Source organism: Choloepus didactylus, chromosome X (assembly GCF_015220235.1).
Source record: "Choloepus didactylus isolate mChoDid1 chromosome X, mChoDid1.pri, whole genome shotgun sequence".
Taxonomy (NCBI): domain Eukaryota; kingdom Metazoa; phylum Chordata; class Mammalia; order Pilosa; family Megalonychidae; genus Choloepus; species Choloepus didactylus.
The window spans coordinates 108337393-108409481 of record NC_051334.1 but is presented as its reverse complement, the minus strand read 5'-3'; positions in this window follow the sequence as shown (position 1 = coordinate 108409481).

The window sequence follows — 72089 nt, the reverse complement described above, 5'->3', positions numbered from 1 at the left end:
CCGATAAAGCATACAGACTTATTAGCAGGGGCATGAAAGAAATGTGCTCTGTCTCAATCCGGCTGGGTCTAACCTTCTCAAACATTGAGCCGTATCTCTCTTGTGTACAAAGGGCTAGAGGAATTTTCTTTTGTCTTGGTCCCGGCGTTTGCCCTAGAGCCCAGCCCAGACTCAATTCTTGTTGAATAGCTAAGCAATGATGGGTGGTCTATATATGGCTACAAGTCTCAACACTTCCCTACACATTTCTGGGAGACACACAAGGGTAAGTGTCATCTTGGAGGCAGGGTGTCATCTCTTTGCCACTGGAAGTGTGGATAGCAGTGAAGGGGCCATTAGGTGTAGTGAGGAGCAACCATGTTCATTTCCAAGTTGGGAGAAGAAAGTCACATTTCCCAACCTTTCTTTCGCAGTTTCTATAAACACTAGTCAGACTTACTATTTTGAGAACCTGCCTTCCACTCCATTCAAACAGGATATTAGGCAGAATACATTTCCAAAAGTATTGCATTCTTTAAAACTAGCATTCCTGGCATATAAATAATTTCCATATGACTAGGAATGTTTGGAATTTGGGAATTACCCTATCACTTCTTTTCAAACCAAATGGTGTTTGAGCTGGAAGCCAGGGTTTTCAATTGTAGGGATTTGTAGTGATTCCTTTTTGCATAGAACATTACAAGGTCAGACTGTGAATTTATACTCAGGACCAGGTTTAGTTCAGTAACTGCACATTGCTTTTTCTTTTAGGTAATCCTTCTAACGAGATTTCTTTGTTAACTAGTTGCAGTAAAGTGGTTAAAAGCACAGATATGAAGCACGAACTGCTGGGTTCAAATTCCAGTTCCAACACTTGCTAGCTGTGACTTTCAGAAAGTTGCCTAGCCTCTTTATGCCTCGGTTTCTCTATATGTAAAGTGCAGAAATTATTTTCTTCCCCCATTAGAATGTAAACTCCATAAGGACAGAGATCTTTGTTTTGTTCACTGATTCCCAGAAGCTTTGAACAGTGCCTGGTACACAGTAAGTGCTTAATATTTGTTGAATGAAGAGAACATAGTAAACCCTAAATAATGTTGTTACTATTATTACTATTATTATGCTCTCTGACTTAAATATAAATGAGCAGGATTCTCTACCTGATAACTACGGGGCTAGTTATAAGAAAATGTGACTAAAAATCATATATAATCTACTCTTACTATTTTTATATATTTTAACCAGTTTTTGTCTATGATTATGTACATATATTGTGTGTTTGTATATATACACACACAATAAACAGGAGCCTGCTATAAATATTTTTAAAGCAATAGTTCACTTAAGAAAATTTGTTACTAAATATACTTCTACAATAGGTTACTCTTATAATCAAAGCTGCTATGAAGAATGAAGGATGTAGATTTTAGCCTAGGTTCAATGGGCGTCTCTGCATAGAAATCCTATGATGCAACATTGCTGAGAGTAATGCATCCCAAGATTGTCATTGGGAGATTAAATTGGCTGATTTTTAAAAAATTCCTCAGACCCAGGTTTTAGGGGTTACTCTCCATCTTAAGCATCCACAAATGTGTTTTGATTTAAATTTGTTACTTATTTATTGAGAACTATGTGCCACACACTGTGCTAGGTTCTGTATGGTGTCTCATATAATGCTTTTAGCAACATGTGAAAGGATCTATTGCTATCTCTGTTTTTCAGAAAAGAAAATAGAAGTGGTTGGTATTTGCAAGCACAGTGGGGATACAAAGATGTGTGAGATATTATGCATTGCTTGCCCTTAAAGATCTGAGATAATTAAAGTAGTTACCTCTTGGGGTTTTTGTAAGGATTAAATGAGAGAATGCATGTAATACATGAAGTATCATGCCAGAAATATAGTAAATGCTCAATAAATCTTATCAGTGATGATGATGACAAGGATGACTGATAATGAAGAAGAACATGATGACATCGGCATGATGTAAGGTAGGAGTAATATTTAAGAGGCAGGATGAGGCCAGAGCATCCTACCTGAGAACCTAGGGACTCTGGCCTGTGACAAGGGCTGGATTGATTTGTCATGTGATCCTCCTTTCCTTGTGGGACAGTTATAGTAGTTACATTAGGAGAGATGTCCAAAGATCAATGTTATCAATGCTAGATAAGAAGAGGAAATTCTTATGCTTCTAAGCTGCACATGGTCTCTGGGAAATGTTTTCCCTCCTTTCAATTGAAGTTCAAAATTGAACTTAAAAAAATTTTCATTTTTTCCAGTATACTAGTTTACTTATTATGACTAATTTTTTTTCCTGCTCAGTTTTTACAAGGCAGGGATTTGGGAATAGAGTTAATTATAAAGAAATACACATTTATTACCATATTGTAACACTATAGGTAGTACCTAATTAAAGGTTAAATTTTAAAAAATTAGTATATGACACTTTGGGTTTCCAAACAAAAGGAGGGAGCAGGGTTAAGGGAAAAGGAACTGTGTTTGAAGTTCAGCGGTCTCTTCAGATAGAAAGTGACCAGATGAACTTAGGTAAGTTATTCACCATCTCTGAATTTCAATATCCTAATTCATCAAAATGTAGTTTATAACAGCAATGTGACATATTTGCATTTCACTTCATGGTGTGCAGTGTGTTTTATATATTATATCCTCTTCTTTGGATATTTAAAATGACCTTGAAAGTGATTGGGTAGACATTATTGTCCTTATGTTACAGATGAGGAAACTGTGGCTCAGAGCTAGTTTGTGATCTATCTAGAACTCAAAACCTAGGTTTCTATTTCATATACAGTATTTTCTTTATATTTACACAGTCAAGGTCTCCAAGAGAAAACATGGTGAATGGAAAACAGACCTGGGTTCTAAATCTAGCTGTCTCTCTAAGAAACTGTGATAATCAGCAAGTCACAGGGCTTCTCTGAATCTTTTTCCTTGTCCATAAAATGAGAGACATGATTAATTTGTGCAAAGTCTCTGCAGAATATGGTTTATTGTCATTTCCATAGATGGAGAAACCTAAGCAGAGAAAAGTAAATGGATTTGCTCAACAACACACAGTAAGTGATAGAGACGAGCTGCTTCAGTCTCCAGAATGATGCACCTTTGGCCTAGCAAGGGCTAATTAACTACACAGTTGAAAAATGTAAAGAAAGAAATGAATAGATTTCTAACATGCTATGTTGTATAGTGAGGTCTACTTCCTCAGTGTAATAATAGGTAAAGAAGATAAATTCTCAACTTCCCTCCAGTTTATAATGATCTCCTTCCTAGGAAATCATCTACTCAGATGACAGGGGTGATAGACTACTCTACAGGGAAATTAGTCTACAGAACAGTGGTTCTCACCAACATTTTCCTAAGGGCCACGTCCAAGTGTCTGAAAAGGGAGAACTTGTTGCAGATAATTTTGTTGACTTTCATGGCCTGTGTACTTTATTCTCAAACTTAGAGGTAGTGGTCATGCTGCTGATAAAGGAGATGACTGCTAATGAATAATCTGTGCATGACATTGAATGGACACACACAAAGCAAACATTTTACAGAGTTAAATTTTGTCCTTAATTAAACTCTTATCTGAGCACATGCTGTGCATTCCCTATGCCTAGGAAGACACCTCTTGATGAAATGTACACCCAGCCTTTCCCTAAGTTAATTCCTCCTCATCCTTCATATCTCAGTTCAATAATAACTAACTCTCCTCTAGGAAGCCTTCCAAGGGGTTTAGACCAGTACTTCTCTTTAGTGGATATCTGTTGTTTTTGCCAGCATAACAATCATTCTGCTTCTGGGAAATATATCTTGATTTTCTTTGGGAGACTCTCCGTTCCCCCTGTGCATGTAATGTTGAAAGGACTATCAATCAAAATAATCTCCTCTTCCCTTAACAAGTAATGGGAATGTGATCTGGACCACTCTGACTCTCCCTTACAGGAATTTGTATCTCAAGCAGCATTGCAGATATGGCAAATAGAGCCAATTCATCTGAAGATCCTGTCTGTTAATCCCTGCTACCTGGAACCTTGAAGCTGCTCTGCTTCTTGTTTTGCAGCTCCCTGGTTTTTCAGCTCTTCCTTCTTTTCAGTGAGTTGCCTCATATCCTTCCAATACTTTTCATTTTTGTTTAAGTGTTGCTAATGTTAACTCAAAGAACTGAACCATGCATCCTTGTTATGCGATCTCATGGTACATGCACCTGTCCTTAATATTAAGCACTTATCTTAGTTTGCAATCATGTATTTTGGTTGATTATTTGGATAGTGTCTATCAACCCTACCAGGCTATGAGAGCCAGAAGAGCAAAGAGTATATCTCCAATACTTAGCACGATGTTTAACACGTTCTAATAACTTAATAAAAATTTTGTTTTATTTAATGAAGGAGTGGAATTTCAGATTCTTGTTGTTCTCTACTGCTTCTTAGTAAGGACCAGAGTGTGCCATCAATACTTGCTCTCCTTAATATCTCCTATTTTGGGCCTTTCCTTTTCCTCAGTCTCCTGCTTCCTCTCACTCTCTTGCCATCTCCCTCTTCCTTTCTCTGTCTCTTTTTTTTCTTTCTTTCCCAACTCGCAACTACACGGTCTTGTCTTTAGGATTGGGTTTCTCCCTTATCATAAAACTTCTCTTTGACCCTGTATTACTTTCAGGAAACAGTTTAAGGCCCTCCATGGTCTTAAGCTTGATCATCTCTATTGTTTCATGACCAGTTTTAATCTATTTGTATTTTTGACTCTGGGTGTGCAGAACTCTTTTCAGTTCCTGGATTCACCACGTTCCCTCACATTCTTGTATCTTTGAACAAACTTGGTCTAACTTGAGAGATGATGAGCAAAAAACACATCTTGAAGTTACTTTTTAGGTTCAGGGTTGTGCTCATACTATTAACAATGACTCTAAATGTCTCAAATGTCTGTTGTGCTTGGAAACATTTCCAGAAGTACATCTGAATCCACCTCTTCAAACACTAGTCAATTTCACACACCTCACCTAGAAATTACCTTCTTAAAACCAACCCCCAACTCCAACTGTGACCTTTATTCTACTCTCTCCTTCAGTCCTTAGCCCTAGAATTTCTTCTTCCATAAATCTTCCCCCTACCATATTATCTGCCTTTACCCAACCTTGGTCTAACTTGGATGTCCTTCCTTTGTGCCCCTGAAGCTCATTCTGCACAGCTCTATTCTTCCACTTGCTATATATTTATTTTTTATTTTTATATTTTCATTTGTTTACCTACTCTCTCTAAAACAAGCCTCTCAAAGACAGGGACCATAACTTTCTCCTGTATATCCTCAAATTTATACCTGGAACATAGTAAGTGCTCAATAATTGTTAAAGTAATGACTAAATGAAAGATTGAATCATCCTACTAGCTGAATCCTCCACTGAAGTTTTAGTGCCACTTTTCTAACCCTCTCTAATAGTATTTATTGATTTAAAATTGCCCTTTTAGGTGTTTGTAGACACATCTTATATCCACTGTTTTTACTCCTTAAAAGTCGACTCTGTCTTTTTCATCTATACTCCTGGCAGCTCCTGGCATACTTCCTGACCTATGATAGGTTCGTAACAGCTATCTGTTGAAAAAAATGAATGATAAGCCAAGCCATGCTAAAATGCTGATGATTTAACAGATTAAAATGAATAGATGAACTTTTCACAAGAGGTTTTAAGGTGGCAGTGACTTACCTCTAAAGGAATGAATCCCAAATATCGAATTCCATACTGGCTAATATGGAAAGAGGAGGTGGAGAGATTTTCATTATGCTCCTTAAATTTTATGATGTGAACAAGTATCAATTCACCCTACATAAGTCCAGCCAGCTTTGAAATTAGATCATTATCTGAATATTAAGTTTTTCAGTAATGTATAGATATTTGTCTCTACAGTAAAATATTAGATACTTTTTAAGGCAATATTGTTTCAGTATATATTTCAATGACTGCTTGGATGAAAAAAAGTCTTTTTATCAGAGCATATAGTTATAAATTCTTAGGTTTCCTAACATATATCAAGATAGAGGGATCGGTAGAACAAGTCCAAAATTGCATAGGCATATTTACACAAGCAACAATAAGTAGCGAAATCTTTGTGGTAGGCCCCAGGTTTGGTTTCTTAGAGGATGAGGTTTGTTAAGTAGAAAGTCTGATAAATCAGTATATTGGCAGAAAAAGAACTGAATATTGGCAATGCACAGAACCCAGTGCATTTGTTTGTAGCTCAGTCAATGGTGGGTTTCTTTCCTAAATTCTACTGGAATAAGGAAAACTTTCTGGAAGAGGTAGGATTAAAATGGAGAGATAAAGAGAAGTCAGTAGATGGTAGAGTTAAACTTTGTTTTAAACAGCAGCTATTAAAATAGAACATAATCACAGACATGCTAGCAAAATATGTCCAGATTCAATGGGAATTTAGTTCAGATATGAGGTTAAAATTCCTCTTCTTACCAGAGACACTGGCAGTTCAGGGACTTTCCCATCCCAAATTCTAACAATCATTTTTAAAACAAGATTGTTACTGGATGTGATTTGAGAGACGATGAACAAAAAACACATCTTGAAGTTACTTTTTAGGTTCAGGGTTGTGCTCATTCTATTAACAATGACTCTAAATGTCTCAAATGTCTGTTGTGCTTGGAAACATTCCCAGAAGTACACCTGAATCCACCTCTTCAAACACTAGTCAATCTCACACACCTCACCTAGAAATTACCTTCTTAAAACCAAACCCCAACTCCAACCCCAGAGCTTCTCCAAACTAGTCTAGTGGCTCTTATTCTCCCTCTCTCTCTCTCTCTCTCTGTGTGTGTCTTTCCCTCTTTCTCTCTCCCTTATTTAGTTTGGGAGGAACATTATTCCACTAATAGGAAGAGCCTATACTGAGAATCAGGAGAATTGGAGTCTAGATCCAAAATTGAAGATACGTAACACATATGAACTTTGCAAAGAATCATTGAAATCCTGTGGGAAAGATATTTTGTCCAACAACTTACACACTTATTGACCACATTACCATTTCCTTTTTACTTAAAACAACTATTTTACATCATGAAAAACAATTGTAGGGACATTGAATATCTTATTTTATCTAAAAGTAATTTCATATGAGAAATGGATGACTATATTTAATGTTTATTCTGGAAAAGAAGAAATTTTAGAAGTATATATAAAATGCTGCCACACTGTATTATATACATTATACATACATATGTGTTATATAAATGTGTGTGTTTGTGTGTGTGTGTATATATATACATACAGAGAGGGGGGAGATTAAATTGGAGAAAGATTTCACTTACTATGTGTTGTCTCAGGCTCAATATAAGGAATAATTTTTTTTTTTAACAATCAAATATGTCCAACGATATATTGGACATATTTGTTCCTTGTGAGGAAAAAAGTGCCTCATCACTGAAAACAGTCAAGAAGTTGGAAGACATCTGTCATGGTCAATTTTTCATGGAGATTAGATTATATCTAAGGTATCTTACAACTCTAAGACTGAATGATTTTGTGATTAACTAGAAAAATCAGTTTTTTCCTTTAAATTTTCAGATTGTAATCTGATCTCCCATGTGCTTTTACATGGAGGCAGAAAAGGCAACTCCTATGTGACATAATTTAAAGGGTAGAATAACTGCCTACCCCAGTCTCACAATCATTAAAAATACCTTTCCTTCTATCTTGCTATTTAGCCTCAAATTCTGCTATTAGGTCTCATGATGATACATGAGCACAAGTTTCAGAATAAGACAGATCTGATTTTGAATTCTTGTTGTGTTGCTCTATATCTCTGTTACTTTGAGCAACTTACTTAGACACTTTGAGACTCAATTTGCTTATCCATGAAATGTGAGTTGTAAGAATATGAGTTAGTGCATCTGAAGTACCAATCATATTGCTTGGCCTTCAATAGATGCACAATAGTCAATGGTTATTATTATTTCTTTGGATTAAATATTGTTTTTCCATTAGTTATATGTTAAAATTCAAATATTCTTGAGAGCAACATGTTCAAGACACTACCCACCATTATCACTGTAAGTAAATGAGCAAATAAATGAGTCAGATATTTAAGCACAAGATGGGTATGTTTGGCAAGTAAAATGGTTGAGCTAAGACAGAGCAGTTGGGAGACAGGAGCAGTTTATGAAAGGTCAGTGGGGACCACTGGAGACAAATATGACTTGGGGTTGTCTCCCATCAACCTTTTTTTAAATCTGTCGAGCCAGGAAAAAGAGAGGCTCATCAGGCATAAGAACAGTATTTCTTCAAATGTTGTCTCTCCATCCTCTGAACCAGAATCTCCTGACATGGCTTTTTAAAAAGGCCAATTTTTAGGCACATGCAAGTTTAAGAATCATGGGATTATAAAACCAGAAAGAGAATTCCAGACAGGGACTGATATTCAAAATATTTAGCAACTGGGATGACACCAGCACCAACCAATCAGAACAGAATCCAGCCATAGTACTGGAAAATGGTCCTGAATAACCCACCTCCTAACTTTGCCAAGCCTTACCCTTTTAGTAACAGAGTCCTAGGGAGGATGGGGGCTTTAGAAGGAAGGTACAGAGACCTCTTGCCAGTAGGGTGGCACTTGGGGGACTCAGTGCAACAGCCATTTATCAGCCAGTATGAATGATTGGAATATTTTAACAGCCAGTATAACCATATCAGTGTGTGCCAGCAGAATACCAGCCCTGGCCTGGGATTAAGCAAAAAGAAGCAAAGGAAAGGACCAGAAAGAGAAACAACAGCAGAAAACAACCATTATTTCAGCATCAGAGTGAAATCATCAGAAAATAAGCCCTATATTATAATTTATCCTTAAATACCTAAAACAAATTATAAATCATTTTTCTAGCCAAAATGAATTTGAAAAATTTTTTTGTCATTAAATGGTACTATCTTTTTTTTCCTGTGGCAGGGAAAGCCTCATCATGTTTAACCTTCTAAATATATTTTTTAACCCACATGCTATCTTCAAAGGAATATTAGGCTTTCATTTTACATTTTTAAATGCTATGCACCTGGTTTACACACCATAAAACAACTCCCTAAGCACCAAAATTGTTTGACAAATGGAAATTTGAATGGTAAGAGCCTTTTAGCTGAAATACACATTTTTTTTTATGTGTAATTCCCTACAAATGCAAGGATTGTACATCCTCTAAATAAGATACATGCCACCACAGGCAAGGTTAGATTGCCCTTATCTTATAGACCTGAGCAGAACTTCCATTTTAAAAATAGTGGCAGATAAGCACTCTTTAAAGGCCCGACAACCCTTCATTCAGTGGCAGTATCTCCCCAAATGTGTACACACAGTGCACAACAGGTTGGAATAATTGAAACTTCATTAAAAAAAATCTGTGGTTGAATTTCTATATTCTCTGCAACTGATACCTCCACCTGGAGGATTCAAATAGGTAATAAACCTATTTGAGAAAAGGCCTAACAAATGCCTCTGTAAGGAAAAAAAGAGCTCTGCAAGGGAGCCTACAGGGCTTCAGGCAATTCTCATGTAGCAAAATCCCACTTAAAACAAACTTCCCCTTTCTCTTGGGATCCACTATAATCCTGGGATTAGATGGATCAGTACTGGCAGTGGTTGCTCTTTGCTTAGAGAATTTGCTCAGGCTGTATGGGGCTCAAGATGTTTTCCTTCAAATTTCAAAATCTAGTATTGAGAGCATTTTACTTATTAATGAATTTCTCAAGGTGGTCTTTGATTCATAATTCTACTTTGTATTCTCCAGGGGCAAATCTGACCCCAAAAGCCTTCATTTCATCAGTTCTGGATGAAAAATGCAAGTTTTGCCTCTAATATCTCTCCATCTATAAGACTGTGAGCTTTTCTGGGACAGAGACATGCTTTATTTATACTTGGTATCCCTACTGTCTAGAACAGTACCCAATATAATAAATAAATAAATACTTAATAAATATTTGTAGAACAATTGAAAAAATGGCATGAAATAGTAAAGAATACGGCTAGTATGTAATAGCCAACCTGCTTGTTTGTTATTGGAGACAAAATTAGCTTACACTGGGTAATCTACACACTTCTTAATTTATGAAGAAAATGCTACATGTTGATTTAAATCTGTAAAGACATAAATAACTCTTTAGTTTTTCCACAGGTCGCCTTTCTTTCAAAGTTTTTTTGTGTGTGTGTGTGAAAAAGATGAGACAAATGAGAATGCACTTTCATTTGGCCCTGTGATTGAAATTTTAAGGAAAAGCATGATATTTTCCTAAAAGGATTCTTGACTTTGGAATATCCTTTCTCTCAAAACAGCTACGATATTGGTTTATTGAGTTATTAAGGGGTCTATCAATGATAATTTAAATTATCCTGAATAACCAGAAAGTATTTTGTTTTCATGCCTTAATGCTTATCTGTTTTGTGTGTTTAATATAAAAAAGTACAAGTTATTATGATGGTAATTTCTCAAATACATAAGCTATAAATATAATACATTAAGCAGATATAACTCCTATGCATTTTTTATAAATTAAAAAGATTTGAGAGTCAGAAAGATTTGAATTGTGAATGTTATTTTTTAGCTTCCATCTTAAAACCTCCAAGAGACCTACATTTAACTCTCATCCCATTTCTCTAAAGTGGAGTAGAAGAAAGATATTTAAAAGAGTCTCTGTTCCACCTTCTGAGATCATTACTTTATTTTCCAGAAGTGTATCCTGTTCCAGTAAGACAGATATGTCCCATTGATCTTAGAAATATGTTGTTTCATGGCAACAATTTATTTCTCTGAAATCATCTTCTGGTATTTTAAATTTATTACCAATTGGCTGGTGCAGTGTGGTTTTCAGTGGCTGAAAATTTAGAGTCCATTACAATAGTGAGGTTTGGAGTAATTTCCTAGACTATATTTTTTGCCAAAGTCCACACAAACTGATTTTTTTTTTGTCATTCTTTTGGCTGCCTATCCTAATGGGAAAATCTGTCTTTTTATTTGGATGGATCTGATACAAGGAATGCTATCTATAGGCATTCTTTGTCAAGACTGTAATCATCTATTTTGTAAGAGAGAAATCCGAGGTGAAACATTAAAATGCACCTGAAAAAAATCAACACCAGACATCTGAGTTCATTCTGTATGACGGCTTCATCTGCTCCTGGACATTAAGACAAGGTCACTTACTGTTGTTATGGGAATCTGGGTCATTGGGAACAAAGCTCAAATTCATTTTTCACATGATAAGAAACATTTTTTCCCTTGAAGCAGATAATGCATTTCCCTAAAGGCTCTCAGCTGTAGAACTAGTAGTTTAGTCCCAAAGAGGAAACAGTCTTTAACAGATGAAATCTCAGAAGACACCTCTTTCAAAAGGAAAAGCAATCCATGATCTGTTAAATAGTAGGTTAATTTTTCTTAAAGACCAAGCTTCTTACGAAAGCTAAGATTAACCTGGAAAAAATAGTGTCTTCTTCTTGGGTTGTTTTACTAGCATTTGGAGTGTAATTGGGTCAACATCAAAGGGCATTTGGAATAATGGTTCACCTACACTTGGCTGCAGACTCTGATGCTTCTGCTATAGTCATTGCATGGGTCATTTTAAAGTTTGGCTGAATCAGGTTAAGTCTCAGACTGTCCTCTAAAAAACACACACTCTGAAGGTAAAAGGAACAACTCTTTAGCCCACCATGCTCTTCTAGGATTGGGCCTATGTGCAAATTGCTTTTTAAAGTACCTGGACATTTAATAAGCTCCATCAGTCTTCAATGAATTTGATGATGTCATCATTTACATATGCTGTTTTAATAACCCTTTTTTCTACTTCTGATGGATATACTGTAAAGATTTTCCTTACACTAAATGGGATACCAAAATAAATAAGATCCTATAGCTAAGAAAATAAGTGTACATGCTTATATTCCTTATGCTCTGTATGTCATTATAACAAAACATCTGAAAAAATCAATTTCTTCTTCACCTGCCTATCAAGGGCAGGATTAAGGATTTATAAGAATTGATGACAGCACTTGCAAAGCATAGAGCACTCCCTGACCACTTCTCTCCCTTCAGTTTTTTCAGAGCAAAGCGAGAATACTGATTTACGGTTTTTTTTTTTTTTCTTTTACTTCTGTTAAGGAAATGTACTTTTAAATATTTTGCTTTAAAATGTGAATGTGATTATCATTATTGTACAAATGTATGCAGCATTACTGGCATATTTAAGTTTTCAGCACATAATACATACTCCTGATTTTGAAACCTAAATAGTTTATTTTTTAAAAGCTTTCCATTTACCTTTAAGCTTGTGTTACATAAGCTTAATAGACTCAGCTTTGTGTTGGAGAGAATCCACCAGGTGAATAACAGTAAGCTCATGAGCTTTGAAGGGCTTATTTTGCCAGACTGCAACTCTGGCTTGCTCTTTGGAGTTGCACTATTCTGCATGCACTGATTATCATATGGCAGAGCTCTGATAATATTTACTGCAGAATGAAAATGTCTTTTGCCCTCCTCTCCCTCCCCACTTTTTTTTTGCATAAACACAGTAAGTTGAGCATTAACTAAGGTGATGCCTGAATTGAACTGACAAATCTAAGTGCCTGAAATTTAGGATTGTATTTGTGGGTTTCATCTACAGTACTTCAGCATCAAAATGACAGTGACAGTAAGTCACAACCAAGAGAACTTTCTATGGGTTTTGGGACTTTCAGTTCATGTCATTTTTGTGTTATCTAACACTGGTCAGAGCAGCAGGACTAATGGAGATGGTGAGACTTAAATTTAGTTCTGAAATATTCCTTCAAACTAGATAATTACTCTGGCACATGGGAAAAATAAAGTGTATCTTTAAGAGGAATATGTGTATCTGTTTTTCAAAGAAAGAGAAAAAGAGAAAAGTTAGTGAGACAGACTGAACCAGAACTCATTTTAGCAAAAAGCATAATATTCTGTGCTTTGAGGGCTCAAACTGCCAAAACCCTTCGTTACTTAGAAGAAATATTGATGAGATGTCTTCTCTTTCTATCCAAAAGAAAAAAGAATGGCCATTCAATTTTAGATTCACCCAAATATGCTTAATTACTTTCATGATTTTAAAATGTTTTCACTTCTCTCATGTCTCAAAATGTCCTCAACAGACATTTCAAACTCAAATTGTTTCAAATGTCCACATACCTGGTTGCACTTTTGTATATTCAAATAAGATGTTCTATTTTTTCCCTCTGCAATTTTATTGAGATATATTCATGTACCATATGATTATCCAGTGTACAATCAATTGTTCACAGTATCATCATATAGTTCTGCATTCATCACCCCAATCATCCCTTGAACACATTCATTAGTCTAAAATAAAAATAAGAATAAAAATAAAAATAAAAGTAAAAATGAACACCATAAACATCCCGTAGCTCCCATCTCTGCCCATTATTCATTTATTTTTTGTCCCTGTTTTTCTACTCATCTGTCCATACACTGGATAAAGGGAGTGTGAGCCACAAGGTTTTCACAATCACATGGTCACACTGATAAGCTATATAGTTATTCAATCGTCCTCAAGAATAAAGGCCACTGGATTGCAGTTCCATAGTTTCAGTATTTACTTCTAGCTATTTTAATACTAGAAAGACAAAAAAGGGATATCTATCTACTGCATAAAAATAACCTCCCTAATGACCTCTTGACTCCATTTGAAATCTCTCAGCCACTGAAACTTTATTTCTTTTCCCTTTTCTTCCCCCTCTTGGTCAAGAAGGCTTTCTCAACCTTACAATGCCAGGTCCAGGTTCATCCCTGGGAGTTATGCCCCACACTGCCAGGGAGATTTACACCTCTGGGAGCCATGTCCCACATAGGGAGAGGGCAGTGAGTCCACCTGCCATGATGGCTTAGAGAGAGTCAGCATCTGAGAAACAAAAGAGGTTCTCTGGGGGGGGGGGGGGGTGACTCTCAGGCAAAATTATAACTGGGCTTAGCTTCTTATTCACAGGAATGTTTCAGTAAGGGTAAGCCCCAAGATCAAGGACTGGGCCTATTAAATAGTTAGTCCCTAATGCTTGTGAGAATATCAGGAATTCCCCAGGTGGGGAAGTTTAATATCTCCATGTTTTCCTCCATCCCTCAAAGGGAACTTTGCAAATACTTTTTTATTCTCTGCCCAAATTACTCTGGGATGGATTGGGGCTTCACACTAACCTGTATAAACCAACAAGATCTCACTCCCCATTCAACATCCCATGTAATTATGTTGTTTGGATAAACTGATCATACAAGTTAAATTAGATAGTGTGCTACAGAAGATGTAAATTTTGCACCAAATCAACATCTCTTCCTTTGGTCTCACACAGAAGTTGAGGTTTTAAAACACAGTCAGTATCATCCTTTACCCTTTAGTCTGATTTACCTTAGCCCTAACCAAGTCCATTTTGTTCATATCTCTAACTGAAGTCTGATCTCTTTTTCAGCTTCTTTATCAGTTGCTGTATGGGGTAATGCTGACATTCATAGCTACCAAGCTCTAGCTCTGAGTCTCAGGTGTCACACAGATCCCTGAAATTCCAGGGACCAACCAGGTTATACACAAAATGCTCAGCATCTCAGAATTTAGAAACAACCATACATCTCAGAAATAGATGTAAGAATCTAGGAATCTTTACCACAAGCCTTCCCCTGATAACCTATGCTCTCAGATTCAATTCTCAGCGTTAGCACATTATAGTTAGTCCAGATTAGTAAGATGTTATAATGTTTGTCTTTTCATTTCTGGTTTATTTCATTAAATATACCATCTTCAAGGTCCATTCACCTATTTGAATACCTCACAACTTCATTATTTCTTGTAGCCATGCAATATTCCATTGTATGTATACACCACAGTTCACCATTCCTGTTCATCAGTTGTTGTACCCTTGGGCCACCTCCATCCATTGTGAATCATGAATACTGCCACCATAAATACAAGTGTGCAAAGTCCATTAATGTCCCTGCTATCAGTTCTTCCAAGTATATACCCAATAACAGGGTTGCAGGACCATATGGCAACCCCATGCTTAGCTTCCTGTGGAACCACCACACTGCCCTCCAGATGGACTGCACCATTCTGCTTCCCCACCAACAGTGAATAGGTACATCCCTCTCTCCACATTATCTCCAACCCTTGTAGCCCTCTGTTTATTTTTTAAACAGTTTTATTCACATACCATGCATTCCATCCTAAGTAAACAATCAATGGTTCCCAGTATAATCGCATAGTTATGCATTCATCACCACTGTCTATGTGAGGATATTTCCATTTCTTCCACAAAGAAAGAGGAAAAGGAGAAAAAAGAAAAAGAGAAAATGACAAATAAAACAATAAAAGAAAAAATAAAAATAAAAGAAAAGAATATACAATAAGAAGGTCAGACAACAACACTACCACACAGAATCCCATACCCCTCCATGATATCCCCCTCTTACAGATATTTAGCTTTGGTATATTGCCTTTGTTACAGTTAATGGAAGCATATGGCAATGTTACTGTTAACTATGGACTCCAGTTTGCATTAATTGTATTTTTCCATATATCATCCCGTTTTTAACACCTCACAAAGTTGACATTCATTTGTTCTCCCTCATGTAAAAGCATTCTTATATTTGTACATTTACTCACAATCATTGTTCGCTTTAGGTTTCATTAAGGTATACAGTCTCAGTCTTTATCTTCTATCTTTCCTTCTTGTGTCATACATGCCCCTAGCCTTCTTTCAACCGTACTCACAGTCATCTTTGTTCAGTGTACTTACAATATTGTACTCCCATCACAAAATATTGTGCTATCCATTTCCAGATCTGTACAATCAATCGTGTTGAACATTTCAGTTCCTCAGAGTATATACCCTCTAATGGAATTGCTGGATCATATGGCAATTCTATACTTAGCTTTCTGAGGAACTGCTACACTGCCTTCTAGAGTAACTGCACCACTGTACATTCCCTACAACAGTGAACAAGCGAGCCTGTTACCCCATATCCTCTCCAGCACTTGTAGATTTCTGTTTTTTTTTTTTGATAATGGCTTTCTGGTAAGTGTGAGATGATGTCTCATTGTGGTTTTGATTTGCATTTCCCTAATAGCCAGTGAAGTTGAGCATCTTTTCATATGTTTTTGACCCATTTGTATTTCCCAAGATGTTCTTGAGTATCCAAACTCTGCAAATGAATTATGCACCATTTTTCAAAATAGCATTTAAAAATGTTTTTCATAATGTGAAAGCATCACAATTGATTAGTGAAATAAATAGCAAAAATTTATTTAAAAAGCAACTCTAGATTTGATACTCAATCTTCATCTGCTGTAGTCACATCCATGTCAGCCTATAAATGAAAAAGCTCTGTAAAGTCATTCTGTGGAGCAGCCTGTGGTCTGTACTGCAGCACTACATGAGTGAAGATTACTGTGAGAACAACCTGACATTCCACAATAACGTACTGCCAATATAGTGTTGGGGTTATGGGGAAAGAAAGGAGTTATGATAGAGATCATATTTCACCTTATTCTTCCTCTTGAAACTATGAAAATTATACTGGAATCAAAATGGACAAATCCTTGAACAGTGATTCTGTGGGGGCCTTGTCCCTTCTGTGCTAGAAAGGTGGTGAAGAGTGGTAAGCATTCCACTGCAGCATTCCATTTCATTCTTCAGCCACACACCTTCTCTATCCTACTTCCTTTTTGTTTTCCTCTCTTCTGTCTTCCTTACCCAACTTAAAAAGAAGAAGGAGAGAAAGGAAGAAAGAAACTGGAAATGTTTGGAGGAAGAAGCATTATACTGGAGCTAATGTTGATAAGGAAAATTATTTAGATTCTTTTTCCAAACCTTAAGTGTTCTTGATTCATATATTGTAGTGGCAGTAAAACAAAATCAAGTAGAATAAAACAAACCCCCTTTGCCTAGAAAAGGATCTCATTTTAATTAAGATCTTACTTTAAAAAGAAGGGTCTATCATAGAAAGCAATGACAAGAAAGAAAATCTTGCAAGCATGGTAAAAGATGAGTCTGAAAAAAATCATGTATTTGATGAGCTGGGGAGGAGTAGGATGGGTATAGCAAAGACAAACCTCAATAAAAGAAAGAAAGATAACTAGAAAGAAGGGACAGAGGAAATGAAAGGAAGACCACAGATGTCAAAAGATATTTATTTCTCTGACTAGAAGAGAGGTAAATTACATTCTTACATCTAAACAGTGCTTAGTATTATAACTTCCACTGAACATAAAATAAATTATGCACATGGTTTTTCAGGTTAAAAAAGGAAGAGATAGGAGTTGACAGTTTGTTAACACTTAAATGGCAAAATAGATTCTTGGGGTCAGAGAACACACTAGGCCTAATGTTTTAAAATGTAATATTCTGGCTCCTTTTGGAGGAATGTGAAACATACACTTTGTAACTTCAGGAAAGTTCTACATTTCTTTCATCCCAAATAAACAATCCATGCAAGCAAAATATGCTCGTTAATAAATACATGTATACATACATATGTGAATAATAAATTAATGCTACATTTGTGGAGATTGTTAGATCACAAAACACATTATTTAATATGATTCTAATAACCATCCTGTGAGATTTCCAGGGCAAGTTATATATTCTTTCTTTTAAAGATGAGGAAACTGAGGTTAGGAGAGTTGAAATGACTTGCCCAAGATAGAAAGTTACAACTGAAACTTGGAGCTCCTGAATCCAAGTCCAATACTTGTTCCGTCTACTACACTGTACCTAAAAGCATGGAAATTGCAATTATTTATGTCAGGTTGGGTGTGATTTCCTAACAATCCTAGTTATAGATGACTTAGAACAGAATCTAGAAGATATCCCAACACTCCAGGTAAATTTTATTTTCCCCCTAACCATTCTAGATGCATGATCTACCAGAAATCTTATCCTTGATTATTTACAGCTCCTAGAAAAGTAATCTGTGCTAGGTATACAATAGGTGTGCAAAAAATATTTATTTAGTCCAATTACTATACAAAATGCTTATAATTAATAATCAATCTAATCAGCCTCTGGTAATTCCATTTACCTTTTGAAGTGTTGGAGAGACTCTAGAATTAAGGGATATGTGGTGTTAAAACTGCCCATAAGTTACATCAGTTTTATTGATTTTGTTGGTAGAGATATACTATAAGTTTTCTTTCTTCTTTAAATTCAGCAAACTTCTCATGCATTCAATAATATAATTATAAGGTGCTCCAGATATTATTTCAAAACATATTAGCTACTTGTTGACCAATAAAATGCAAATTTATTAAAAATTATGTTTGAAAATAAGTATTTCTATGACAGGTATCTGCTGATACATGTGGGGCAAGAAAAAATGTATAGGAAAAAGCAAGAGGCATAAAGGCATAACAAAGTCAAATTCAAGACTATTAATTTTCTTTTTCCTTTCCTTTTTGTTTTTAAATAGGCATACTTATACCTGCAATTATTTTTCTTGAAATGTAGTATAAGAAAAATTCAAAACATTTATTCTGCAGACTAAAACACTGATTTTGTAGGAAGCAATCTGAAAACGGGACCTAGAAGTTCTTATGTAATGCCAAATAGTTACTTTTGAATTTCTGGATATTAAAATGAAATAGAAGCCAAAAAGTCTTAAAAGGCTGTTTATTTACTGTGGAGAATCTCACTGAAATTGTGGCTTCTGAAGTGTCACAGAGAGAGGAGAAGTGTCCCAAGACTTTGTCTAAGTCTAAAATTTTTGCTAAACCCAAAGAAAACCAAACCAAGCTAAATAAAAAAAAAAAAAAAAAACCTCCTGTAAATTAATGCAGGAATAAAACTGAGCTGCTCTTTCAAGGACTTGGCAACCACTTGGCACTTCTCCAGGTACCACATTTTATTGTTAGCATAAGAGAGGAAGAGAGGTCCATGTAGTATTATAATTTAATGACAATACTTGTTTTTCTTTCGCTTGCACCAGACTAGAAGCTTTGTGAAGGCAGGGATCTGGCTAACATGCTTTCAATTTTATTGCCAAAGCCTAGCTTTGTGCATGGCACATGGTAAACACTTTAAGGAGTATTTTTAAATGAATATGCAAGATCAAGAAGGAATGAACTTGGGAAGGATCATAATGTTAGCATGACATTGTGAATGTAATTAACATACTCTATTGTATACCTGTAAGTGGTTAAAGTGGGAAAAATTTAAGTTGTGTACATTTTACCACAACAAAATGTAAAAACAAAAAAAAGGAGGGAATGAGCTTGAAAGTAAATGAATTGCCTTAGTTTGCCAGAGCTGCTATGACAAATACCACACAAAGTTTGTCTCAAAAAAGAATTTATTGGCTCATGGTTTAAAGGCTAGAAGTCCAAATTCAAGATGTCAGCAGGGTTATGCTTTATCCTGGAGTTGGTAGTGTTCTGGTGATGGCAATCCTCCATCACATGGCTTTCTCTGACTTCTGGCATTTGCCAGTTTCTAGCTTCTACTGACTGACAGCACTCGAATTTACTCTATTTATGATGCCTCCACTCATATAGCTTAAGCCCTACCTTGATTCGATTTGCCCAGATCTTAACTAATAATAACATCTTCAAAATGTCCTATTTACAAATGGGTTCATACCCACAGTAACATGAATTAAGACTAAGAACATGCCATGGTTACTGTTCTAGTTTGCTCATGCTGCCAGAATGCAAAATACCAGAGATAGATAGACTTTTATAAAGGGGGTTTATTTGGTTACACAGTTACAGTCTTAAGGTCATAAAGTGTCCAAGGTAACACATCAGCAATTGGGTACCTTCACTGGAGGATGGCCAATGATGTCCAGAAAACCTCTGTTAGCTGGGAAGGCACATGGCTGGTGTCTGCTCCAAAGTTCTGGTTTCAAAATGGCTTTCTCCCAGGACTTTCCTCTCTAGGCTGCAGCTCCTCTTCAAAATGTCTCTTTCACTTGCTCTTGGGGTGTTTGTCCTCTCTTAGCTTCTCTGGAGCAAAAGTCTGCTTTCAACGGCCATCTTCAAGTTGTCTCTCATTTGCAGCTCCTCTGCCGGCTTCTGTGCATTCTTCAAAGTGTCCCTCTTGGCTGTAGCAAGCTCACTCCATCTGTCTGAGCTTATATAGTGTTCTAGTAAACTAATCAAGGCCCATGCTGAATGGGCAGGGACACACCTCCATGGAAATTATCCAGAGTTATCACCCACAGTTGGGGGGGGGCTCATCTCCATGGAAACAACCTAATCAAAACGTTCCAACTTAATCCATACTAATATGTCTGCTCCCACAAGATTGCATCAAAGAACATAGCTTTTTCTGGGGGACATAATATATACACACTGGTACATTTACTATTAAAAAGTAGAAAATTGCAAGGGTTGGAGAGGTTATGGAGAAATAGGAACACATACATTGTTGGTGGGAATGTTAGCTGATGTAGCCACTGTGGGAAACACTGGCAATTCCTCAGAAGGCGAAGTATAGAATTAGCATATGACTGGTAACCTACTTCTATGTATAAACCCCCCAAAATTGAAAGCAAGGACTTGGACAGGTATTTACACCCCAGTGTTCATAGCAGCCTTATTCACAATTGCCAAAAGGTGGAAGCAACCCTAGTGTACATCAACAGATTAATGGATACCCAAAATTAGCCTAAACATACAATGAAATATTATTCAGCCTTATGAACAAATGAAGTTTTGATGTATGCTATAGCATGGATGAACCTTTAAGACATTGTGTTGAGTGAAATAAGCCAGACACAAAAGAACAAATATCATATGATCTCACATTTATGAAATAAGCAGAATATGCAAACTCATAAAGTCAGAAACTGAAATATAGGTTACCCAGGGTTGGGTGGGTGTGGGGTATGCAGACTTAGTATATAATTAGTATAGAGTTTCTGTTTCGGGTGATGGAAAATTTTGGCAATGGATGATGGCAATGGAGGCACAACACTGTAAATATAATTAGCACCAATGGGTGGCATATTTGAAAAGAGATAAAAAGGGAAATTTTAGGTTGTATATAAGTTACCACATATATAAAAAACAGCACTGTACAACACATAGTTTTAACCCTAATGTAAACAGTGGGCTAAGTTTAATAGCATAATTATAGCAATATTATTTCATCAATTATAACAAAAGTACCACACTAATGCAAAATATTAATGATAGGGAATACTGTGTGTGTGCCAAGGGGTATGTGGGAACTCTATCTTAAAAAAAAAAAAAGATGAAGAACATGCCTTTTGTTGGGGTATGTGATTCAATCTACTACAGGAATGCTTCACAGACATTCAGAAATCTCAACTATCTAAAACAGTGTTGAAGTCACAATAGAAAAATAATGACTCTTATAGTGAAGAAATAGCCTTTGTGTAACAAACAGGAATGAATGTGGAAAAGAACCAATAGCTGATTGCACCCTGTATTCTGTGGTTGAGTAGTTCATCAACAGTGAATAACATTCATGAGTTGAGAAAAGTCAACCTTCCAGGTACAAAATCTGAAAGATACAGGAGAAGTCAGGAGGAAAGGAAGGGGAAAACATGAACAAGCAGAGAATGGAAAGCAAATGATGACTGATCATTAGATTCTTGACACCAAAGAAGGAGTGTAGCAATATGATAGTTGAAGCAAAATTGTTGCTGTAGTCTTCTGAGTCTAACAACCATTTCAATTTCAATAGTTCTCAGAAGACTTGTAAGCACTAAAGACATAACAGCAGGCTCTGTGGTGGGAGGTTGAAATGTGTGTGTGTGTTTGTGAAAATGTGTGTGTATTCAATGGTGGTGGTCAGGTGGATAGCCATCTATATTTCAGTAGTCTTTAGGTATAGCACTGTGTTCCATTAAAAAAGTATCAGGAGGACGAGCAAGATGATGACATAGAGAGGAGTAGAAATTAGTCTGTCCCCTGAAACAACTAATAAGCAACAAGGAACAACTAGTAAATAATTTGGAATAACTGCTGGGGAACAACCGTGACGGTCCACATATCATACACCAACCTGAATTGGGAGGAATGCCTGAGATTGCAACATAGAATCTGTAAGTAAAGGCTGCAGAAATGTGCCAGGAGCCCCCTACGCCATGGCAGGCTGAGCTACAAGACTGCACTGTGGTAGAAACAAACAGCACACTTCGAGTGAGCAAATATAGCTCAGCTGAGCTCCAACTGGGGTTTTAATTAACAAATGTGAACTACTGAATACAAGCTATAAACCCCTGTGCCAGTTTGAATGTATTATGCCCCCCCAAATGCCATTACCTTTGATGCAATCTTGTGTGGGTGGACATTTTAGTGTTGATTAGACTGTAATTATTTGAGTGTTTCCTTGGAGATGTGACCCACCCAACTTTAGGTGATAACTCTGATTTAGATAGTTTCCTTGGAGGTGTGGCCCCACCCATTAAGTGTGGGCCTCAGTTAGTTTACTGGAGCCCCATAAAAGCTCAGATGAAGGAGCAAGCTTGCTACAGCCAAGAGGGACACCTTGAAGAATGCATAGAAGCTGAGAGAGTAGCTGTAGCTGAGAGACAGTTTGAAGATGGTCATTGAAAGCAGACTCTTGCTCCGGGGGAAAGTAAGAGAGGACAAACACCCCAAGAGCAACTGAGAGTGACATTTTGAAGAGGAGCTGCAGCCTAGAGAGGAATGTCCTGGGAGAAAGCCATTTTGAAACCAGAACTTGGAGCAGACATCAGCCACATGCCTCCCCAGCTAACAGAGGTTTTCCAGATGCCATTGGCCATCCTCCAGTGAAGGTATCCAATTGTTGATGTGTTAACTTGGACACTTTATGGCCTTAAGACTGTAACTGTGTAACCAAATAAACCCCCTTTATAAAAGCCAATCCATCTCTGGTATTTTGCATTCTGGCAGCATTAGCAAACTAGAACAACCCCCAACAAGCAGACAGAGGTTTTTAGTGATGACTGACCTTAAAGAACCAGAAGACTCATCTGTCCTGGGAGGGGGAGCCCAGAAGACTGAGTGTGACCTTTGGCTGATGAGTAAAACTGGGAGGTTGTGTACTGGCTCCAAAAGGGGGTTTTCTGTCCCTTTTTTTCTCTCTCTCAACATGAAGGGCTCAGAAGAGAGAGCCACAGCCATTTTCAGTTCACAGTGCTCTGACCCAGACAGGGGTGGAGATAACAGAGTCAGAGAGGCTATTCAAATGCAGATGATTACTCCCTAGGGGGTGTATCTTCCCTAAGAGTAAGGAGGTGGGGCCCAGCTTTCCCTTCAGAACCAGACCCCGGAGCCTGGGGGAAAACAGCCAAAACAGAAACTAAGGAGGCCACACCTCCTTACACCAGTTGGGAGCAACAGGCTGACAGGCACCCCCTGCTGGGCAGGTTAGGAAAAGCACAATGACTGGAAACCTCACAGGCAAGTCTGTCATTCCTCTAAGATACACCCTGAATATGACCCCATTCTGAGACCTGAACCCGTTCTGCTCTGGGAAAATCTGACTGTGGTAATCAAGGAAACCAGATGCCTAGACAACAGAAAACTACAATCTATGCTAGAAAAAACAAAGATATGACCCAGTCAAAGGAACAAACTGACACTTCAATCAAGACACATTGAGATATTGTTTCACATTAATGAAACAATCTATTAAAGACTTTCAAAGAAATATACTAAACCATATCGAAAACCAAGTCAACAAGTTCAGAAGATATGGCAAAAGAAATGAAGGCTATAAAGAAAACACTGGGCAAACATAAGGTAGAAGTTGAAAGTTTGAAAAAACAACTGGCAGAATCTATGGAAATGAAAGGCACAAGACAAGAGATGAAAAACACAATGGAGACATGCAACAGCAGATCTCAGGAGGCAGAAGAAAGCACTCAGGACCTGGAGAACAAGACACCTGAAATCCTACACACAAAAGAACAGATAGGAAAAAGAATGGAAAATATGAGCAACATCTCAGGGAATTAAATGACAACATGGAGTATATGAATGTATGTGTCATAGGTGTCCCAGAAGGAGAAGAGAAGGGAAAAGGGACAGAAGCAATAATAGAGGAAATAATCAATGAAAATTTCCCATCTCTTATGAAAGACATAAAATTACAGATCCAAGAAGCACAGCATACTCCAAACAGAATAGATCTGAATAGGCCTATGCCAAGACACTGAATAATCAGATTATCAAACATCAAAGATAAAGAGAGGATCCTGAAAGCAGCAAGAGAAGAGCAATACATCACATACAAAGGAAGCTTGATAAGACTATATGCATATTTCTCAGTAGAAACAATGGAGGCAAGAAGGAAGTGGTGTGATATATTTAAGATACTGAAAGAGAAAAAAAGCCAACCAAGAATCCTACATCTGGCAAAACTGTCCTTCAAATATGAGGGAGGTTTAAAATATTCTCTGACAAACAGACAATGAGAGAGTTTGTGAGCAAGATACCTGCTCTACAGGAAATACTAAAGGGAGCACTACAGACAGATAGGAAAAGACAGGAGTGAGAGGTTTGGAACACAGTTTTGGGTAACGGTAGCACAGCAATGTAAGTACACTAAACAAAGATGACTGTGAGTATGGTTGAAAGAAGAAGGTTAGGGGCATGTGGGACACCAGAAGGAAAGAGGAAAGATAAAGACTGGGATTGTATAACTCAGTGAACCCTAGAGTGCTCAAGAATTGTGATAAAATGTACAAATATGTTTTTACATGAGGAAGAACAAATGAATGTCAACCTTGCAAGGTATTAAAAATAAGGTGGTGTTGGGGAAAAAATACGATCAATGCAAACTAGAGACTATAGTTAACAGAAACTTTGTATTATGCTTCCTTTAATGTAACAAAGGAATACACCAAAGTTAAATGCCTATAAGAGGGGGCATAAGGGAGGGGTATGGGTCTCCTGGCATTGGTGATGTTGTCTGACTCTTTTATTCTACTCTGGTTTAATTCTATCTTTCCTTTCATTGCTTTTAAGCTGTCACGTTTGTTTTTTTCTTTCATTTCTCTACCTTCTTTGACTCTTCCTCCTTCTTTGTGAAAGAAATAGAGGTGTCCTTACATGGATACTGGTGATGGTGATGAATACATAAATATATAACTATACAGGTAATCATAGATTGTTTACTTAGAAGGAAAAGTATGGTGGGTGAATAAAACCATCTTAAAAAAAATGGTTGATGAAGAAACCCTGAGGGCACTACATTGAGTGAAATAAGTCAGACACATAAGGACAAATATTGCATGGTCTCACTGATATGAATTAATTATAATATGTAAATACATAGGTATGAAATATAAGTTAACAGGATATAGCTAAAGGATGGGGAGTGGTTGCTTATTATGAGGAGAATGTTCAACTAGTGTTTGGAAGTGGACAAAGGTGATGGTAGCACCTTATTGTGAGAATAATTAACAGTGCTGAATGGTTTTTGAATGTAGTGGAAAGGGGAAGCTTAGAGTCACGTATGTCACCAGAAGGAAAGTTGGAGGTTAAAAGATGGGAATGTATAAAACAGTGAGTCTTGTAGTGGACAATGTAGGTGATTAATTGTGCAAATATTAGAAATCTCTTTCATGAACTAGAACAAATGTATGACATTATACCTAGCCTCCAATAATAGGGGGCATATAGGGAAAACTATACCTATTGCAAACTATGTACTACAGTTAACAATATTTTAACATTCTTTCATCAACAGTAACAAATGTACTATACCAATACTACGAGCCAATAATGGAGGGGGAGTGGCTAGGGGTAGGGGAGGAATTGAGTTTTCTTTTTTGTCTTTATTTCTTTTCTAGAGTAATGGAAGTGTTCTAAAAATTGGAAAAAATTAATTGTGGTGATGGATGCACAACTGTATGATGGTACTGTGGGCAACTGACTGTGCAATTTGGATCTTTGGATAAGTCTATGGTATGTGAACCATAGATTTAAAAGAAAATCATATCAGCCATTGGCAAGTTGTTTTTCAGACTAAAGAGTTATTTTTAATGAAAGAAAAAAATTTGGTATATTGTCATAGGTCTAAGAACTAGCAGATGATATTCAGAATACTGTTGATGAGTCAAAAAGAGTTACAGCAACAGTAAGTAAGCTTTTGTGGAGGGTAAAGCAATGACTTAAAAGAAGGCTTCTTTGGATTTTGATTCAACCCCACAGGAAATCAGACAACTGCACAATCTTTTCCTCCACTTTCATGAGAAAATGCAAACAACTAAAGCTCAGTCCAATAATAGTATTTTTTAAGAGACTGAGTTTCTGGCTTCAGTAGTTATGCAATTTTATTTAGCAGTTGAATACGTATCTGTAGTCATATCTTTGATAGTGATAACCCCAAGTAATAAAGAAGGGGTTAAATTATGTTTCACAAAATCTGATAGAGTATAATTCATTTTGCAAAGATATCCACTTGAGAAAAAGATATTTAAATGAATCTTGGTCCTATACACAAGTTATTTGTAAATTCACTTGGCGTATCCACAAGATTCCTGAATGATGCTATAGTGGCTTGGAGCTATGTATCCCAGAAAAACATGTTCAACTTAATCCATTCCTGTGGGTGTGAACCCATCATAAATAGGACCTTTTGATGAAGTTACTTCAGTTAAGGTGTAGCCCAACTAAATCGGGATGGGTCCTAATCCTATTATTGAAGGCCTTATAGGGAAGGGTACATACAGGGAAAGACAGGGAGCAGACAGAAGCTGAAAGTCAACAGAACTAGAAGAGAAAGGAAAAGCCAGGAGAGGCCACCATGTGTATTGCCATGTTACAGAGGCGCTAAGGATCAAGGGTCCCTGGCAGCCAGCTCCAGAATGCCACAGCCTTCTGGGAGAAAGTATCACCTTAATCTTGGACTTCTCCTATCCTCAAAACTGTGAGCCAATACATTCCCATTGTTTATGCCAACCCATTGCATGGCATTTGCTTTGGCATCCAGGGAACTAAAACATGAAATATATATCACTTTAAGTTGAATAGGAACTAGCAAAAGTTGGGTTGCTTTAGCCCTTATGAGGAGTATAGACCTATTTAATCTGCTATTGTCACCTTCTAGCTCACAAAGTATAACACCCCATTCAAAAAATCTAAATATAAGGACCTGATCACAAGGTATCAGGATAAACATCTACTGTACATGTGCTCCAAAGCATGAAACACGGCAATCCCAAACTCTTACCTAAGATATTTTTGCAAATAGCTATAATCTCAGCAATGAGTTCTTTTTATAGAGCTCATAGTATTCCAGATACATGTCAATATCCTCTTCATTAAATGAAAAGTCTTAGGGACAGTATAACTTTTTGCTTTGCTTTTTAATACAAATTTTCTCATAAGAGGGTAGATAATTTCTGCATTCCATTTTCATATTTGGGTACTACTTGAAACTATTTCCAATCAGACAAAAGAATTCATAATTTCCTACAATGAAGTCCTTCCATTGTTATAGTATTTACAGTCAGTGATATTAATATTCCAAAAACATCATTGGCATAACATCCAAGTAAATATAGTGGAAATAAATTTTACAGATAAATATGTGCCTACAGTTAGTTGCATTTAAGGAAAGAAAGGTATTAAAAGCTTACCTTGATTCTGAGGTCTTTCTTTACAGTTCAGGTGGTGTAGCCAGGGGACAGAATGGATGAGACAGTAATTTTCAAGAGTTAGCAAAGGTTTATAATTATCTACAAAGTTGGTACAGATTAATTCTCTTTATTATCACAACTGAAGGTGAAATATGCTTTTCTGGTATAGGGGTGGAATATTTAAAAAATTTTATGAGTTCTTTCATTCTGCATGCTTTTGTATTTGCAGCATATATCCCAAATAAAACAAGTGAAATGGATTTGATTTCTGGCACTTTGACATTCTGAACCTAGCTAAACTCTAGTAGTTCAATAAGTTCTAATGAATCTTATCCAGATTATTACCAAAATCCAATTCCTTAGACTTTCAAAACTGTGCATTAAATGTAATAATGAAATTTTATTTGCTCATTTAATTAACATTTGTGCTATGTTTTATTTGGTCTTGAGACCTCAAGTTTAAAATTCTTTCATGTTTTAAACATCCACTCTTTATTGACGCACTTTCAGATTCCTTTCCTGATACTCTTAAAAAATTAAGTTCCTTTAGATATCTGAAAATCTATTCTTTTTTAAATAAGTTCAGACATGGAAAGAAATTGGGGATGGATAACTAATCAAGTTTTCAGATAAATTGCAAACAATTCTTACCTGAGGCACAAATGCTTTCTGTGAATGGACAGTGGTCATTATGAAAAGATGAAATGGATTCTGACCTTATTTGGACAAAGTGGCTTCTGGATAGCTCTTCAAGCCAAGCAGACAGAAGCAGGTTCCTGGGAGTAAGGCAAAATAGGCAAATATATGATTGGTTGCATTAAATGGTGGGGCATTTCTGGGTAGTATGTATAGTGCTAGAGTCAGTGAAGACCATGAGAGCAAAAGTCAGGTCTGACTTGTTAAGCTCTGTATTATCCACACCAAACATCATATCTAGCATAAAGTAGGTGCACACTAAATATATGTTGCATGACTGATGCAATACTAACAAGCTATTTGCATTTGATGCTTCTACAGATCCTATTTTGAAAAGACAAATGAAAATTTCAAGATGATATCCTTCCTTCAAGTTGAATAGGACATTTAAAATATAATCTGCAGACTTATAGTATGTCAACCACATCTGGAATCTCTAGATTTGTAACATGTAGGCATAATTTTTGAAAATGCCAGGCATCATTTCAAATATTTTGGAAGTGAAGTGGTCCAGGAATAAAAGAGAATGTATTTCTTCCACAAAGAGGAAAAGCAAAGTTTCATTTGAAATGGGAGCCCAATACAATAGATGGAATGAAGGCATGAGGTTTAATTGTGGCACTAAAGTGGAGTATCTAAATGTCATGAGCACACTTGCTGTAGTTTATATTTGAGTATAAAATTAAAAGAACACTGTAGACTCATACTCAACACTTTTTTTCAAAGTTTTTTTTCTATTTTTTTTTAACAAATGCTCCATATCCACAAAATATACACTCCCACTACCCCCCTTCTCTTCATCCCATAGTAACTTCTAATCAACTTTCTGTCTCTGCTAATTTGTTATTTATAAACATCTCTTATAAATGACATCATAAAATATTTGTGCTTATGTGTCTTATATATACTGAGCATGTTGAAGCATGTCACCAAACTTCATTCTTTCTTAGGGGAGAATGATATTCCATTAGGTGCATGCACCATGCTTTGTTTCTCCGTTCATTTGTTGATGAACACTTGGATTGTTTCCACTTTTTTAGCTATTGTAAATAATGCTGCTATAAATATTGGCACTCCAGTATCTATTTGAGTCTCTGTTATAACTTTTTGGGTATATACCTAGAAGTAGAATTGATAGGTCATTTGGTAATTCTATATTTAACTTTTTGAGAAACTGCCATATCTCTTTCAACAGTGGCTGCATCATTCTACATTCCCAACAACAATTCAGTAAAGTTCTAATTTCTCTGTATCCTTTCCAACACCTATTATTTTCCTTTTTTTTTTTAAATAATAGCCATCCTTGTGAGTGTACAGTGGTATCTGATTGTGGTTTTGATTTGCATTTCCCTAATGGTTTATGATATTGAGCTTCTTTTCACATGCTTTTTGGCCATTTGTATAGCTTCTTTGGAAAAATATCAGTTCAAGTCCTTTGCCCATTTATTAATTGGGTTGTGAAAAGGCTTTTTAATTCAGGCATTTTCAAATGTAAAAAGTCATTTGATTAGGGCCAATCTCCCTAATGAATATACAAAATTCTCAACAAAATACTTGCAAATTGTGTCCAAAGACACATGAAAAGAATCATACACCACAACCAAGTGGGGTTCATTCCAGGCAAGCAAGAGTGATTCAGCATAAGAAAATCATTCAATGTAAAGCACATATTAACAAATGAAATGGGAAAAATCAAATGATCATCTCAACAGATGCTGAAAAAGCATTTGACAAATTCAGCATCCTTTTTTGATAAAATCACTTCAAAAGATAGGAATTGAAGGAAACTTCCTCAGTATAATAAAAAGCATATATGAAAAACTCATAGATGGTATAGTACTCAATGGTGAGAGACTGAAAGCCTTCCCCCTAATATTGGGAATGAGACAAGGATGCCTGCTGTCACCACTATTATTCAACATTGTGCTAGAAGTTCCATCCAGAGCAATCCAGCAAGACAAAGAAATAAAAGGCATCCAAATTGGAAAGGAAGAAGTAAAACTTTCATTATTTGCAGATATGATCATATAGTTGGAAAATCCTGAGAAATTGATGACACAGGTACCTGAGCTAATAAACAAATTCAGCAAAGTGGCGGGATATAAGATTAGTATGCAAAAGTCAGTAATGTTCATATGCAATAGAAATGACCTAACTGAAGAGACACTCAAGAAAAAAATTCCATTCACAATAGCAACTAAAAAAATCAAGTACCTAGGAACAAACTTAACCAAGGATGTAAAAGACCTATACACAGAATATTACATAATATTAGTAAAAGAAATCAAAGGGGACCTAAAAAGGTGGAAAAATATTTCATGTTCATGGATTGGAAGGCTAAACATTGTTAAGATGTCAATTCTACCCAAAGTAATCTACAGATTCAATTCAATTCCAATCAAAATTTCAACAACCTATTTTGCAGACTTGGAAAAGCTAGTTGTCAAAGTTATTTGGAAGGGAAAGATTCCTTGAATTGCTAAAAACACTCTAAGAATAAAAACAAAGCAGGAGGATTTACACTTCCCGACTTTAAAGCCTACTATAAAGCCACAATAGTGAAAACAGAATGGTACTGGCCCAAAGACAGACATAATGACCAATGGAATCAAATCAAGAGTTTGGAATTAGACCCCCAGATTCCTGGTTGACTGATTTTTTAAAACATCTCCAAATCCACTGAACTTGGGCAGAATAATTTCTTCAACAAATGGGGCTTGGACAACTGGATATCCATATCCAAAAGAATGAAAGAGGACCCCTACCTCACACCCTACACAAAAATTAACTCAAAGTGGATCAAAGACCTCAATATAAGAGACAGTACCATAAAACTGCTAGAAGATAATGTAGGGAATCATCTTCAAGACCTTGTATTAGGAGATCCCTTCTTAGACCTTACACTCAAAGCACAAACAACAACAACAAAAAACAGATAAATGGGAACTCCTCAAAATTAAAAGCTTCTGTACTTCAAAGGAGTTTGTCAAAAAGGTGAAAAGGCAGCCAACTCAATGGGAAAAAATATTTGGAAACCATGTATCTGATAAAAGACTGATATCTGGCATATATTAAGGAATCCTACAACTCAGTGGCAATAGTACAAACAGCCCATTTATAAAATGGACAAAAGATATGACAAGACATTTTTTTCCAAAGAGGAAATACAAGTAGCTAAAAAGTACATGAAAAAATGTTCATCTTCACTAGCTATTAGGGAAATGCAAATCAAAACCATAATGAGATACCATCTCACACCAATAAGAATGGCCGCCATTAAACAAACAGGAAACTACTAATGCTGGAGAGGAAGTTGAGAAATTGGAGCTCTTATTCATTGCTGATGGGAATGTATGATGTTACAGCCACTGTGGAAGGCAGTTTAGTGGTTCCTTGGAAAACTAGATATTGAATTACCCTATGATCTGGCAATTTGACTTCTCGGTATATACCCAGAAGATCTGAAAGCAGTGACATGAACAGACATTTGCACAACAAATGTTCATAATGGCATTGTTCACAATTGCCAAGAGAAGGAAACAATCCAAGTGTCCTTCAACAGATGAGTGGATAAACAAAATGTTGTGCATACATATGATGGAATACTATGCAGCAGTAAGAAGGAATGGGGTCCTGAAACATGACAACAAGGATGAACATTGAAGACATAATGCTGAGTGAAATAAGTCAGACACAAAAGGAGAGGTATTGTATGTTACCACTAATGTGAACTCCCTGAACAATGTAAAGTAAGTGTCTTATAATGTAGAATGTAGGAGACCTACAGTTAAAGAGAAGCTAGTGAAGGGGGAATGATAACCTAACATGTACAGTCATGATAATGAGGTATGGGAATAGACAGCGGTGATGATTGTTAATGGGATTATAAGCATCAGTGCCACACTGAAGGCAAGCATGATTGAAAGTGGTTGTTTAAAGGCATATATCCCACAGATTAGCACTACAAATATAAACAAGTGTTTGCATGATATACTTCTAAGGTACTACATTGGTACAAACAGTTAACAAGAGAGTGGTATATGGAAAACCTACCCATTATGTATTATAGACTATATTTACTGGAATACCCTACCAATACTAGTAATACTAGGGATGAATAATTAGGGGCTGATAAGAGCTTTGGATGTTTTGTCTTATGATAATTGTTTAAAATTGAGAGTGATAATGATTGTACTACTAAGTAAAGATAATGTGAGATACTGATTGCTCACCTTGGACAGAATATATGCTATGTGAAATGAACCACCTACGTATTAAGTCAAGCCCTCAATCTTGAGGCTTGCTCTTGGGAAACTTATGGCTGTAAAAGGGATGTTAAGCCTTCCTATAATTATGACTAAGAGGCACCTCCAGAAAACCTGTTTTGTTGCTCAGATGTGTCATTTCTCTCTCTAAGCCCAGCTTCGCAAATAAATTCATTAACCTCCCACTATGTGGGACATGACTCTCAGGGGAGTGAATCTCCCTGGTGACATGGGACTTGACTCCCAGGAATCAGCCTGGCCCTGGCATTGAGGGATTGAAAATGCCTTCTTGACCAAAAAGGGAAGAAGAAAGAACAAAATAAGGTTACAGTGGCTAAGAGATTTCACATGGAGTTGAGAGTCTCTCCTGGAGGTTACTCTTATGCAAGGCCCAGCTAGATATCCCAAATGGCCGCAGTTTGCCGAGCCCTAACCAACAGTAGTCTCAAAATACCTAGGTTCCTATTTGAGACTCTATAAAAGTTTCGCTCACTAAGTTTATTTTTCAGAAACTTAAATCCACCTGAGTTTTCCTATGCCAGACAAGTCCTAAAACCCAGAGGCAACAGCCTCCTTTAAGAACATCAACCAGATGTGGTCCCTTTCTCCATAATGTTGACACCCTTTTTTATATGAACAAGTCAGTGTGGTCACTGCCTAGACACCCCTGAAGATTGAGAAAGTGATTAAATGAGAAGGGGTAGCAACAGACAAGATAGGATTTAATGAAAGATTACAATACTGAACTCTATATAAATGCATGTACATATATTTTTAGAAGCTAGGATATTAGAATAGCTAGAAGGAAATAATGGAAATGGTGGAACTGCAACCCATAACATTCTTTGAAATTACCTATATACCTATTTTAAAACATACTTTGAAAGTTATCACCTTTCTGTATATATGTTATATATCACAATAAGGAAATATCTGAAATTGTGGTACTGCAACCCATAACATTCTTTGAAATTTGCTAACTATCTGTTATAATCATACTTTGAAAGTTATCACTGTTCTGTATATATGTTAAATTTCACAATAAATAGGTATTTAAAAAAAGGATAACACATCATGAGTATAAAAAATGTCATTTGATGTATTTGCCTAGATATAGAAAGGTCTTTTGTTAGGGGATGCCATGGTTGTATTCATGTGTCAACTTGACTAGGTAATAGTATCCACTTGTTTGGGCAAGCAAGCACTGGCTTGATTGCTACTTTGAGAACATTTCATGGACTTAAATCGTCAGTAAGTTGATTACTTCTTGGCTGATTGCATCTACAATCACTGAGGAATGTGCCTTCAATAATGAGAAAAATCTCACCCAGTAAGTTAAATGCATTAAAAGAAGAGATGATTTCAGCAGTCAGAAGACAAAATTTCCACCTCTATTTCAGCCAACCAGGTTCTCCAGGGGACTTCACTGACAACCTTCATCAGTGTTCCAGTTTGCAGCCTGCCAGAATTTGGACTTGCCCATCCCCACAGTGACATGAGGCAGTTGCTGTAATAAAGCTTGATATGATATGATATGATATGATATGATATGATATGATATGATATAATATAATATATAATATAATATAATATAATATATATCCTCTGTCAGTTATTTCCCTAGAGAACCCTGAATAATACTGAGGGGAAAGCATTCTACTGATTTTAAAATGCAGTTCCTTTCCCCATACTAAAATAAACATTGATAATCTACTGGTTAATTTATTACTGAAGGAATATGGGCTTCTAGAAAGGTCTTTCCCAAAAAGCTAGTTATTTGAATGGCATATTTCTGGGTAGTTCCTAACTCATGACTAATCTTTTATCTGGGCCCAAAAGATCACTCTCACTATGTTTGCTTTTTGAAAGAATGGTTCTTGTAGCTAGATATAATGAGGTAAAAAATGTGTGTTGTGGGGAGAGGAGTAATGTTAGCAATAAAAATAATGAAATGCTAGGAATACTGAGGTTAAAATCTAATTGGTCATGATTTTAATTTTTATCTATTTACTAATTTTTACTATTTGTTGATTAAATGTATTTGATGCTATTTTATTTTTGATTGTTGTTCCCATGTTTAAAAAACTGATACCGTTATTTTTTAATTTTCATTTCTTTTACTGTCTTATTTACAGTAGTCCTAAAACTGAGTTGAAGTGATTTACTCTTTCCACATCCTGGAAGAGTTTATATACTATATTGATCTGTCCTTGATATTTGGTGGGGGAGAGGGGACTTAGAATCGTGCAATTATTTTTTAACGATTATTATTCGGTTCAAATTTGGGAGGGTAGATATTTCAATGGAATATTCAGATTTTTGTAATGATTATAAGTTTATTCTGATTTTCTATTTCTCCTGGAATCAGCTTTTTAATTTAAATATGCCAAATGATTTTTCTATTTCATTTTAATATTTAAAGTGAATTGAGAAAATTGGTCATAAAATTCTCTATTCCAGTTTCTTACCCTTCTCTTTTGTTTGTTTGTTTTTTTCTTACCCTTCTTTTGTTTGTTTCTTACCCTTCTTACCCTTCTCTTTTGTCAATCTTACCAAAGTTTTGTCTTTTTCTGGTTTTTCCAAAAAACTAGCTTTTTATTTGGCTGATTTTCTTTAGTTGTTCTTTCCATTTCACTAATTTCTGCTCTTATCTGTATTACTTCCTTCCTTCTAATTTATTTGAGCTTAGTTTGTTGTTTCTAACTTCTTCAATGTTTATAATATGTGCATTTAAACAGTATATTTTCCTGTACATGCTGCTTTAGCTTCATCCCTCAAGTTTTGTTATGTAGAATTTTCACTGTGAAAATAGTTTTCATATGACAGCTTCCTTGAGCCAGGAACTATCTGTAGTTTTGTTTTTAAATTTTCTTTAGTTTGTTGTTCTTGTTATTGATTTGCAATTTCACTACACTTTGACTAAAGATCATTATATCATTAATATTTTGTTACTTGTTGATACTGTGTTTGTGTCTTCTTCACTGATAACATTTTAGTAAATATTTCATGAGTGTTTGAAATAAAATGCATATTCTCTGATTATGGGATGCATGGGTCTATTTAAATCAATTTGACCAAGTGTATGAATTTTGATCCTCAAATTTTGTATGTCCTTCCTGAAAGAGTTGTCTTAAAATCTCTTATTTTCATTGTAGTAGATGTATCTATTTCTCCTCATAATTCTTCCAGTTTTCACTGTACATATTCTGAAGGAATGCTGTTATGTTCTTACAGAGTCAGTGACTGTCACCTTGCCAGATTTCTTCATTTTATTTTTGTGTAATATACCTCTTTATCCCAAACAACTCTTTTGGATTAAGGTATTTTTTCTGTTAAAAATGCAGTACACCATCTTTTTCTCATTAATATTTGCTTGAGATATCTTTTCCCATCCCTTCACACATTTTGGTTTCTTGGTTCTTATATTTTGGGAATGCTTTTCTTACACAGTCCATAACTAGATTTTATTTGTTTATTTACTTTCAGAGTCTCTGAGTTTTAATATACAAATATAATAACTTATACCTTAAATTGTTACTAAACTATTTGGTTTTATTTCTGCTATAGTATTTTGTGATTTTGCTCTATTTTTGTTCTTCTTTCCCACATTCTGCCATATTGATTAATTTTTCTTTATTCCTTCTTTTTTTCATCTACCAATTTGGAAGTTAATCTTTTCATTTGCAGTTATCTTTACATTCTCATTAGTTTATCACATAAACTAATTAATTTTTAACAAAACTTTTAATTTTAAGATAATTTGAGGTTCACAAACATTTCAAAGAATAATATAGAGAAATCCCATGCACCCTTTACACAGTTTCCCCAATGGAAACATCTAGCAAACTACAAGATAATTGATACTGATACAGTCAAGATACAGGACAGTTCTATCACCACAAGGAACCCTTTTATATGGATATACCTTTTATAGCCAAAACCCACCTCCCTACCATGCACTCCTGACCCATGGCAACCAGTAACCTATTTTCCATTTATATAATTTTGTCATTTCAAGAAAGTTATATAAATAAATCATACAGTTTGTAGCCTAGGATTCACTGTTTCACTTGGTATAATTCCTTGGAAATTCACTCAAGTTGATGTGTGTATCAATACCTCCTTCCTTTCTATTGCTGAGTAGTTGTCCTTATGTTTTTAAAAAGGGCACTGACTTAAGACAATCCAAAGTTAATAAAAAGCTCTATCCCTCTTCCAAATGATAAAAGGGTCTCAAGACACTTTAACTCAAATTATACCCTCATTTACAATGCTTTTGTTGTAATATTTTGTTCCACCTTGTTTGGAAGGTCCCAAATTAATTGCATTTATTATTCTTTTACCTAGTCTATGTTTACATATATACTCCCCAATTTCTGAGCTCACAATTGCTTCTTTCATTGAATCCAAATAGTTCTGGGTACATTTTTCTTTGGTGAAAGATAATTTATTTCTTTCAGTAAGTATCTTTATATGGCACATTCATTGAAGCTTTTTTTTTTTACAGAATGTTTTCATTTTTACACTTTTGAATGGTAATTTGGCTAGGTAGGGAACTCAAGTTTGATGGTCATGGTCCCTCATTACTTTGAAGATATTATTGCATTGACTTTTGGTTTGTATTATTGCTACTGAAAAGTCCTTTATATAATCACTATTTTCTTTCTGGTTTCTTTTAAGATTTCCATTTGCCATCAGTCTTCCAAAGTTTCGCTATGACTTGCACATTCATTTTGACTTACCTGTTCATAGTTTACTGTTCTTCTCAAATCTTAGGATTCACATCTTTTGTCAATTCTGGAAAATAAATTTCAACTTTTATCACTTGAAAAATTGCCTCAAGGCCTACCCTTACATTGGTGATGTTTAATCCCCAAGTACAAATAACAGCACTCATACCAGATATCTGAATATTTAAAAGTTATAAATCAAGCCAATTTTTCAGTTAAATAGGTTCTATCCAAAAACCTTGGCAAGTATATCTTTGTAAGGAAAAGAAAAACTAAGTGTGCAATGCTATGCCTTTTTTTTAAAATCTTCATTTTATTGAGATATATTCACATACCACGCAGTCATACAAAACAAATCGTACTTTCGATTGTTCACAGTACCATTACATAGTTGTACATTCATCACCTAAATCAATCCCTGACACCTTCATTAGCACACACACAAAAATAACAAGAATAATAATTAAAGTGAAAAAGACCAATTGAAGTAAAAAAGAACACTGGGTACCTTTGTCTGTTTGTTTCCTTCCCCTATTTTTCTACTCATCCATCCATAAAATAGACAAAGGGGAGTGTGGTCCTTATGGCTTTCCCAATCCCATTGTCACCCCTCATAAGCTACATTTCTATACAATTGTCTTCGAGATTCATGGGTTCTGGGTTGTAGTTTGATAGTTTCAGGTATCCACCACCAGCTACCCCAATTCATTAGAACCTAAAAAGGGTTGTCTAAATTGTGCGTAAGAGTGCCCACCAGAGTGACCTCTCGGCTCCTTTTGGAATCTCTCTGCCACTGAAGCTTATTTCATTTCCTTTCGCATCCCCCTTTTGGTCAAGAAGATGTTCTCCATCCCACGATACCAGGTCTACATTCCTCCTTGGGAGTCATATTCCATGTTGCCAGGGAGATTCACTCCCTTGGGTGTCTGATCCCACGTAGAGGGGAGGGCAGTGATTTCACCTTTAAAGTTGGCTTGGGTAGAGAGAGAGGGCCACATCTGAGCAACAAAGAGGCATTCGGGAGGAGGCTCTTAGGCACAATTATAGGGAGGCCTAGCCTCTCCTTTGCAGCAACAGTCTTCCCAAGGGTAACTCCTGTGGTAGACGGCTCAGCCCATCAAACCATGAGTCCCCTATGTCTGTGGTCATGTTAGCAACCATTGAGGTGGGGTAGGCCAATACCCCTGCATTCTCCACAGGCTCCTCAAGGGGGCTCTGCATATTTTTTTCCTTGTTTTTTTTAACTTTTTTTTTTTAATCAACTGTATGAAAAATAAAAAAATAAAAAATAATAATTAAAAAAAAATACAATAAAGGAACATTTCAAAGAGACCATAACAAGGGAGTAAGAAAAAGACAACTAACCTAAGATAACTACTTTACTTCCAACATGTTCCTACTCTACCCCAAGAAAGTTACCTAATATAGCAACATTTCTGTGAACTTGGTTCTACTATACCCATCAGAAATTAACAGACCATAGTCATTCCTGGGCATTCCCAGAACGTTAAATTTACCCATGATAGCTTATCTATTCTTCTTGGATTATTGTTCCCCCTTCCTTAATTGCTCTCTATTGCTAGTTCCCCTACATTCTACATTATAAACCATTTCTTTTACATTTTTCAAAGTTCACATTAGTGGTAGCATATAATATTTCTCCTTTTGTGCCTGGCTTATTTCGCTCAGCATTATGTCTTCAAGGTTCATCCATGTTGTCATATGTTTCATGACATCGTTCCTTCTTACTGTATTCCATCATGTGTATATACCACATTTTATTTATCCACTCATCTGTTGAAGGACATTTGGGTTGTTTCCATCTCTTGGCAATTGTGAATAATGCTGCTATGAACATTGGCGTGCAGATATCTGTTCGTGTCACTGCTTTCCGATCTTCCAGGTATATACCAAGAAGTGCAATCGCTGGATTGAATGGTAACTCTATATCTAGTTTTCTAAGGAACTGCCAGACTGACTTCCAGAGTGGCTGAACCATTATACAGTCCCACCAACAATGAATAAGGGTTCCAATTTCTCCACATCCCCTCCAACATTTGTAGTTTCCTGTTTGTTTAATGGCAGCCATTCTAATTGGTGTGAGATGGTATCTCATTGTGGTCTTAATTTGCATCTCTCTAATAGCTAGTGAAGCGGAACATTTTTTCATGTGTTTCTGGGCCATTTGTATTTCCTCTTCAGAGAACTGTCTTTTCATATCTTTTGGCCATTTTATAATTGGACTGTCTGTACTATTGTCATTGAGTTGTAGGATTTCTTTATATATGCAAGATAGTCTTTTGTCAGATACATGGTTTCCAAAAATATTTTCCCATTGAGTTGGCTGCCTCTTTACCTTTTTGAGAAATTCCTTTCAGGTACAGAAACTTGTAAGCTTGAGGAGTTCCCATTTATCTATTTTTTTCTTTTGTTGCTTGTGCTTTGGGTGTAAAGTCTAGGAAGTGGCCGCCTAATACAAGGTCTTGAAGATGTTTTCCTACATTATCTTCTAGGAGTTTTATGGTACTTTCTTTTATATTGAGATCTTTGGTCCATTTTGACTTAATTTTTGTGTAGGGGGTGAGGTAGGGGTCCTCTTTCATTCTTTTGGATATGGATATCCAACTCTCCCAGCCCCATTTGTTGAAAAGACCATTATGACTCAGTTCAGTGACTTTGGGGGCCTTATCAAAGATCAGTCGGCCATAGATCTGGGGGTCTATCTCCGAATTCTCAATCCGGTTCCATTGATCTATATGTCTATCTTTGTGCCAGTACCAAGCTGTTTTGACAACTGTGGCTTTATAATAGGTTCAAAGTCAGGGAGAGTAAGTCCTCCCACTTCGTTTTTCTTTTTTAGAGTGTCTTTAGCAATTCGAGGCATCTTCCCTTTCCAAATAAATTTGATAACTAGCTTTTCTGAGTCTGCAAAGTAGGTTGTTGGAATTTTGATTAGGATTGCATTGAATCTGTACATGAGTTTGGGTAGAATTGACATCTTAATGACATTTAGCCTTCCTATCCATGAACATGGAATATTTTTCCATCTTTTAAGGTCCCCTTCTATTTCTTTTAGTAGATTTATGTAGTTTTCTTTGTATAGATCTTTTACATCTTTGGTTAAGTTTATTCCTAGGTACTTGATTTTTTTAGTTGCTATTGAAAATGGTATCTTTTTCTTGAGTGTCTCTTCAGTTTGTTCATTTCTAGCATATAGAAACATTACTGACTTATGTGCGTTAATCTTGTATCCCGCTACTTTGCTAAATTTGTTTATTAGCTCTAGTAGCTGTATCGTCGATTTCTCAGGGTTTTCCAGATATAAGATCATATCATCTGCAAACAATGACAGTTTTACTTCTTCTTTTCCAATCTGGATGCCTTTTATTTCTTTGTCTTGCTGGATTGCCCTGGCTAGCACCTCCAGCACAATGTTGAATAACAGTGGTGATAGCAGGCATCCTTGTCTTGTTCCTGATCTTAGAGGAAAGGCTTTCAGTCCCTCACCATTGAGTACTATGCTGGCTGTGGGTTTTTCATATATGCTCTTTATCATATTGAGGAATTTTCCTTCAATTCCTACCTTTTGAAGTGTTTTTATCAAAAAGGGATGCTGGATTTTGTCAAATGCTTTTTCAGCATCTATTGAGAAGATCATTTGATTTTTCCCTTTCGAATTGTTAATGTGTTGTAATACATTGATTGATTTTCTTATGTTGAACCATCCTTGCATGCCTGGAATGAACCCTACTTGGTCATGGTGTATGATTTTTTAATGTGTCTTTGGATTCGATTTGCAAGTATTTTGTTGAGGATTTTTGCATCTATATTCATTAGGGAGATTGGCCTGTAGTTTTCCTTTTTTGTAGCATCTTTGCCTGGTTTTGGTATTTGATTGATGTTAGCTTCATAAAATGAGTTAGGTTGTGTTCCATTTTCTTCAATGTTTTGAAAGAGTTTGAGTAAGATTGGTGTCAGTTCTTTCTGGAAAGTTTGGTAGAATTCCCCTGTGAAGCCATCTGGCCCTGGGCATTTACTTGTGGGAAGATTTTTGATGACTGATTGGATCTCTTTGCTTGTGATGGATTGATTGAGGTCTTCTATTTCTTCTCTGGTCAGTCTAGGTTGTTCATATGTTTCCAGGAAATTGTCCATTTCCTCTACATTATCTAGTTACTTGCCATACAGTTGTTCATAGTATCCTCTTATAATTTTTTTAATTTCTTCAGGATCTGCTGTTATGTCAACTTTTTCATTCATTATTTTGATTATGTGGGTCTTCTCCCTTTTTGATTTTGTCAGTGTAGCTAGGGGCTTGTCAATCTTGTTGATCTTCTCAAAGAACCAACTTTTGGTGATATTTATCCTCTATTGTTTTTTTGTTCTCTATGTCATTTATTTCTGCTTTAATCCTTGTTATTTCTTTTCTTCTACTTGGTTTACAATTGGTTTGCTGCTCCTTTTCTAGCTTCTTCAGTTGATACATTAGTTCTTTGATTTGGGCTCTTTCTTCCTTTTTAATATATGCATTTAGTGCTATAAATTTCCCCCTCAGTACCACTTTTGCTACATCCCATAGGTTTTGGTATGTTGTGTTCTCATTTTCATTCATCTTTATATATTTAGCAATTTCTCTTGCTATTTCTTCTTTAACCCACTGATTGTTTAGGAGTGTGTTGTTTAACCTCCAGGTATTTGTGAATTTTCTAAGTCTCTGATGGTTATTGGCTTCTAATTATATTCCATTGTGGTCAGAGAATGTGCTTTGAATAATTTCAGTCTTTTTAAATTTATTGAGCCTTGTTTTATGTCTCAGCATATGATCTATTCTGGAGAAAGTTCCGTGAGCACTAGAGAAGTATGTGTATCCTGGTGATTTGGGATGTAATGTTCTATATATGTCTGTTAAATCTAATTCATTTATCAGATTGTTTAGGTTTTCAATTTCCCTATTGGTCTTCTGTCTGGTTGATCTATCTATAGGAGAGAATGATGTGTTGAAGTCTCCCACAATTATTGTGGAAACATCAATTGCTTCCATTACTTTTGCCAGTGTTTCTCTCATGTATTTTGTGGCACCTTGATTGGGTGCATAAACATTTATGATTGTTATTTCTTCTTGTTGAATTGCCCCTTTTATTAGTTTGTAGTGGCCTTCTTTGTCTCTCAAAACATCCCTGCATTTGAAGTCTATTTTATCTGAGATTAATATTGCTATACCTGCTTTCTTTTGGCTGTAGCTTGCATGAAATATTTTTTTCCATCCTTTCACTTTCAATTTCTTTGTGTCCCTGTGTCTAAGATGAGTCTCTTGTATGCAACATATTGATGGTTCATTTTTTTTAATCCATTCTACAAATCTATATCTTTTAATTGGGGAGTTTAATCCATTTACATTCAACATTATAACTGTGAAGGCATTTCTTGAATCAGCCATCTTATCCTTTGATTTATGTTTGTCACATATATTTTTCCCCTCTCTCTATTAATATCCTTTATTGTACCCATACCAAATCTCTTTAGTACTGAATATTTCTCCAAGTCTCTCTCTCCTTTCTTTGTTTCTCTGTCTGTAGGGCTCCCTTTAGTATCTCCAGTAGGGCAGGTCTTTTGTTAGCAAATTCTCTCAGCATTTGTTTGTCTGTGAAAAATTTAAGTTCTCCCTCAAATTTGAAGGAGAGCTTTGCTGGATAAAGTATTGTTGGTTGGAAATTTTTCATACTCAGAATTTTAAATATATCGTGCCCCTGCCTTCTCGCCTCCATGGTGGCTGCTGAGTAGTCACTACTTAGTCTTATGCTGTTTTCTTTGTATGTGGTGAATTGCTTTTCTCTTGCTGCTTTCAGAACTTGCTCCTTCTGTTCCATGTTTGACAGTGTGATCAGAATTTGTCTTGGAGTGGGTTTATTTGGATTTATTCTATTTGGAGTTTGCTGGGCATTTATGATTTGTGTATTTATGGTGTTTAGAAGATTTGGGAAGTTTTCCCCAACAATTTCTTTGAATACTCTTCCTAGACCTTTACCCTTTTCTTCCCCTTCTGGAATGCTAATGAGTCTTATATTTGGAAGTGTTATATTATCTGTCATATCCCTGAGGTCCATTTCGATTTTTTTTATTTTTTTCCCCATTCTTTCTTTTGTGCTTTCATTTTTCATTCTGTCCTCTTCCAGGTCACTGATTCATTGTTCAACTTCCTCTAGTCTTGTACTATGAGTATCCAGAATCTTTTTAATTTGGTCAACAGTTTCTTTAATTTCCATAAGATCATCCATTTTTTTATTTAGTCTTGCAATGTCTTCTTTATGCTCTTCTAGGGTCTTCTTGATATCCTTTGTATCCCATACTATGGTCTCATTGTTCATCTTTAGTTCTTTGATTAGTTGCTCTAGGGACTGTGTCTCTTCTGATCTTTTGATTTGGGTGCTTGGGCTTGGGTTATCCATATCATCTGGTTTTTTCATATGCTTTATAATTTTCTGTTGTTTTTGGCCTCTTGGCATTTGCTGAACTTCATAGGGTTCTTTTAGGAGTTGTAGACCAGTTGAAGTCCTTATTTCTAATTTACCAGATCTACAGCTTTGTGGAGTATACTTTCTCTAACTAACCAGCAGGTGGCATCCACGAGCCACCTGTTCTCCACAAGCCAGTTCTCCCCTGCTTTGCCTTTGTGGTGAGTGGGGGAGTGAGTCTTGTGGGGTCCAATTGGTGTACCAAGCTTGCGTGTGTAGTTGGTGTTGCCCGCCCTGTATATGGGGCGTGTGTCTGGGCGGTCAGGGAGGGGGGGTGGCTCTAACAATCAAATCTCACTGGTGATCCTGGAGTTTTAAAGCTGCTGCAATAGTCTAATCCTTCAGTTCATTCCTGCCACAGTTTGTCTCTGCCACTGACCCACAAGTCCTTGGTATTGGTGTATGGCTCCTGAGACTTGTGAGTGTGTCCCTCTTCCAGGCCGTGCACCCCCTGGTCCTCTGTTGAGGAATGACTGTGCTATGTCACAGGTGAGTGACGTCCCCCCAGGGCAGTTCTGGGCTGCTGGGCTGTGTAGGGAGGCTCCCAGTCTGCTGAAGTGATGACTGAATGGGGCTTTGTTAATTCACACTGCTCCACCTTCCCAACTCTGGGAAAACCAGCTGAGGGTGCAGGGAAGGCTTATGTCCATGCCCAGTTTTGTGGTGTGTGCATGTTATTTGAAGCACTTCCATCACACTGGGTTGTCTGGGGCAGCTCTGGGCTATGGGGCTGGCGACGGGCAGGAGTGTTTCCTGTCCACCAGGATGATGGCTGTGAGTGGTCACCCCCCTTTTCTTGGGATGTTGTGGTGTTTAGTGAATTTTCTCAGCCACTGGATTATTGCCTTTTGTCTCAGAGCTCTCTTAGTTCTGCTCTTGTCTTGACCTGCCCAAATTGCAAGTCTTTGAAGCTTTCTGTATTGGGCTTCTTAGAGTAATTGTTTTAGAAACAGAAAAAAAAAGATAAAAAAAAAAAGCCCTCCTCACAGATCTAATGGGTTATTGAAATGCTAAGAGACAAAGCAATTAGGGCTTTTAAGGAAAGATCCGGGGGGCAGAGAGATCAGTTTTTCTTTGGGATTTGCATATGAGCCTCAGGGCCTGAGCTCTGCCCTTCCCCTTTCTATGGTCACCAGAACTCCAAAAATCCTCCGCTTTTATTTTGGAGTTTTTCTTGCTGTTTTTTGCTATGCCTGTCTCCTCTCTGCTGGGCTGGCTGCTCTCAGATTCTCTGGTGTCTGGTCTCAGTCTATCTATGGTTGGAGTTTGGATCAGTAGAATGAGTTTCCGATAAGAGCTGCCACTGCAGTTCTCCCTTCTCCTTCCCAGAGCTGACGGCCTCTCCTCCCATGGGACTGTGCCTGGCACGGAGGGGCGCGGGTCCCCTGGCTGCAAAAACTTACAGATTTCACTGATCTCAGCAGTTCAACATGTTCATGAGTGTTGTATGAAGTATGCCCAAAGTCAAATTGCTCTGCAGTGTCCAGTTCATGCAGTTCCTGGCTTTCTACCTACTTTCCTGGAGGAGTAACTAAAACATACAGCTCACCGATCCACCATCTTGCCCCACCTCCTGCAATGCTATAGCTTTTATGTGACTGAGAGTCAGCAAAATACCAAAGATGATTGAGTTTAATTATTTTGTAGATGTATGTGCATTCTATTGGTGGGGCAGCAATATTGATATGTGTGAAAAATACATACATAATGCATACATTATTTATTCCATAAAGTTTATTTTGCTCACCTTATGTGGTAGTTAGAATTCTAAGGCAGCTCCCATGATCTCCATCCTCTAATGATATAGTCTGTATAATTCTTTTTTCTTGAGTGCAGGTAGAAACTGTGATGTGCTTCTAACTAATAGAATATGGCAAAAGTAGTGGGATGTCACTCGCATCACTGTACTACCTTATATAATATTCCATCTTAGCAGACTGGAAAGGTAGACTCTCTTGCTCTCTTTGAAAATGTAAGCTGCCATGTTGGAAGAAATCCTGTGATAGTGCCATGTGGCAATGCATTCTTAGTGGCCCCTGGGCCTGAGGGCAGCCTTAAACTGACAGTTAGTAAAAGGTCAGAGCCCTCAGTCATATATTCACAAAGAAATGAACTCTTACAGCAAACTGCCTGAGTTTAGAAGTGGATCTTTCCCTACCCCAGTCAAACCTTCCAATAATACTGCATCCTCGGGTGACACCTTGATTGCAGCTTTGTGAGACCCTGAGCAGAGGACCCAGGCATACAATTGCTGGACTTCTGACACCCGGCAACTGTGAAACAATAAATATATTTTGGTTTAAGCCTCTAAAATTATGGCAATTTGTTTTGCAGCAATAGACTACTAATACACTAACAAAATCACTAACAATGTTGATGTAATCAATATATTCACATAACTGTTTTTCTATTGACACTACCTAAAGCAGAGGTTGGCAAGCAGAAGTGACAAACATTTTCTGTATAAGAGCAGATAAAAGTTTTTGCAAGCCACATACAGTCTCTGTCACATATTCTTTTTTTAACAACCCTGTAACAATTTAAAACTGTTTTTAAATTAATGACAGCACAAAAACAGGAATTGCACCAGATTTGGCATATGGGCTGTGGTTTGACGACTCCCTGATCTAAAGGATTAAAAAGATTAAAAAGAAATATACAATTGTATTCATTGTGAACAAAAGTTCTTGTCTTTATACAAATGTACAGTGAAGAAAATACAAAAAAGTCAACAAATTAAGTGTTTTTCATGTATTTTCAAAAACATTTTCCCTTAAAATATTTTAAATGGAATAGTAAATTAAAGAATAAAATCCTAATTATAATCAATGAATGTAAAATTTTAAATAAAATTTTTACATTACAATTGTTAAAGTATAATTAAATAGTATTAAAAATTCTATAAAAATAAAACTATTTTAAATGAAACACAATGCCCATTTAGATGAAATGCAAAGATATTTTATTTGGTAAGGTCTCATATGTCTATTTTTTATTTTGTTGCTTGTGATTTAGGTGTAAAGTAAGAAACTGTTGCTTAACACAAGATCATGAAGATGCTTCCCTACATTTTATTCTACTAGTTTTATAGTCCTGGGATATTTATATTTAGGTCTTTGATCCATTTTGAGTTAGTTTTTGTATGTGGTGTGAGATAGGGGCCTCCTTCATTTTTTGCATGTGGATATCCAATTCTCCCAAGACCATCTGTTGAAAAGACTATTCTTTCCCAATTGAGTGGACTTGGCAGTCTTGTCAAAAATCAATTGGCCGATCAGCAGGGGGTGGGACAAGATGGAGGTATAGAGAGGTGTGGAATTTAGTTAGTTCCCTGGATCAACTAATAAACAACCAGGAACAACTAGTAAATAATCTGGAACTGCTGGGGGACAACTGTGACTGTCCACACATCATACACCAACCTGGATTGGATGGAATTGTTGAGATTGCAGCACAAAATCTGTAAATAAAAACTGTGGACCCACATTGGGAGCACCCTCCCCCCTGGCAGGCTGAGCTGCAGGACCTCACTGTGGGAGAAAGCAGCATCCTTGGAGCAAGCAGATATAGCTCAGACCATCTCCAACTGCAGTTTTAATTAACAAATGTGGACTACTGAATACAAGCTACAAATGTAGACAAATCCCAGTGGGGAGGAGGTGGAGCTGACAGAAAAAAATTAATTAAAAAAGAAAAGAAGGAAAAATACAGAGGCTTTTAGATACTGACCTTAGAGAGCCAGAAAACACTTGTATCATGGGAAAGGGAGCCCAGAACCCTGAGTGCTCTATCTAAACAATGGGCGAAACTGGAGGGCTGTGTACTGGCTCTGAAAAGGCACTTTATTTCCCTTTTTCTCTCTCTCAACCTGTGTGGTTCAGTGGAAAGAGCCCTAGACATTTTCAGTTCACAGCACTCTGACCAAGACAGGGGTGGACATAACAGAAGCAGAGAGACAAAGGAGCTATTCAAATGCAGAAGATAACTCCAAGGAGGTGTATCTTCTAAGAGGAAGGAGGTGGGGCCCACCTCTAGGGCTGGCCTGCCCTTCAGGACTCAGAACCCAGGGCCTGGGAAGAAACAGTCGAAACAGAAAAAAAACTAAGCTGAGAATTAAAGAGGCCACACCTACTTATACCAGTTGGAAGTGACAGGCAGAGAGGCACCGCCTGCTGGGCAGGTTAGGAAAAACACAGCAGCTAGAGGTCTCACAGGAAAGTCTGTCAATCTTCCAAGACACACCCTCAGGAAAACTTGACTCTGAATATAGCCCCACTCTGAGACCTGAACCCGGTCTGGTCTGGGAAAATCTGATTGGGGTAACCAAGGAAATCAGATGTCTAGATAACAGAAAATGGCAAATTACATTAGGAAAAATGAAGATATGTCCCAGTCAAAGGAACAAACTTACACCTCAGTTAAGAGAGTTGAGATATTGTTTCACTTTAATGAAACAATCAATTAAAGATTTTCAAAGAAATGTGCTAAATCAAATTAAAAACCAAGTCAATGAGTTCTGGGATGATATGGCAAAAGAGATGAAGGCTACAAAGAAAACACTGGGTGAACATAAGGTAGAAATTGAAAGTTTGAAAAAAAACTGGCAGAATCTATGGAAATGAAAGGCACAAAACAAGATATGAAAAACACAATGGGGACATACAGCAGAAGATCTCAAGAGGCAGAAGAAAACACTCAGGAACTGGAGAACAAGACATCTGAAATCCTACATGCAAAAGAAGAGTTAGGAAAAAGAAAGGAAAAATGTGAGCAATGTCTCAGGGAACTGAATAACAACATGAACCACATGAAGGTACATGTCATGGGTGTCCCAGAAGGAGAAGAGAAGGGAAAAGGGGCAGAAGCAATAATAAAGGAAATAATCAATGAAAATTTCCCACCTCTTATGAAAGACATAAAATTACAGATCCAAGAAGTGCAGCATACCCCAAACAGAATAGATCTGAATAGACCTACATCAAGACACTTAATAATCAGATTATCAAACATCAAAGACAAAGAGAGAATCCTGAAGGCAGTAAGAGAAAAGCAATCCATCACATACAAAGGAAGCTTGATAAGACTACATGCAGATTTCTCAGTAGAAACCATGGAGGCAAAAGGAAGTGGTGTGATATATTTAAGATACTGAAAGAGAAAAACTGCCAACCAGGAATCCTATACCTGGCAAAACTGTCCTTCAAATATGAGGGAGAGTTTAAAATATTCTCTGACAAACAGACAATGAGAGAGTTTGTGAACAAGATACCTGCTCTACAGAAAATACTAAAGGGAGCACTACAGACAGATTGGAAAAGACAGGAGTGAGACGTTTGGAACACAATTTTGGGTGATGGTAGCACCGCAATGTAAATACACTGAACAAAGATGACTGTGAGTACAGTTGAAAGAGGAAGGTTAGGAGCATGTGGGACACCAGAAGGAAAGAGGAAAGATAAAGACTGGGACTGTATAACTCAGTGAAACTTAGAGTGCTCAACGATTGTGATGAAATGTACAAATGTGTTTTTACATGAGGGAGAACAAATGAATGTCAACCTTGCAAGGTGTTAAAAATGGGGTGGTTTTGGGGAAAAATACAATCAATGCAAACTAGAGACTATAGTTAACAGAAGCATTGTATTATGCTTCCTCTAATGTAACAAAGGAATATAACAAAGCTGAAGGCATATAAGAGGGGGATGTAGGGGATGGTTATGGGACTCTTGGCATTGCTGATATTTTATGACTGTTTTATTGTACTTTAGTTTAATTCTATCTTTCCTTTTGTTGCCTTTTCTCTGTCATTTTTTTCTTTCTTTTTCTTTTTATTTTGTCTCTCTGCCTTCTTTGACTCTTCCTCCTTCTTTGTGGAAGAAATGGAGATGTCCTTATAAAGATAGTGGTGATGGTGGTAAATGCAGAAATAAACAGTTATATAGGGAACCATCAATTGTTGACTTAGTATGGAATGCATGGTTGGTGAACAAAACCATCTTAAAAACAAAAACACAAAAAAACAAAAAAACAAGAAACAAAAACAATATGTTGGTGAAGAAACCTTGAGGGCACTATATTGAGTGATATAAGTCAGATACAAAAGGAAAAATATTGCAGGGTCTCACTGATATGAACTAATTTTAATATGTAAACTCAAAGACATGAAATATAAGTTATCAGGGTATAGAATGACGTAAAGAATGGGGAGCAGTTGCTTATTATGAACAGAATGCTTAACTAGGTTGAACCTAAGTGTTTGGAAATGGATGGGGTGATAGTAGCACATTATTGTGAGATTAACTAACAGTGCTGAATGGTATGTGAATGTGGTGGAAAGGGGAAGCTTAGAGTCATGTATGTCACCAGAAGGAAAGTTGGAGATTAAAATATGGGAATGTATAAAACAGTGAATCTTGTGGTGGACAATGTCCATGATTAACTCTACAAATATTGGAAATCTCTTTCATGAACTAGAACAAATGTATGACACTATAAGTTAATAGTAGATGTGTATATAGGGAAAATATACCTATTGCAAACTATGTACTACTGTTAGTAGTATTTTAACATTCTTTCATCAACAGTAACAAATGTACTATACCAATACTATGAGTCAATAATGGAGGGGGGTGGTTAGGGTTATGGAAGGATTTGAGTTTTCTTTTTTGTTTTATTTCTTTTCTGGAATAATGGATGCAGAGCTGTATGATGGTACTGTGGGCCATTGATTATGCATTTTGGATGATTGTATGGTATGTGAACAATCTCAATAAAATTGAATTAACAGTTGGTCAATTGTTAATTTTGTTGCTATGAATAAGCCAGGTGAAAAAAGAGACATTGTATATTACCACTAATGTGAACTCTGTGAAAAATATAAAATAAATGTTTTATATTGTAGAATGTAGGGGACCTAGCAATAGAAAGCAAATAGTTAATGGGGAATAATAATCTAGTAAGAACAGATAAGTTATGGAGGGTAATGTTAATGTTATAGGAAGCTCAGGAATGACTATGGTTTGTTAATTTTTGGGGGGTATGGTAGGAACATGTTGGAAGCAATTTAATTATTTTAGATATTTGTTTTTCTTATTCCCTTGTTCACTTATAGTTTGTTAATTTTCTTTGGGTAGGGTAGGAACTTGTTGGAAGCAATGTACTTATTTTAGGTTACTTGTTTTTCTTATTCCTTTGTTTTGGTTTTGTTTGAAATGTTTCTTTATTGTTTATTTTTTAATTTACTGATAAATAAAATTAAAAAAAAATCAATTGGTCATAGATGTGAGGGTCTATTCCTGAACTGTCAATTCAATTCCATTGGTTTATGTATCTCTCCTGTGCTAATACCATGCAGTTTTGACAACTGTGGCTTCATGATAACTTCTAAATCAGGAATCAGGAAGTGTGAGTCCTCCACCTTAATTTTTCTTTTTCAAGTGACTTGGGTATTTGGGATCCTAACTCTTCCCAAAATTTGATGTTTGGCTTTTCCATTTCTGCAAGTAAGCTACTGTAATTTTGACATGGATTTTATTGACTATGTAGATCATTTTGGGTAGAATTGACACCTTAACAAAATTTACTGCTCCAATTCATGAGAATGGAATATACTTACATTAAATCAGATGTATTTTATTTATTTTAGTAAAGTTTTTAAGTTTCCCATATAAGAGCTCTTTAAATCCTTGTTTAAATTTATTCTTAGACATTTGATTTTTTAGTTGTTATTGTTAATGGAATTTTTTTTCTTGATTTCCTCCTCAGATTGCTCATTACTGCCGTATAGACATACTACTGATTTTTTCATGTATGATCTTGTACCCCACCACTATACTGAATTTGTTTATTTGCTTTGATAGCTTTGTTGTAGATTTTTTGGGACTTTCTCTATATAGGGTCGTGTCATCTGCAAATAGTGAAAGTTTTACTTCTTCATTTCCAATAAGGATGCCTTTTCTTTTTTTTTCCCCCTAATTTCTCTGGCTAGAACTTCCAGTAAAATATTGAATAACAGTGGTCACAGTGGGCATCTTTGTCTTGTTCCAGATGACAAAGGGAAAGCTTTCAGTGTTTCACCATTCAGCATGATTTTAGCTGTAGGTTTTCATATTTGTCCTTTATAATGTTGAGGAAGTATCTTTCTATTCCTATTTTTCTAGTGTTTCTATAAAGAAAGAATGCTGGAATTTTCAAATGCTTGTTCTGCATCAATTGATATTATTATCTTAGTTTTTCCCTTTGTTTGGTAAATATGGCATATTACCTTAATGGGTTTTTGAATGTTGAGCCATCTTTGCCTACCTGGGATAAATCCCACTTGATCACATTGTATAACTGTAATGTGCTGTTGCATTGAATTTGCTAGTATTTTGTTGAGGATTTTTGCATCTATATTCATAAGGGAAATTTGTCTGTACTTTTTTGTCTTGTAGTACTTTTATCTGACTTTGGTATTATGGTGAAGTTTCTCTCATTGAATGAGTTAGGCAGTGTTACCTCCTGTTCACTTTTTTTTGGAGCAGTCTGAGCAGGGTTGGATTTAATTTTTCTTGGAATATTTGGTAGAAATCACCTGTGAAGCCATCTGGTCTGGTGTTTTTCTTTGCTGAGAGGTTTTTGATGACTGATTCACTCTTTTTAGGTTGTAATTATTCAGATAAAACAATCTATTCCTTCTAGAGTCATTGTAGTTTGTTTGCATGTTTCTGGGTATTTGTCCATTTCATCTAAGTTATCTAATTTGCTGGCCATATTATCCTCTTATGATCCTTTTTATTTCTGTGGAATCAGTAGTATGACCCTCTTCTCCTTTCTGATTTTATTTGTGTTATCTCTCTCTCTCTCTTTTTTTTCTTTGTCTGTCTAACTAAAGGGATGAGAATTTCATTGGTCTTTTCAAAAGACCAACTTTTGGTTTTGTTGATGTTCTCTATTTTTTTTTAATTCTCATTTTAATTTATTTTTGCTCTAATCTTTGTTATTTATTTCTTCTGCTTGCTTTGGGTTTAGTTTGATGCTCTTTTTCTGGTTGCTCCAGATATGCAGTTAGGTTTTTTATTTTATTTCTTTCTTCTTTTTTTAAAGTAAACATTTAGGGCTATAAATTTCCCTCTCTGTGATGCCTTTGCTGCATCCCATAAGTTTTGTATATTGTGTTCTTGTTTTCATTCATCTCAAGTTATTTACTGATTTTCCTTGTAATTTCTTTTTTGTCTCTTTGATTGTTTAAGAGTTTCTTATTTAAGTTCCATGTATTTGTGGATTTCCAGCTCTGTGCCTGTTATTGTTTTCCAACTTCATTCCATTATGGTCAGAGAAGATATTTTGTATAATTTTAAACTTTTTGAATTTATTGAGACTTGTTTTGTGACCCAACATGTGGCATATTCTGGAGAACAATCCATGAACACTTGAGAAGAATGTACATCCTGTTATTTTGAGGTGCAATGTTCTGTATATGTCTGTTAGGTCTAGCTCATTTATCATATTATTCAAGTTCTCTGTTTCTGTATTGATCTTATGTCTAGATGTTCTATCTCTTGATGAGAGTGGTATATGAAAGTCTCTGTTCTAGTTTGCTAATGCTGCAGAATGCAAAACACCAGAGATGGATAGGCTTTTATAAAATGGGGGTTTATTTCACTACACAGTTACAGTCTTAAGGCCACAAAGCATCCAAGGTAACACCTCAGCAATCGGGTACCTTCACCGGAGGATGGCCAATGGCGTCCAGAAAACCTCTGCTAGCTAGGAAGGCAGCCGGTGTCTGCTCCAAAGCTCCGGCCTCAAAACGGCTTTCTCCCAGGACGTTCCTCTCTAGCAAGCTTGCGCCTCTTCAAAACATCACCCCCAGCTGTACTCAGTGAGTTTCCTCCCCCTGAGTCAGCTCATTTATATAGCTCCACCGATCAAGGCCCACCCCGAATGGGTGGGGCCACGCCTCCATGGGAACATCTCATCAAAATGATCATTACCCACAGCTGAGTGGGGCACATTCCAAGCAAATCTAACCAGCACCAAAAATGTCTGCCCCACACAAGACCACAAAGATAATGGCATTTGGGGGACACAATACATTCAAACCGGCACATTCCACCCCCTGGTACCCAAAATGACATTATCTTTCCAAATACAAAATACATTCATTTCATCACAATATCACAAAAACTTAAATCATTTCAGTAACAAAAGTTAAGTACAAAATCCCATCAAAATCAATTATAGGCATGGCCAGTCCTTTCTTTAGCTGTGGATCTGTGGACTTAGAACAAGTTATATGCTTCCAATATACAAAGGAGGGACATTCATAGGATAAACATTTCCATTTCCATAAGGAGAAACAGTAAGGAAAGCAGGGTTAACAGGACCAAAACAGTTTCTAAAACCCGCAGGACAAACTCCATTAGATTTCAAAGTCTGAGAGTCATTAACAGAACAATGTTGCATCCTTGGGGCTTGAGAGAGCAGGAGCCTAACCCTTCCCAAGGGCCTTTTTGGCAGCTGTTTCCTCTCCAAATGCTTGGGTGAGTGCTCCAACATATCCACACATTGGGGAGACCACCTTCTAGGCCCCACCCTCCTCAAACATTGGGGCAGCTCCCGGATTCCCTTCCATCTCCAGGGCACACGCTCAACCCCTTCAGAACAGTGTGGTGGCAGCCAGGCTCTCACCAATTCCCTGGGAATGTGCTCCAACCTCTTTGGGACCTGAGGTGGCAAAACTCTTCCAGAGCATCGAGGTGGAATGCCCACCCTCGACCTCCAGGGCAAACTCACCCTTTCCATGCATGTGGGCTGTTCTGTTGGCTTTGCATGAAGCATGCAGGGGTCAAAGCCATCAGACAATAGGACTTTCCACAAATCCTTTCTGGATAATTCCATCTCCAATCTTGGCTTGTACTGAAATGGCGGCTGGGTTCCATGTTTGGTTATGTCCTCACATTGGGCTGTAGCTTCTGGGATTCCACCCCCTGGAAGCTCATAATTTTCCAAGCCATCAGCTTCTGATTTCTTTGAACCCAAGAGTTCAGTTCTAAGTTTATCTCTCTCTGCTCGCATTTTACTATAAGCTGCAAGGAGAAGCCAGGATACATCCTCCACATGTAGTCTGGAGATCTCCTCAGCTAAATATTCCAGGTTGTTGCTTTCAAATTCCTCCTTCCATCTGACACCAGGACTCAATTTTGCCAAATTCTCTGCCACTTTAAAACAAGGATCGCCTTTCTTCCAGTTTGCAACAACACATTCATCATTTCTGCTCAACTCCTCATCAGAAGTATCTTTAGAGTCCATATTTCCACAAACAGTCTCTTTAAAGCAGTTTAAGCCTTTTCTATCAAGCTCCTCACAATTCTTCCAGAAACTTCCCCTTATCCATTTGAAAAGCCGTTCCAACATGTTTGGTATTTGCAAACTCAGCAGCAAAAGCACCCCACTCCTCTCGGTACCAAAATCTGTTCTAGTTTGCTAATGCTGCAGAATGCAAAACACCAGAGATGGATAGGCTTTTATAAAACGGGGGTTTATTTCACTACACAGTTACAGTCTTAAGGCCACAAAGCGTCCAGGGTAGCACCTCAGCAATCGGGTACTTTCACCCAAGGATGGCCAATGGCGTCCAGAAAACCTCTGCTAGCTAGGAAGGCAGCCAGTGTCTGCTCCAAAGCTCCGGCCTCAAAACAGCTTTCTCCCAGGACGTTCCTCTCTAGCAAGCTTGCGCCTCTTCAAAACATCACTCCCAGCTGTACTCAGTGAGTTTCCTCCCCCTGAGTCAGCTCATTTATATAGCTCCACCGATCAAGGCCCACCCCGAATGGGTGGGGCCACGCCTCCATGGGAACATCTCATCAAAATGATCATTACCCACAGCTGAGTGGGGCACATTCCAAGCAAATCTAACCAGCACCAAAAACGTCTGCCCCACACAAGACCACAAAGATAATGGCATTTGGGGGACACAATACATTCAAACCGGCACAGTCTCCAACTTCTATTGTACCAGTGTCTATTTCCCCCTTTAGTTTTGCCAATGTTTCCCTCATATATTTTGATGCACTATGGTTACGTGCATAAATATTTCTGATTATTTCTTCTTAGAGGATTGAAGCTTTCATTAATATATAGTGTCCTTCTGTCTCTTGTAATAGCTTTTGACTTAAAGTCTATTTTGTCCAAGATTAGTATAGCTACCCCAGCTCTTAATTGGTTACTATTTGCCTGGGTTCTCTTTTTCCTTCCTTTCATTTTCAATATATTTGTGTCTTTGGGTCTAGGATGAGTCTTTTGTAAACAACACATAGTTGTATCGTACTTTTGTATCCATTCTGCCAATCTCTGTCTTTTGATTGGGGAGTTTAATCCATTAACCTTCAGTGTTATTACTATAAAAGCAATACTCACTTCAGACATTTTGTCCTTTGGTTTTTAGACGTCATATGTTTTTCTCTCTTTTCTTTTATTGCAGCCTCCTTTTCTATTTAATTGATCTTCTATATCATATCTGACTGATCCCTTTCTCATTTCTGTTTTTTTATATATATATTAAATACTTTCTTTATGGTTTCCCTGGGGTTTAAATTACATAACCTACATCTATAACTGACTAATTTGAAAAGATATCAAATTAACTTCAATATCATACATATTCCCTGCTCCCATATCCTTCTGTTTCCTCTCTTTATGTTGTTTTTGTCTCACATTACCTCTTTATATTTTGCATTTTCATTTTCAGGCAATAGACTTTTTTCTTATTCAATTGTATTCTGACTCTTATAGGAATTAATGAGTAGAGTTATAAATTGAGGATATGGTATTACTGGGTTTTGCACTTATCCATTTAGTTAGCTTTACTGAAGATCTTCACTTCTTTGCACTGCTCCAAGCTACTCTGTCTTTTCTTTTCATTCTGAAGAACTCCTTTTAGCAGTATGCATGGGGTTCTAACTCAGTTCTTTGAGTGGCTCTATAGTCTGTATCTATAGCAGGAGGGTCCCAGGCTGTGCAGGACCCTCTGGGTGGGAGGGGTCTAGACAGTCAGATCTGGGGCATAAATCACCTACCTGATTTTCTTTTTCTTTGATTCAGCATTTGTGTAATCCTCCAGTCTCTATTGTATGCTAGATTCCCAAGCAAGTGAGATTTGTCCTTTTATTAGTTGATTTTGAGAGGAGACTTATGTTGCCATGTTGATGACATCACAGAAAAATTATTTTTGATACAACACTATTATCTAATATACAGTCCATATTCCAATTTCTCTGATTTTCCCAAAAATGTAGTTTATAGCCATTTTTTTTTCTTTTACCAGGATACAATCCAGGAAAATCTGTATCTTACTGTTGTGCCTCTTTATTATCCTTTAGTATCAGCCTTTAGTGCCTCAGCCTTTCTTTGTCTTTCAGGATATCAACCTTTTTTAAGAGTAGACCTGTTATTATGTAGCATGCCAGCTGTTTGTAGAATGTCTTGCAATTTGGGTGCTCCTATTTGCTAAAGTCGCCAGAAAGCAAAATACCAGATATGGATTGGCTTCTAAAATGTGGATTATTAGTTCATTAATATATAGCTGTAAGGCCATAAAATGTCCAAGCTAAGGCATCAACCTTCTCTGAAGAAAGGCTGATGGCATTTGGGGTTCCACTGGGAAGGATGGGAAGGCACAAGGCTGGTATCTTCTGGGCCTGTCCTGGGGTTAGCTTCTGGTTTCCATTGTTTTCACCAAAATGTCTTTGGGCTTCTGTCTAAGCTTCTTTCTCTCAGCTCCTCTGCATCCTTCCTTGTTTCTCCCAGAGCATTTCTCACTAAGCATCTGGGGGGTCCTCTTTTAACTTCTCTGGGGCAAACTCTGGATTTCATCTCTTAGCTTCTCTCCTGGTTCTGGTTTCAACAGCTGTCTTGAAAATGTCTCTGGATGTTTTCTCTCTAAGCATCTCAGTCTGTGTCAGCTCTTTAAGGACTCCAGTAAACTAATTAAGACCCATCTTGAATGGGCAGGATCACATCTCCATGTAAATAATCTAATCAAATGTCCCACCCACAATCCAGTGAATCACATCTCCATGGAAACAATCTCATCAAAAGGTCCCACCCACAATAGGTCTGTCCTTACAAGATTGGATTAAAAGAACATGGCTTTTTTTGGATACATAATAGATTCAAACCAGCACATTGAATTTTTCTGATAGTGCATACACACATATATGCCATAATATATTTTTATATACATGAATTTAAGGTTAACATACATTAATTAATATTGCAAAATATTGCTATGTGTAATGTTGAGGAATACCCCACTAAATTTTTGAATCCTTTTGATATCATGAGTTAGAGCATTTAGAGAAGCAAGAAAATGAGGCTCTTTCCTAATGTGAAATGATACTTCTGTATCTAAGAATCTATTGTAGTCAAACTGAGAGGGAGTATTTGACAAGTTAATCAATTTGTCTCTTTTCTTATCTAAGTGATAAGAAACCCCCCCAACACACACACACTCTGAAACAGTGCCTATCTGTTTGCTAGTAGTAGCACAACCCAGAAGTTTTTCTTATGTTCAGAGACAGTTGCCTTTTGCTTTGAAGACATTAGGCAAGAGACATGGATGTTGGTGCTGTTGGTGTTTGTTGCTGCTGTTGTTTTTTGTTTTTGTTTTTGTCTTTGCTTTCATTTTCAATGAGAATAGATGCTTAGGATTATAATAATTCACCTTCTGATAGTCCTGAATACCAGATCCTGATGTATGGAGGTGTCCATGTGATTTTTGAAGAAAATGTGTAAGTGTACATGCCAGTGATACATGTCACTCTTTAGAATGTAGTGCCAAAGACAGAAGTCCTTCTTGCCTAGGTCTAAGGATAGCACTGATTTCCTCTTCCCTATTCTCTCTTTTTTCCTACTTCTGTAATTCCTTTTAGACATAGGTTCATCCTTCTCATTTTATCTTCCAGGTCCTTTAAATTTGTCTCTCAGGTTTTAATATCTTTATACCTATTCTTTCCATTCAAGGTAATTTCTTAGGATCTTTCTTAAAGTTCACTAATTTTTTCTTTAGCTGAATGTTACTTGCTATTTAATCAATTATGTTTTAATTTCAATAACTTTATTTTTTATTTCCAGAAGTATATTTTTCCCATTCTCTTTATTGTTTTCTCTTAGTGTCCTCTTCTTTTATTATGGTTTTTATCCATTCTCTTAATTCTTTAATCATTTTACACAGACTTACTTAATGTTTCTTTCAGCTCTCTTGTCAAATTTTATTTTCTTTAGGATTATTCAGTCATAGCATATTCTTGTATGTTAAGTCCTTCCCTTTGATTCAATTGCTGATTTTTGCTCATTCTGTATTGGTTTCTCAGTTTTAAAAAAATATTTTCAAATCAAATTTATATTTGGTTAAGGTTTTTCACCCTATGAGATCCCTGTGATGCCTATATTCTTGATTTGTTTCTCCAAAATAGTTTACTTTTTTTCTCCAGGTACCACAGGGTTAACATTGGCTTGACCCATTTTACATGAATTACCTGGCTTGGGGGTTACTGCATTATGCAAATAATATAAATTAATACTGTAAAGTTAAAATAGATTGAAATTTCTGTTTTTCACAGGCAACTTATTTTTCTCTCACCCAGAATTTGAGACAGAGACATGCTTCTTTCATATCTTATTGACCTTGTGGTAGTATCTCAGTTATTTTGCCTCCACCTTGATTGGGCCACAGGGCTTGTCTCCAATCCTTTTTGTGGTTGTTGAAACCAAAGCCCCTGGCTAGTATGGGCTTTTTCTGTTTCTTTTCCCTACTCATTCATCACATGTTCAGCCCATTCCGTGCTACATGGCTGCTGAAGCATTGGTTAATGTTCTTAATTATCTATCTTTCTGTTTACTCTGGCACATAGGGATTTCCCTTTCTTTCTTGGGAGCACAGATATGTCAGCATGTATTTAAAGCTTTGTCATGTTATCTACTATCTAGTCTTTTCAGGGGGTTATAATAGGATGACTTCCATGCTAGTTCAACCACCAATGTGCCAGAACTGCTCTATTATATTTTACACCCATTGCCTCAGCACAATCCTCTCTTGAACTCACTGCCATTTGTACTATCTGGTTGCTGCCCTTGTCAAGTCTTAAAACTGCTCTAGGGAAGGTCATCTATGACTACATTGCTGTTATTCTAATGGAATATTTTTTGTTTTCTATATTCCTAGAACAAGTCTGGCATATAGTGAGTACTGAATAAATGTGTGAAATGAATTAATCTTATTTGACATAGCCTCATTTGACACCTTTACCCATCACAAAATTTTCTATTTCCTTGACCCTCAACAAATTCCCATTTTTCTTTTTAACTCTCTACAATTTCCTCTCCACCCTTCTTCCAGATCTCCTCTTTCTAAGTATATCAAGTGTGTTGTTGTTGTTGCCCAAGTAATCATTCTCTCTTCCTGGCTGAACTAACACATTCTCTTATCATCAGCTATCACCATATGCTGCGGGTTTTCCAGTCCATATCTCCAGCTCAGATTTCTTTCTTCATATCCAGAATCAAATATAAAACTGTCTATTATAAAAGTGTCTATTATGTGGATGTCTAATAGGTAAATTAAACGCACATAACCTAAAGTGAATGCAATGAGTGACATCATCAAGATGGTGGTGTAAGATGTACTGTGATCATTCCCCCTTAGAAAGAGCAAAAAGACAAAGAGCAGAATCAATGTTTCCAAAAGGATGATTAATACTAGAGAACAACCCAGCAAATGCTGAATAAGAAAAAATAACACCTAAAAATTGTAATGAGGCAAATACACCAGCTTAGGCCCCTCCATGCTAAGATCCATAAGAGAGTTTGTGTGACTCACAGCAGTGGCTCTGTGGCCAATGCACAATCAAGTGTGGGTCCCTGATGCCCAATCAACCCCAGCAGCAGTTTGGCAGCCCAAACATTCCAAGTCTGGGTTCCTGGGGTCTGATTACTGATGCACTTAAATGAAAATATTGGGTATCTTTGTACATCAGTCACAACTGACTCTGCATAAAATTGACTCACTGTATGGGTCTGGGCTCCCTAACCTGGAAGTTACCAAGGGCAAAAAGCTGTGTTGTAAGGGGAAGCTGAGCTGAAGGTTTGTTGCATGGACCAAGTGCTAAAAGATTGAGTGAAAATGCAGACCAAAGCATGGGAACAGACCTGAGCTAACTACAGATGTCATAAAAACTGTGTAAAAACAAAGAGCACAGCTCAAGGTCCCAGGAGGAGGAGCTGAGGAGAGGAACTCCTTTCTTGTAAGGGAAACAGTCACACATACTGAGGAATTCTTGAACATTACTGCACATGCCCAGGGTAAGATGCAGGCTCAGAGAGATCTGAGATAAACCAAACTGTTAACCATGGAGTATTCTAAAGTTTCAGCATAAATTATATTGCTAAGTGTTGAAGAAGAGCCTCAACACACAGCCAGCTATACTAAAGCCTTAGGTAAGAGGGAGAATCTGACTTCCAGAGTTAGCACATCAAAATAATCAAATGCTCAGACCTCAACAAAAGATCACAAGACACAGAAAGAGATGGCCCATGCAAAGTAACAGAATAAAGCAATAGAGAAGCTCAGACATTGGAACAACTAATACAAGATGCTAAGTCAACTTTCCTGAATAAGTTCAATAAGCTGAAGAAAAATGTGGATGTAGAACTAAAGGAAATAAAAAAGATGATGCATGAACAAAAGGAGGAATTAGAAACTTAAAAAAAGAATCAAGCCAAACTTTTGGGGATGAAAAACACAATAACTGAAATTAAAAACACACTAGTGTGTAAAAGAAGATGTGAACAGGCAGAAGAAAGAATCCATGGACTAGAAGAAAGATAATTGAAATCATTCAGGCTGAAGAGCAGATAGAGAAAAGAATGAAAAAAAAGTGAGCAGAGTCTAAGGGACCTGTAGGACAACATGAAGTGTACCAAAGTACACATTACGGAAATCCCAGAATGAAAAAAGAAAGAGAAAAGGGCAAAAAGAATATTTGAAGAAGTAATGGCTGAAAACTTTGCCAACTTGATGAAAGACATGACTATGCACATCTAAGAAGTCCAAAGAACTTCAAACAGGATAGACCCAAATATTTCTTCTTCAAAACATCATAATCAAAATGTTGAATGCCAAAGATAAAGTGTGAATTCTGAAAGCAGCAAGAGAGAACCAACTCAACATGTGCAAGGGATTCTCATTAACATTAAGTGTTGATTTCTCAACAGAAACCATGGAGGTGAGAAGACAAAAGGATGACATATTTAAAGTATTGAAAGAGAAAAATTACCAGACAAGACTTCTATATCTGGCAAAACTACCCTTCAAAAATGAGGGAGAGGAGAGAGGCAAGATGGCAGCATAGAGAGGAGTGGAACTTAGTTAGTCCCCTGGAACAACTAATGAACAACCAGGAACAACTAGTAAACAATTTGGAATAAATGCTGAGGGACAACCATGACTGTCCACACATTGTACATCAGCCTGGATTGTGAGGAATGCCTGAGATTGCTGCATAAAATCTGTAAATAAAAACTGCAGAACTGTGCTGGGAGCCCCTTCCCCCCATGGCAGGTTTTGCTGCAAAACCTCACTGCGGTAGAAAGTAGCATTCCCAGAGCAAGTGAATATAGCTCAGTCCAGCTCCAACTGGGGTTTTAATTAACAAATGTGGACTAGTTAATACAAGCTGCAAACCCCCAACAAGCAGACAGAGGCTTTTAGTGATGACTGAACTTAAAGAAACAGAAGACTCATCTGGCCTGGGAGGGGGAGCCCAGAAGATCAGTTGTTACCTCTAGCCAACGAGTGAAACTGGGGGGCCAAGTACTGGACCTAAAAGGGGGCTTTCTGTCCCTTTTTCTCTCTCCCAACCTGGGGGGCTCAGAGGAGAAAGCTGCAGCCATTTTCAGTTCGCAGCCCTCTGACTCAGATGGGTAGAGATAACAGAGTCAGAGAGACAATTTAAATGCAGATGATAACTCCCTAGGGGGTGTATCTTTCCTAAGAGTAACCAGCTTTCCCTTCAGAACCAGACCCCAGACACCAGGGAAAACAGCCAAAACAGAAACTAAAGAGGCCACACCTCCTTACACCAGTTGGGAGCAACAGGCTGACAGTGCCACCATCTGGGCAGGTTAGGAAAAGCACAGTGACTGGAAACCTCACAGGAAAGTCTGTCATTTCTCTAAGATACACCCTGAATATGACCCCATTCTGAGACCTGAACCCGTTCTGCTCTGCGAAAATCTGACTGGGGTAACCAAGGAAGCCAGGTGCCTAGACAGCAGAAATCTACAATCTATACTAGGAAAAATGAAGACATGGCCCAGTCAAAGGATAAAACTAACTCAATCAAGATACAGTTGAGATATTATTTCACTTTAATGAAATAATCTATTAAATATTTCCAAAGAAATATGCTAGATCAAATCAAAAACCAAACCAACAAGTTCAGGGAAAGTATAACAAAAGAGATGAAGGCAATGAAGAAAACACTGGGTGAATACAAGGTAGAAATCAAAAGTTTGAAAAAACTGGCAGAATCTATGGAAAGGAAAGGCACAGCACACGAGATGAAAAACACAATGGAGACATACAACAGCAGATCTCAAGAGGCAGAAGAAAACACTCAGGAACTGGAGAACAAGACACCTGAAATCCTACACACAAAAGAACAGATAAGGAAAAGAATGGAAAAATATGAGCAACATCTTTGGGACTTGAATGACAATATGAAATGCATGAATGTATGTGTCATGGGTGTCTCAGAAGGAGAAAAGAAAAGGGGCAGAAGCAATAATAGAGGAAATAATCAATGAAAATTTCTCATCTCTTATGAAAGATATAAAATTACAGATCTAAGAAGCACAACATACCCCAAACAGAATAGCTCTGCATAGACCTACACCAAGACACTTAATAATCAGATTATCAAACATCAAAGATGAAGAGAATCCTAAAAGCAGCAAGAGAAAAGCTATCCATCACATACAAAGGAAGAGTGATAAGATTATGTGTGAATTTCTCAGTAGAAACCATGGAGGCAAGAAGGAAGTGGTGTTATATATTTAAGATACTGAAGGAAATAGTAAAGGGAGCACTAATGACAGATAGGAAAAGACAGGAGTGAGAGGTTTGGAACACAGTTTTGGGTAATGGTAGCACAGCAATATAAGTACACTGAACAAAGATGACTGTTATATGGTTGAAAGAGGAAGGTTAGGAGCATGTGGGACACCAGAAGGAAAGACAAAGACTGGGACTGTATAACTCAGTGAAACCTAGAGTGTTCAACAATTGTGATAAAATGTGCAAATACATTTTTACATGAGGGAGAACAAATGAATGCCAACCTTTTAAGGTTTTAAAAATAGGGTGGTATTTGGGAAAAATACAGTCAATGCAAACCAGAGAGTATAGTTAACAAAAACATTGTATTATGCTTCCTTTAATATATCAAAAGCAATATACCAAAGCTAAATGCATTTAAGAGGGGGACATAAGGGAGAGTTATGGGACTCTTGGCATTGATGATGTTGTCTGACTCTTTTATTTTACTTTAGGTTAATTCTATCTTTCCTTTCCTTGCTTTTTAGCTGTCATTTTGTTTTCTTTCTTTTTCTTTTACTTTTGTCTCTCTACCTTCTTTGACTGTTCCTCCTTCTTTGTGGAAGAAATGGAGATGTTCTTATATAGATAGTGGTGATGGTGATGAATATATAAATATATGACTATACAGGGGACAATTGATTGTTTACTTAGGATGGAAAGTATGGTGGGTGAAAAAAACCATCTTAAAAAAAATGGATTGATGAAGAAACCTTAGGGCACTGCATTGAGTGAAATAAGAGACACATAAGGATAAATATTGCATGGTCTCAATGATATGAATTAATTATTATAAGTAAACTCATAGACATGAAATATAAGTTACCAGGATATAGAAAAAGGTTAAAGAATGGGGAACTTAAATGTTTGGAAATGGACAGGGGTGATGGTAGCATGTTGCAAGAATAACTAACGGTGCTGAAAGGTGTGTGAAAGTGGTGGAAAGCATAAGCTCAGAGTCATGTATGTCATTAGAAAGAAAGTTGGAAGTTAAAAGATGGGAATGTATAAAACAGTGAATCTTGTGATGGACAATGTCCATGATTAACTATACAAATATTAGAAATTTCTCTGATGAACTAGAACAAATGTATGACACTATAACTAGAAGTTAATAATAGAGAGGCATATATGGAAAAAAATATATACCTATTGCAAACTATATACTATAATTAGTAGTATTTTAACATTCTTTCATCAACAGTATACCAATACTGTAAGTCAATAATGGAGGGAGGCTGGTTAGGGGTAGGGGAGGATTTGAGTTTTCTTTTCTTGTCTTTATTTCTTTTCTAGAGTAATGAAAATGTTATAAAAATTGAAAAAAATAATTGTGGTGATGCGTGCACAGCTGTATGATGATACCTTTAGCAACTGATTGTGTACTTTGGATCTTTGGATAATTGTTTGGTATGAGAACAATCTCAATAAAATTAAATTAAAAAATAAGGTAGACTGGTGACATATTGTAGAGGAGGTTGACTTCCATTCCATGGAGTTTTTAGTTTATATAGGAAGTAATGTGGAGCCATCAAAAATCCTCAAGAGGATGATTGTGTAACTAAGTGGATTGCATAGTGTGTCTGTGTGACTAAAATCTTGAGGCTCACTCTCCCTTTATCCAATATATGGACAGATGAGTGGAAATATGGGGACAAAAATTAGATGACGCATAGAGTGGGATGGAGGGGATGGAAAGATTTAGGTGTTATTTTTTGCTTTTATTTTTATTTTGGAGTAAGGAGAAGGTTCAAAAATTTATTCTGGTGATGAACCCACAACTGTATGATGGTGCTGTGAATAATGGATTGTACACTGTGGGTGACTGTAGGGTGTGTGAATATATCTCAAACTGTATTAAAAAAAATAAGTGAACAATGGGGGGAGGAGGGGAATGGTATGTTTTGTATATATTTTTTTTTATTTTAACTTTCATTTTATTTTTTGGAGTAATGAAAATGTTCAAAGTTTGACTGTGGTGATGAAAGCACAACTATACAACAATACTGTGAACAACTGATTGTACACTTTGAATGATTGTATGTTATGTGATGATATGTCAATAAAATTGCATTAAAATAATGAGGGGGAGTTTATGACATTCCCAGAGAAACAAATCTAATGCAAACCATGGACTATAGTCAATAGTATAATTATAAGAATATTGTCTCATCAATGTTAACAAAGGTACCACACTATTGCAAAATGTTAATAATAAAGAACATTGTGTGTGTAAGAAAGGATATATACAAACTCTTTATTTTCTGCATGAATTTTCTGTAAACCCACAACTGTGCTAATAAAACAATATGAAAAAAAAATGTTGAGTTTGTCACCATGAGAACTGCCTTACAAGAAATGCTAAAGAGAGTTCTTCAGGTTGAAAGGAAAGAATAGTAGGTAGTAGCTTGTAGCCATATGAAGAAATAAAGATCTCTGGTAAAGGTGTAACTACATGGGTAAATACAAATATCAGTATTATTCTATTCTTGGCATGTAACTCTAGTTTTTATTTCTTACAACATTTAGAATGCAAATGAATAAGAAATAATCATATTTGTATGTTATGGACATGCAAAATATAAAGAAGTAATGTGTGACAAAAACAACATAAAGAAGGAGAAGAGAGGGTATTGGAACAGAGACTGTATTCTATTGAATTAAGTTTGCATCAATTCAAACTAGTGTGTTATAAATTTAGGATATTAAATACAGTGCCATAGTAACCACAAAGAACATATTTAAAATATATACAGAAACGTAAATGATAAAGGGATATATCTGTTTCACTACAAAAGATTGACTATTCAAAAAAGATTACTGCAAAGGAGGAAAGGAGGGGCAAAAAGAATAAGACATGCAAGAAACAAAGGACAAAATGGCTGAAGTAAGTCTTGCCTTATCAATAATTACTCAGTGTAAGTGGTTTGAACTCTCCAATCAAAAGACCCAGTTGGGCAGAATGGAAGAAAAAGAATGATGCAACTATATCTTGTTTACAAAATGCTCACCTTAAACCCAAAGACACAAATCAGTAGAAATTGAAAGGATGGAAAAAATACTCCATGCAAGTAGTAACCAAAATAGAGCTGACTAGTATTAGCTATAGTATTATCTATACTAATATTATAGCTAATAGTATAGTATTAGCTATACTAATATTGAATAAAATGGACTTTAAGTCAAAAGCTGTTACAAGAGACAAAGGAGACTATTTATTAATAAAAGGGTCAATCCACCAAGAAAATATAACAATTATAAACACATATACATCTAATCACAGTGCCCCAAATAACATGAAGCAAACATTGACAGAATTGAAGGGAGAAAGAGACAGTTCCACAATAACTTCAATATACTTCAATATACCACTTTTATTAATGGCTAGAACATCTAGAGAGGAGGTCAATAAGGAAACAGAGGACTTGAGCCGTACTATAAATGAACTAGACCTATGAGATGTTTACAGATCACTCCACCTATTAACAGCCAAATATACATTCATCTCAAGTGCACATGGATCATTCTCCAGGATATACCATATGTTAGGCCATAAAACAGGTCTCAGTAAATTGTAGAAGATTGACATTATACATAGCATCTTTTCTGACCACAGAAGAATGAAGCTATAAAGCAATAACAAAAGGAAAAGCTGGAAAATTAAAAAATATTTGGAAATTAAATAACACACTCTTAAATAATCCATGTGTCAAAGTAGAAATCATGAAAGAAATTTGGAAATATCTTGAGACAAATGAAAATAAAAACACAACCTACCAAACCTTATGGGATGCAGTGAAGGCAGTGTTCAGAATGAAATTTATAGTTAAGAATGCCTATAATAAAAAAGAAGAAAGATCTTAAATCAATAACCTAACCACATCTGGAGGAACTAGGAAAAGCAAACCAAACCTAAAGTTAGTAAAAAGAAATAAATAATAAAGGTTAAGGCAGACATAAATATAATACAGAACAGAAAAATAACTGAGGGAATGAATGAAACCAAGAGTTGGTTCTTTGAAAAGATGAGTGAAATTGACAAATCTTTAGCTAAATTGAATGAATGCACAATTCCCTTTCCCAAATATACTTCTCTAATATTTTCAATTTTGTTTCCCTGAGGTAGGAATTTTGAAGTCATCTTTCACTAATCATTTTCCCTCATACCACCCCCCAATACAAGCTGATCTCCAAATCCTGTGAATTATATCCCATAAACATCATTTGAATTTGCCTTTTCTTTTCCATCCCTATGAACACTGCTTATACAGACCTTTATTATATCTTACCTATATTATGGCAGTAGACCTCTCCAATCTCATTATTTAATTCTGTCCCCTTACACATTACTGTCAATCCATCTTCTACTCTCCTTTCAGTTTAATCTTCTTAAAAATTATATCTAGTCATGCCATTACTTAAATTTAAAATCTTTCAGTATCTCCCCCATTGCTCTCAGGATGCAATCTACACTCATTAGTATTGCATTCAAGGTTGTTTTCTTTTTCAGTCTATCTCAACACTTTCTCTTTGCATGCTATGATCCAGCCCATACTGAACTACTTATAATTCCCTGAACGAGAATTTGCACGTATCCAACATTTCCTGATTCACAAGTCTGGATTAGGTGCCATCATTATGCAGCACTTATTACACTGTTTCACAATTGCCCATAATTACAGAACTGTGTCATCTGTGCATTGTCAGTACTTAATACCACATCTAGTACAAACTAAGACCTCAATAAACATTAAATTAATGAATATGAAGCCTATATTGTAATATCTCCTTATTTCCTTCTACTCTCTTTTAATTGATAATATATATACACACTATTTGTATATAAAAATATATACACATGTAGTACTTACTATAGGCCAGACACTATTCTAAGTATTTTTGTGTGTGGGTATATAAACTCAATCCTCACAATAAGCCTTGTATCCACAGTTTTCAGAAATTGAGGCACGGAAAGATGATATGATTTGTCTAGGAATGCATAGGCAATAAGTCGTGTCCAAAGCTCATAATAAGACAAAAGGAGAGAAAAAGAAGAGTGCATTTTATAGATGATTCACAACACATTACCAAGCCCCAAAGTATTGATACTTGAGTGCATGTTCTTGCAATTTAGACTTCATATCACATATATAAAGCATTCTTTAGGATAAAATTAATCATGGTTTTTCTGACTTAAATTATTGCTATTTGGTTCTTGATTTTTCTTCTTTCTTTCTCAGGCTTAAGTTTTATTCTACGGCTGCCTTTGACTTTTTCTATGTTCTTCATCCACCATTTTATGTATGAATCAGGTCAAGTATCATAGATAATAACTTTGAAAATATAAAATCTTGGCTTTCATGATTCCCAAATTGAAGCTTACTTCAATTATTATTAAAGCTAATATTTTCTTAGCTTTCTTAACTACCAAACTCAGAATAAATTATTTCAAACTTGTCTTTTTCTGTTTATTTGTTTGTTTTGACCTTAAAGTTGAAAATGAAGTAATAGAATAGCAACATTAATAGGTGGTATAGGTGACATTATAAGCTAATTTGGTTTTTAGAAACATGTCACCTTTTAATAGAAGTATTTTCCCCATGCCGAATACAAAGTAGAGTTTCATGTGTAATAAACCCAGGATTGTTTACTGGGAAATGGTTATTGAATATACATCAACCTTATGGTCAATGGAATGACATCTTTACTAAGTTTCTAAAGTAACCTGCACAATGTTTAAATTTGGGGATTCAATTGCTATCTCCCTCTCCACTCTCTTCTCCAACCTAAGATGCTTAAAAGCTAAAAGCAACTGTCCCATAAAGACTTGCATCAACTATCAGACATATATACTTTACACTGAAATCATGAACCCGCTTCAGAGTGAAACAAAAAGGCATTGACTTCTCTCCTTTCATAAAGCATTTCTGTGGCCTCCATTTCTGTTGTAAGTATTTGACTGCATTATATCACCAAGACACAAAGTTACAGCCTTATATATTGACAGTGATTAATCACAATAAAAATTCACTCTAATTTGAAAAGCTATTAATATTTTCTCCCCCCAAAAAACACATTTAAATGTATCTAAAGAAACTGAAGTCATTTAAAAATATGAGGAATGGGCTGAATCTGCAATATATTTTAAATCCCAAACAAGTTGCTCAATTAGATGGGCATAATCAGTTAGTCTTAAAAAAACATATATTGTAGATACCACAATCCACGTATCTCTCTATTGAAGTTCTTTGACATGAGAAAGACTGTTTGCTGATCTGTATTTCATTTCGAAGAGAAGGGGATTTCTGCTATTTTAATGGCAATTAACTATGTCATACCACATTCTAGTAGGCAAGTGCTATATATTACTTTGCTTTCCAGTCCTGGGATCATACAGATGATGTGGGGAAAAGAGATTTATCTTTTTTTATACTTTTAGTAGTTCTGTTAGGTGTGTTGTCCATAAAATTAGAGCTTCTTTTTATTTTTACAACCTTACCTTTTCCTTTCACTACTGATGTTTGCTTTGATATAAGAAGACGAGGTTAATGGAACATGCAATTCTTTCCTTGCTCTTCTATTGTTCTTTGACAATCATTGTATATGTAGTCTTTTTTCCATCGATTTGGGAAGGCTTTACGTGCTCTTGAATAATGAACTCCTATGACTGAACCTATACACTCTTCAAAACAGCAAGTACATTTTCCATTGCTCTCGAGACCTACTGAACTTCTGACTCTGGGGGATCTTATTGGCAAAGGCAGCCTTTATCTTCTCTCTGCATACATTGCCCAAATCTTTGGCACTTGGCAAGAGCAACTGCATATATGTCCTTATTTGGAGAAAACAAATTGGTTTCTCTCACTCAAGTAAATGACCTAGTTATTTATAGCTCCTGACTAGATTTGAGTCTTTTAGTAAAAGTAAAAACTAAAAAATGTTCTTTGCAGTTGAGTCTATTTGGTGTGTCATCCTGTAGTGGTCTTTACCTTTTTGTGGGGATAAATTGCTTTGTTTTCTAATGTCTAACTATTCTGGATTTTTTTTTTCTTAGTAACCTTCATGGAATTCTAAATATCTCCTGTTTCTCAAATATGTGTGTAATTCCCCAGCCCATATCAAAATATGAAGGAAAAATGTCATTTTGTGGGTTCTCACAGTAAATAAAACATGCACATATTTGTTGGAAAGAAAGAGGTAATGAATTTTAAAAATACCATCAAGTCTTGAAGGAGTCATGTTTTACAAATAAAGTAACCAAATATTATTTATCATTTTGTTGTTTTGATGTCTTTATTTTCAGGGCTTTGAAGTTCAGAGTCAGCCTAAAAAGTTAGAATAAATCTTTGAAAACTATTTCCAAAACTGCCCCAGGGAAGGCACAGAGTCACAGAGAACGCACCTTTTCACCTTTTCATGAATCAGGATAAGTCAGTTTGATTGATTCACTGTCTGACCACTGGGCAAAGTATAAATCATATAGGAAAATGTCAGTTGAAATGTTAGTGCAGTTTAAGGTCATCTGTTGAATTTTCAGTGTGTGTCTGTAACATCTTCAAAAATCCCCAGCATTAAAAGAAAGTCATAAAACAATAAGCATATAGTCTTCATTATCTCTCTTTAGAAATGTGTAAGCTGGATAATACTCAAGTCCACATCATAAGCAGTATGGTAAAGATTAATGCATGAAACAAAGCAATGGAACTATTTGCTATATCTGCCCATCATATGGTAATCAATTTAGCAAACATTGAACTCCTTCGTACTCCCCTCCAAAAAACAGCAAAACAAAATGAAAACAACTAAACAAATAAAAACAACAAAAAAAATTTAAACAAAGGAAAACTATAAGGATTTTACAGACTGGCAAAAAAAAAGGGATATTGAAACTAACAGATATAAAACTAATGTCAATTGCTTATGTAGTCAGGGCTTTTTTTTTTCATATGAACTACTCAGAAATTTTTTAATCTAGGAGATGTATCATGTTTTGACAGCAATTCAGAAGAGAGTTTCCTAAACATTTCCCATATCATCAGGAAATTTCCACTTCAGCAATATGCTATTCGACTATATTTAACCAGTCTAACTACAGAGTCTGAAATATTTTTCAAAAAATAAATTTCTAAATTTAACTCTGTATTTCAAATTTTATAAATTAGATACAAGAATATGAAGCAGAATTTA